The sequence below is a fragment of the Microcebus murinus genome, chromosome 7 (genome assembly GCF_040939455.1).
Source record: "Microcebus murinus isolate Inina chromosome 7, M.murinus_Inina_mat1.0, whole genome shotgun sequence".
Taxonomy (NCBI): Eukaryota; Metazoa; Chordata; class Mammalia; order Primates; family Cheirogaleidae; genus Microcebus; species Microcebus murinus.
In genome coordinates this window covers 48,013,011-48,085,099 of record NC_134110.1, presented here as the reverse complement: position 1 = coordinate 48,085,099, position 72,089 = coordinate 48,013,011, and the positions used below count along the sequence as shown (strand labels likewise).

General features: G+C 37.2%; 1 protein-coding gene and 1 non-coding gene across 2 annotated transcripts; one reads left to right on the top strand and one right to left on the bottom strand.

Moving 5' to 3' along the window:
- The first annotated feature begins 12,522 nt into the window (after positions 1–12,522).
- On the top strand, positions 12,523–49,557 carry SLC30A8 (solute carrier family 30 member 8). Its single transcript, XM_012751109.2, has 8 exons — positions 12,523–12,855; positions 20,421–20,620; positions 31,420–31,566; positions 34,274–34,427; positions 38,723–38,873; positions 40,537–40,642; positions 47,321–47,455; positions 48,799–49,557. Exons 1-8 carry the CDS (start codon positions 12,785–12,787, stop codon positions 48,942–48,944), a joined length of 1,110 nt encoding a protein of 369 aa, XP_012606563.2. The 5' UTR covers positions 12,523–12,784; the 3' UTR covers positions 48,945–49,557.
- A 16,837-nt stretch (positions 49,558–66,394) lies between these two features.
- On the bottom strand, positions 66,395–66,496 carry LOC142872028 (U6 spliceosomal RNA). The gene has a single exon (XR_012920275.1). It is a non-coding gene; the product is annotated as a U6 spliceosomal RNA (small nuclear RNA).
- Positions 66,497–72,089: the final 5,593 nt, after the last annotated feature.

Genomic DNA, 72,089 nt, shown 5'->3' with positions numbered 1-72,089 from the left:
AAGGTCTACTCCCCGACCAGATGCATTCATGTTTTAAAAATGTGATCTAGCTGATTTTATGCAATGCATAAACAGACATCAGAATGAGACTAATGGATGACATTTACATAAACAGGTTATCAATATTAAAATAACATGAAGGAACCTTTAAATGTAATATTAATTAGAAACCTGAACTAATTTCGTTATTAGCCATGAGTACCCTGGGAACATGAAAATACTTCTTGAAATACTGAAATGAAAGTTTATTAGGGTATCTTTTGTGTGCAGAGTCATAAAAAATTTCAAAATATAAATCAATTTATTTAATTTTAAAAATTACACTTTATTTAAAACAATTATATATTTTACTTTGTCATTCTAACAACTTTTTAAAGGTATAATTCATCTACCATTAAAGTTCACTTGTTTTGAGAGTACAATTCAATGATTTTTAGTAAATTTATAGAGTTGTGCAGTATAACTACATTCTAATTTTAGAACACAATATGTCATTCTTCACATAACAAGCCAGTTGCTTATTTTAATTTCTCAATTCATTTGTAAACTACATAAAGGACACTAAAGATTTTGGGAACTATTGATGAGGAAATTGAACACAGAGCTTGCATTGGATACTAGCTGGCATAGCTGATATGTTAACTTGCTGTGGGGAAACCTCTCATCTTTCAGCTTTTGTCTGCACAACCTTATTATAGCCTTAAGAAGCAAGTGCCTGGTTAATTTCAACTTGATAGACTCTTGACAGTGATGTTCAAGGCAGAGGCCAAGCTAGGGAAGGGCATGGATGGGGATGAGAACCAAGTGATTCCCATGAGAACATTCTCCCAAAATAGTGTCTTTTCCGGCATTGAGACTCATAGAGAGTATTGTGAAAGGATAGACCATTTTTTATGTACTCATTCCTCTGACAGTAAAAACTGGTCTAAGGAGACGCAATCTTTGGTCATAGAAAGAGGGGAGCAGAGAATTGTGCCAAACTTTTACAGCAAGAATATTGTACTAGTCAGAAGAGGCTAGTGTATGTTACAGAAACAAACAAGTCACAGATCTCAAATGCTCCTGGCAACAAAGATTTGTTTACTCTTATGTTAAAGTCCAATGCAGGTTAGTTGGAAGGCTCTGCTGATTCACTGTTGTCATTCATGCACCTGGGCTGATGCAGGCTCAATTTTTACACGTGCTTTCACAGTTGCCACAGCAGGGAAAGATCAGTGTTATAGGATCTTACCTTGGCATTAAAATACCTCAACCAGAAAGTAATTTGTGTGACTTTCACTCTTGACCCATGGGATAGAATAAGCAACATGATCACATCTAATTTCCAATTTCAAAAAGGCAAAAAGTCCTCCCTGGGTCCAGAAGAAAAAAAAATTGAAAATCAGTGAATAGCAGTAAATATTGCCACATATGTAGCATTTAATGAAATAAGGAGAAAAGCAAACACACGCAAAAAGATTGGGATACCAAAATTCTAGCATCAGAATTTTTTAGTGAGAGAGTTCTTTATTTGGAAAAATATCTTGAGAGACATGTTGGTGTGAGGGTTGAGCACTAACAAACTGGGCAGCAGAAGATTATTAATGAATTACTCTGAGTGTGGTAAGTTTAAGAAATTGCTATGATTCCAAGTGGAAGAAGAGAAAAGAACAAAAAAATAAAATGAAGGGATAGAAGTAGCCAAGATGAAAAGACTGCGGCAAGATGGGTGAAGGATCAGTGAACATCTCAAACCTATTAGTAAAATGACTGAAGTATCATTTCAGAACAGTGATGCCTCAGGATCCTTTGCACTCGCTGCAATGGTTCACATGCTGCCATTTAACACCCTCCTTTGACCCCATCTTTTGTAAACTCTGCTACATTTATCAAGGCCTTCTCTGCACAGATTTTTTTCTGTGACGAGATGAAAGAGAGTTTATTTTCTGGTTGAATATATTGCTACACCAATAAAGTTACCAAAATACAGGGGAAGACCATGGAATTTAAAGTTAAAGGCAACTATTAATATTTCAAGAATCCAGGCAACCCCCAAATAATTAAGTCAGACTATGTCCAGGATTTTTAGTAAGAATAAGGAATTTTGGTGTTTAAGAAAGTTCTTTGTTTCAGTTGAGATTTTTGAATCTATCTAGTATCCAAACCTGGAAATGTAGTTTTGTCTTATGGGTTTTGGTTCTCATCTTTTTAATTTTTCCATTCTTTTATACTTCTTTCATTCTTTATCCATTTCACATGAAGAGACACCAGCCCAGATTTGCATGACTCTACTGTAGTCAGTGGAGGAACCAGTTTATGCCACTAGTTTTCATTCTAACTTCTGGAGCCTTAGACAACACATACATTTTAGGAACTTCTTTTCAACTCAAGGAAACAATCCATAAGTGTTATTGTGAATGGAGATGTGCATGGGAAACTCGTGCTCTCAGGAAGGCGTGGCATTGTGGAGAGTGAGGGACCTCTATCAGCAACAACTCTTGAGGCTTGGAAATCCATGTGGCTATGACGCTTAAGAATGAAAAGCCTCCTGCCCCAGATTTTGCCAGGTGCTTGTTCCTTTTACTAATTTCAGCTGCAATTATAAGGATGATAAAATGGAAAAGTAAATATTTGTGCAATGACTGAGAAAAGTCAATTAGTTTTGCACCAATGAGAAATAACGTAGAACTCCTCATGTCTTATAACAAATTGGCTCTCTCCACATATATTTGAGAATACATATTTACTGTACAAATGTACTTAGAAATTTAAGTAGCACTAGAATAAAATATATTCTGCAAGTTTTAGTACAAGAAATAAGGCAATAAAATTTCTATATTTTAAGAAGAAAAAATAATTAAAATAGGATCTGGGTGTGTAATAATCAATAGTCAATGTCAGAGTTTTTATTTTTTTTCTTCCAGAAGGTATCAGTTTCAATGATTCTCCTCTATCTATCTGTCTTTTCTTCCCCAAGGAAGCATAGATGTAACTAAAAGCTGCCAGTTACAATGCAATATCAAACTTAATATCCCTGACAACTCCAAATATTATTTTTTTAAAGGCAGAAAAGAGCAATCTAGTATAGCTTTTTTCTCCATGTTAGTTGAGTTGACAACTAGATTTGAAAATGCTTGGTGATTTTTTTTTTTTAATATTTGATCAGTCAGAATTTCCTTTATGATAACAGGCTGGTTTTATATATCAAGTCTCCATATGAATATCCTTTATTTATTAAGCATTCCTGTGAGTTTTATATGTGAAATGCACTTTATCTAAATTATTGCATTTAATGTTTATAACAATCCCAGGGAAATTAGGATTAGAGAAAAATCAATTATCTCCATTTTACAGATAAGAAAACAAGTTCAGAAGATTATGATAACTCAGTTGATGAATGATACCCAATTCTACCTGACTTCAAAGGTTTTACTCTGAATCACTGTGTACTACTTTCTCAGCAGTAGATTCCATCCATCTATCATCCATCTGTCCATCCATTCATTTTCTAAAAAAGTGTTATTCATTTGTGATGTGCCAGACACTCTAAACCAAGAACGGAGGATATGATAGTATGAAGACAGCCAAAGTCCCTGCCTACCAAAAGCTTACATTCTCACAGCAGTAGATCAGACGAGAAGCAAAATGATAAAACCAAAGAGGCAACAGAGATAGTGATAAAGCACTGAAAGGAATAAACAGTGTAAAGGAGAAAAACTGGAAATGGCTGAGATCTCTTTGCTTTTCATGGGGAGATCTGAGAAGGGCCCCCCCCCCCCCCCCCGTGTGCACAGCTAGAAGAAGGAGGAGTGTTACAGGCAGAGGTGGCAGTCCTAGGGTGGGTGTCTAGCAGGACAATTTATAGGTAAGTGAAGCTTGCTCTTTTGAGTGCTAATTTATAAAACAAGGTAGCCAGTTCAGTGGAAACTACCTACAATCAATTATACATCATACTGCTTTCTGGAAGAAAGGCCACTTGATGTGTCCTCGGGTTTTTGTTGATTACATTAAGGCCACTGTTATTCATTATTATGTTATTATGTTATCCACAGGTGTTCATTTCAGCAAAGCACCTCCAAACTCTGATTAAAATGTGTACCACATTTATTTTTGTGTGTTTTTAAAAATCAGAATGGTATTTTATTTTATTTCATTTTATTTTATTTCAGGATATTACGGGAGTACAAACATTTTAGTTACATGCAATGCCTTTGCCTCACCCTAGCTCTTAGGGAAAAATGAGGGGCAACTCACACTTCTAATTAGTCTTTTCACATTACTTAATGCTTTAGTTAAATTACTTTTGGGGGGAGTAAACTTTTCATTTCCTCTCTCTCATCTACTAAATAATAAGTTGCTGTTTGTAAACACCATTCTGAAGAGTAATAGTTGAAACTCTCTATAAAAGAGATCTGCAGCACTGAGGGACAAGGATAATTTTGCCCTTAGGGTGTTGGAGGAGATATTTTCTGTGTGCTATCATTATTCCTGCAATTAGACTAAGCCGGAAAAGATGCACCTTCTTGTGACATTTCCTGTAAAGATAGGAAACTGTCTGGATTCATGTGACAAAGTAAATGTTTCATTTTAAGTTGTCTAACTGTTCAGAATAATGTTAAAACTTTGTGTCTTAAATTTCAGGCTCTACAGAATGAGTGTTATTTTTTAAAGCCATGAGGAATTATAAGATAATGTGTGATGTGTGAGAGGCATATCTAATAATCTGAGGGGCTCACATAGGAGTTCCTATTTTTACTGTGCACACTAAAGATAACTGTGCTGGCAGTGCTCACTTTTTTGGCTTCCTCACTCTTTGTTCAGGCTTTGTGAATGGATTTGTATACTTTAAAGATAAAACTCTGGCAGTACCGTGACATGTTGCTAGTTTGTGTTGAGTATTGTATATCACCCAGCACTGAATGTATTCCTTTTCAAAAGCAATTTTCTCTCTATTATAAATTCTTGGAGAGCAGAAGGTATGTCTGTTTAAGTTGTTAGCACTTAGCATGAGCTTAGAGCTCAGGCGCCAGACGCAGGAATTTTGTCAGGGCTTGGGAGGAAGAGGATGTGGCGATGGTTGGGTGGAGCACTGAGCTGGCTTGTCTCCTAGGACTGCTTGCTTTCTTCTTTCACTGCTTTCCCAGTGAAAAGCCACTTCTGTGAACTTGAGCCTGTTCCATTTGCTAGTAAACATGACATGAGGTGAGAAGTGTGGTTGTAGTTTCTGACTCATGGGGGGAGTTATGGAACAGCGGCCACAAGTATCAAAACTTTCTGGTCCAGGAGGTTAGAGGACAGGCCTGGAAATCTCCCAGCAACAGCCATAGGAAAGAAAATAACTTCATTATTGATGCTACCTTAGCAGTCACCAGACAGCAGCTTCACAAAAATCTGGCAAAGTTGGTTTAAGAAGGCACACATGGGGGTGTGTGTGTGTGTGTGTGTGTGTGTATGCGCACACATGTGCACCTGTAAATGCACAAAGAATTTTGTGAAGATATTCAAAATATTCTCAAAAAATGGATTTATTCCTTGGATCTCAGCCTGGGATCTTGGGTAAGAGGAGGACTTATTGCCCATTGTGTCTCTCTTAAATTTTAAACCTACCTTGTGTTACTTATTAAATAAAAAGTGTTAAAATTTTTACTTAGCTTGTATTTACCTGATAGTACATTTTATTTATCTTATCAATAAATGACTTCTCAATCTTTAATGTGAATATTTAACACAATGAAATACTTGGAAAATGTTTTCTCTAGCCTGAAAGAAGAAGGGGATTCTTTTTACTGACAAGAGCCTTCTGAGATGGTACAGTAATGTCATCCTCTGTTTTCTGGGTAGGAAATTGGGGCAGAGAAAACCAAGCTTGTATTCATGGAAACACTGAAAATCAGTGGAAGGGAGAGAATTATAAATCACAGCTTCCAAATATTCTAACTAAATATATTCAGCATGGAAACATATTCATTTCAGCAGTAGTATCAACTAAAATGAGTTGGTTGGGCTGGATTCAGGTGTCAAGTATGCCATTCTTTTTTTTTAATTAATTAATTTAATTTTTAAATTTCAGAATATTATGGGACTATACTTAGAGCAGAGTTTAATACACCATTGGGGAAAAATTAGACAATAACGTCTACTCAGCAAGGGGTTTGAATTAGTGGCTAATGACCATGTTGGATAAGAGTAGAATGCTCCAAAGATGCTAATCTGGACAGTCAGCAGTTCAAAGGATATATTTGAACAGACAAGGAATCCATTGTATTCAAACTTTAGGACTAATCAGTGTACCTCACTTTAGTTGGGGGCCTAAAAAGTTAAGGAGAAATGACTATGTAGTATAAAGTGGATTGAAAATAACTGTTCCTCATTTGTTGACAGCAATATTATAATAATGATGATTCTAAGAAGTGATGAAATATTAATAATCACTGGAATATGATTTTAATCATAGAATTGATTTCTGCTTCTATCTCCTTCAATAGACAAAGTCCAAGGGATGTCTGATTTTACTATTCACTAGCTTTCTTACAAATTAACTTGTGACTGGGAAATGCAGATTATGCTAAATCCCATTTTAACCAAATGTTATCATAAACTCTTCATATTGTTTTGTCATATTGACTTTTGTGTGTAAATAATACTTAAAATGGAGAACATGGTCATTGTGTCTTGGATTTTTTTGGTAATAGTTTAATATGAAGGCTTATAATGTTTAAAATGAAACTTTCATTTGTGAATTATGAAGTATCATATTTCTGATGGAGACTCAGAAAATAAACTTTTTTTGTTTTAGATTCTGAATGGTAAAGAGGAATATTATCCAGGGCACGTAAGCCTTTTAAAAGATCTGCTGCTAAATATAGTATTTGCAATAATGCTTTGTGTTTGCTTGTTATAATTAAATACATATTTTTGTTCTTTTTTGGATTTAGCTGACTGCAAAGGAAGTAGAAGCTCCTGTCATCTGCTCACTGACCAATATCTATGTGATTGGGCAGAGAATTTAGGGTTGCAAAAGATAATATGATGCCTCGCTTGTCTTTGTAGTATGCAAATTCAAAGAACTAGTCCCCTGATGGCAGTGGTGAAATTTGCTACAATTGGATTAGCAGCATTTTAAAATGTAGAGTTACTGGAAGCAAATTCACTAATACCAAAAGAAGAGATGAATTAGTTGCAATGCCTTATGGTTATGCTTCCAAGCAGGAAAGACAGTTGCTGTCCCTTGATGCATTTTGGATTCGACGTAAAAAGCAACTGGCTCAGTCTTTCAGGAGAAAGCTCTGAGGCAGCTTTGTCTTGTCTCCTGGACTATCTCCTGAGAGGCAGTCTTGTCAGCCAGGAGTCAAATAAATCCTGGTTTTGAGATTCTGAGGAGAAGATGAGCTTTGCCTTTGCTCTCTTGGCATTCATCTGGGGACTCTCTGTGAAAAATCCTTCTCCCAAAGATGAATCATGGCTCCCTAAAGTCTTTCAACAAAGGAAAGTAAACAGTACTCATGAAAATTAAATGGTGGCATTCCAGATAATAACAAGAGGGCTCTATTATTATTTTTGTTTAATTCAGAAATCTAGTGTTTACATTTTAGTGATGCTCTGTGCACTTATAGACCAAGGAGTTGGAATATTAGAAATATAAATTAGAAATAATAAAAAGTATATTCTTGCCTACCTTTTTCATAATTATGCCTTAAGATAATAGAATAGGTCCTTGAAATTCTCTGTTGCTTATTTATATAAATAAAACCAAGAGAGACATATAGTTGTGAGATTGTGAAGCCAGCAGACCAGTGCTTTGGAGTTTGTAAGACATAATCAATCATATCTAGACTAGAGGGAGCTTTTAAGGGTTAATTAGTTCAAATTTGCTGAGGGCTTAGAAAAAGAAGTGTGGCATATGAAGACTAATCAATAAAATATATATTTCATAAACATTTCAACCACTGAGCCCCACTATTCCCTCCCACCTAAGCACTGCTAGTTTATTTTTGTGTTATTTCATTGCATCTGAGACTTAATAAAATATTTCTTTTATTCTTTTAGTATCAATATTTTATCAAGTGTTTCTTTTCTCAACAAATACAAATTGCATTTTCACTGGAACATGTCTACAGCTCAATCTCTTTAAAAAATAAAAATGGTAAAAAAAATGTTATATGGTCCTAATTTGTCAAGAAGGAAATAAGTCATATGGCTTTCAGTTTGTTTTCAAATAATGTATGAAATATCAGAAATGGTTTGTATCTTACACATGTTTACTTTAGATTAAAATAAAATTTTCATAATGTTCTTTAAAATACAATCCAATTAAATTTCCAGTGTTTTCCTTTTCATATTCCTGGATGGAAATTTAAAAAAACTCACACTGTAGTAATGTGAGTTATCTTGCTAAAGGAAATACTACTCAGATAATAGGTCTTCATAGTCTATTTGAGAATACATAAGTCTGGAATATTTAGTAGGTAATTACACTGGTTGAGTTTGAATTTTCTCACCTGTTGTGGAAAATTGGTGAGTCCTGAGGACTCATTCTGAACAGCATTCTACTGGTATAGAGCAGTATGAGGCAGGCATAAATCTATAATCTGAGAAAGTTGAACCCGGAGAGTTTGAGAGATCTACCCAAAGTCATACAGCTAATGGATGAATTTGTCAGATATTCTTTTTAATAACTTCTATTTCCTTGATGGATTTTTCCATTTATGGGTAATTCTTAGCTTTCTGCTATGTCTGGGATCAATTTTTCAGAACAATCAAAGCATTTTATTTATACATGGCCAAGTATATAGCAATTCCAAGCAATAGGAAACTGGTTGTATACCAGAGACTACACTAAGAATTTTTATACATATTGTATTTTTTCTTCTGAAGAACTCTATAATATGGATTCTATCAATGTCCCCATTTTACAGAGGAGAAAATGAAAAACACTGAGGTCAGGCAACTTGTTCAAGGTCATACATCTAAGGTAAAAAAAGAAACCAAAACTAATTCTATCTAACTTGAAAGACTATATATTTTTTACTTTTTTTAATTTTTGAGACAGAGTCTTGTTCAGTTGCCCGGTAGAGTGCCATGGCATCAGCTTAGCTCATGGCAACCTCAAACTCTTGGGCTCAAGTGATGCTCCTGCCTCAGCGTCCCAAGTAGCTGGGACTACAGGCATGCGCCACCATGCCCGGCTAATATATATATATATATATATATATATATATATTAGTTTCCTAGCCAGATTTTTTTCTATTTTTTAGTAGAGACAGGGTCTCATTCTTGCTCAGGTTGGTTTTGAACTCCTGAGCTTAAGCAATCTTCCCACCTTGGCCTCCCAGAGTGCTAGGATTACAGGCGTGAGCCACCATGCCCAGCCAGAAAGACCATGTATAAAACCACTTCACCACATTGCCTCTTAACACAAACAGGAAAGAGACAAACATGGTGAAAGTCCACATTTATTATTTAAAAAGAGACACATTTTTGTGTTTCTTTTAAAAACATAGTTACATGCAAACAATGGCAACATGAAGAATTACTGAAATAATAAGTTTAAACTTTGGGAACACAAATTGTGAGAACTTGGTACTTAGTGTCTAGGGACGAGCATAGTAGCTTTACATGAATACACATATCCTTTCTGCAAGTGGAATATCGAACAATGTGTAAGACATTTATATAAATTATTTTTGCATAAGAATTAGCTACTGTTTGTAAAATCCTTTTAAAAAATTGTTGCTGGCAATAGCTAGCATTAGGTATCCAAACCAGTTCTTCGATTATATTAGTGATGTTCCAGTGGCTGATAGAATATTTACTCCTAGGGGTAACTGTTATAGATTGCATTTTGCCCATTCAGTTGCTACAAGCTTATGATGGAGAGTAGGCGGAGAGGACAACCTGTAATTCAGGATAGCTTAGAAGCTGGTTGCCTAGGAAACTAGAATGAACAACAGGATGTCCACCGAAAAGAACCGTCAACAAGATATGAGATTTTCTTTTTTGATCTGAGCTGCTTTCCAAATACATATTCTGTGCTGCTTGTGAAGCCTAATTAGGGATGTTGGCTCTTAATGGGCAGTTGGCCCTTGGTGGGAAGTTTATGCCAAAGTAGACCAAAGGTTAGGCAGGAAGGATAGAAAATTTTTCACACAAAATTTTCACACAAAATGAAATTGTGCTGACACACAAATATTTGGAAGGGGAAATGATGGTGCAGTTAAAATGAATGTTTAAGAGGATAAGGTGATCAACAGATGTATATTTTATATAACAACATATAGATAATTCTTGATCAACTTATTTATATCTAAATTAATAGCAGCAAAACTTACTTTTTTAACATAAAAATATTTTATTTGCTATAATCCACCATTCCTTGCTCTTAGGCTACTAACAACAGAAACTTTGGTTTATAGTAATCATCTTCAAGAGTGGCACTTAGAAATTCATAAACCTTTGATGAAGATGGCACCTAGTTTCCCAATATTTTTCAAATATTCACATTTATTTATTTTTAAATGTATTGTCCTCATATATATTTTTAGGTATCTCTATATATGCATATATATTTAAGTTGAAATATATAAAATTGCTGATATTAAAAGCCATAGAAAGCCTATAAAATGGCCATTTTATATGGTTCAACTTATAAATAAATAGAAGGGATCATAGAATACATGGGGGGGCAATATTTTCTTATATTTTTCGCTTGGGTCTCCCATTCCCTCTTTTCCCATCTCCATCTTTCCCAGTCCTATTTCAGCCCCATGCTACTCTCAGTCTATCCTTGTCCCATAGGCAATCCACATTAATGACATGGCATGAATTCTCCACACTCATAGACTCATAAACAGGTAGACATAGATCTGCGCATCCATATCTGTACTAGTGACAAAGTTCATGATGTGGAATTTCAAACTTCCAGTTTGTTTATTTTCTGTTAATATCTCTAGTCAAATTTTCCCTTTCCCTATTTGGAAATATGACTTATCTGCCCTTCTTTGCACTTATCCTTAAGGGATTTCAGCCTGATATAGAATAGTTTCTTCATTTTTTGACATTCATTTGCTTGAATTCTACTTCTGCTCAAGCTGTGAAGTAGGGCACTGTGTTGCACAGGCGGACTAGTAATTTCTTTCTGGTTTCCTACTTTTGTCTCCACAGAATAGCCTGTTATTTTGCAAAGTTGAGAGTAAGAATATATGTGAAAAAAAATACTTTGATCTTTATCCTGCTAACACTAAACCCAGAATTTCATGCCTTCTCCTGCATGGAAAAGTGGCCTCCCTGGAGTCAATACTTTGGCTCCCAACTGTCAGAGCAAAGTTAAAGATCAGTTAGGCAGTGGGGTCCTACGAGAAGACCTTGGAATTTATGTTATAGATGAGAGTGCTTGAAATCTTAGGATTGATGCAGAGTACAGCCCCACCACAGACGTGGCAGGAGACCTGACATTCCCAGTCTCAGCCAAAGGAGACCTCTCCTCTCACTGCAATTGCCACTGAGCCCCATTATCCTTCTAGGAGACAATATTAATTTAATTAGGGCCATGGTGGGAGATCTCGGCTCAGCATGCTGGGCAACTTCCCATGATACAGGGCCACTGGGTTAATCCGGGATTTTCTCACTAGGAAGTGACTGTGCATAAGAAGATGGCAAGGACTCCTTCATGGTCTGGGGTTTACCTCTTCTTTTCCACTCTGCACCCCTGACCCCTGCAAGTATCTGTGCAGGTGTTGGACACCTTTCAGCTCTCATACAAATGCCTGCTGTGAGAGCAGGCTCTGGCCATTGGGCTATAGAGTCCCTTCTCTTATTTGGGAAGGAACATGCTTTACAATGAAGTAAAAGGTCAATTCCTAAGAGTTGGGGAGTTGAAGGTCTGTCTTGGGAGCAAGTCAGAGGCTCTGTTCCTGAGAGCTGTGATTGGTATGCCTGGTAGGGTTTCTTTGGGGGAGGCTTTTAACCTCAGTAGAGGGTACCCTGGTCAGGGAGAACACAGTTCAGTTGGGTCTTGCATGATTGAGAGCTGCTATTTACTTATAAGCGAAGTCTGCCCCTCTCTTGCCTGTCAAAAGGGTTTCAAAGCTGCCGCATCAGGAACGGTTTCAGATCACAGGCTTCAGTAACTAATGACCCTTGTCTTTCCCTCCAATATTCAAATTCTAAAATGGTCCTAGGAGAGGAGTAGTAAATTCTAACAGCTGCTTACAGGTCATCTTAGAACCAAATCCTAAGAGAAATATGTGAGGTTGATAGAGAGACCTCCCCAAATAAAAAAAGAAGAGGGTGAAATAAAAAGAAGAGATTAATGTATTAGAGTACAGAAGGGTAACTATTTGCAGCTCACCCAGGTGTGTTCTGAAGGTCACATCCTTACATCAGCAATTAGTAGAAAGCCCTTGAGCTCCTCTACCTCTTAGAAAGCACAGTTGAATCAAAAAGCATGGGACACACACACACATGCGCGCGCACACACACACACACACACACACACACACACACACACACACACACACACACACTCATTCTTCATATGACCCCACCTGCAAATCTCCCTGGGAAAGAAGTTTTTGTGGGTGGAAGAATGAGATCAGTTAATATACCAAGGAGGCTGTGATTTTGGCAGACCTACCAAGAACACTGGTGTCAAAAGTTTGTTATTTTAATATCTGGAGCCCTTTTATTTTTATTTTTGGAAAGCGTGTAAATAATTGCAGTGCCGCTTTGATTGCAAAACTGGACAGTGAGTTCAACAACAACAGCAGCAGCAGCAGCAGCAGCAGCAGCAGCTTGTATCCTGGCCATCATGGAGTTTCTTGAAAGAACTTACCTGGTGAATGATAAAGGCACCAGGATGTACGCCTTCACACTAGACAGGTAATAGACATCTGGGTCTACTTCACAATTTTCTATCTTGATAATCAATACATTTCTAAATCCTATTGCTTCCGAATGGCAAACTTTTGCTTTGCAATTTGGGCACATTTTGGAACATTTTATAAGCTGTTGACTGACTCAGATAAATTGTAGACTGAAGAATTGCAATAGTCTATATAGTTGATTTGATTCCTTAAATATCCTAAGCACATAAAGGAAACATTTTATTAATGTGTGTTTTTCACCTGTAGTTTTTCTTGCAGAAAATAGACATATACAATCGAATGTGTTTACTTTCCTTTTCTTAATTATTTTCACTTTTAAAACAGATAACAAATTATATTAAATTATATTTAGAAAAAAGACTTTCAACTATGTGACAAAATTGTGGTTGTATTGATCTTAAAATGAATTATTTTCTTACTCATATAATACAGTTATCAATATATTAATACATGCCTATAATAAATATGGCTGATTTTAATTTTTACATACTTTATAGCTCTTTTTAATACCTCCCACAGTGCCACACACAATACAGTCATTCATTTTTCACTTGTTTAACAATTACTAATTAAACACACCTGTGCTAAATGCTGAACATACATAATGGAAAAGAAAAAATTTCTGGTCCCAGATCTCTGTCTTCTTTAAACTTAGTCTAATGTGAAATGCATCTAAGAACTAGGCAATTACAAAATAGCATGTTAGTGTCATGCTGGGTGCATTTAATGAGAATATATTCAGATAACCTACAGCTTACTCAGACTTTGGGGTCAGAGAAAGATTTTTCAGAAGTGATGGGCTAAGAAATGAAAAATAAAAAGGAATTAGAGTACGGTTAGGGAAACCCTACATAGAAAGTAGGTTTAGGGAAAGTTTTCCAGACTGATAAAACTACACAGTAAAGACAAAGACATACAAGAACGAGAGCTTTGTATGCTTGGGGAATTAAATCTGAGTGGGGAGCAAAAAGAAACATATCCAGTATATATAAATAAATAAATAAAAATCTGAAATAAATTCATGTTAGGAACAGAATTTAAGAGAATACTTATCCATTAATAATATGTGTAACATTTTTGTTTGTTTCATGGAACCAAATTAATATTGTAAAGAGTAGCTATGTTACATTTGATAGCATCTCTTAGCAACAGCAAAGAGACTTTTTAAAAGGATATTTATAGCTTTGCTTAAAATGAAGAATTTAGCACATCTATTATCTCACATCAGAAGAATTATTTTTCTTAGAAAATCATATTAGATATGATTTATTGAGATCATCAACATTAAAAACAAAGCCTAGTTTTGGGTGGTTGTCGGATTAGACAGAATTTTTTGACAACAAAATGCTAACCTTATGGACACTATTAATAGAGAATCTCTACATTATTGAAATAACATCTCTACAGTATTCCTTTTCTCATTAAAATGGACTATTAACACTGTTGCACAAATAAGCCAATCATGTGTAGTTATAGGGTCTTATTCACCTCATAAGTGGGTATGGTTTTCAGAACAAAATGTTTATAAAAACTGTCAAGTTCATTTTTATTTTCTTGTCAAATAAAAAAGATTAAATCTGGAAGAGTTTCTTTATTCTGATCCCTCATTTTAGCGGGCAAGAAAACTGAATGCCAGATAGAGCAAATGCCTTTCTCAAGGTCAGATGGCTAATTATGGCAGAGCTGGGCTCTGGACCCATGTCCCTTATTTGTGAATTTAGTGTTTCTCTTCCTCCTCCACCTCTCCTGCACACACAAGCTCACCATGTGGCCTCCTGAATCCTTAATCTACTTCCTCCTGAAGTCACACATGCCTAGATTCCCTCTTACTTGCTTCTTCCACCTCTCCTTTCTCATTTATTTTGTTCTGTCTCTATTACATAGATAACTTTGTTCCCTGATATTCCTCCTCTTTTCTCCTTTGTTGTCTTTTTTTCTACTTTTCATGAGTTTTTGTGAAATTTAATTTAATTTAAATTGCTATGAGCTGTTAAGAAACTAAATCTGAAGGAAACAAAGGGAGTGCTTCATTTACCTATTGCTGTGAACCACCCCAAAATTTAGTGGCTTAAAAAGAATCATTTTATTACTCACAATTCTGTGGGCCAGGATTTGGGGAGGACTCCATGCGGGGTCAGCTGGGTTTGCTCAGGAGACTGCATTCTGCTGGTACCTGACATAGGCTAGAAGGTCCAAGTGGGCTTTATTCACAGGCCTGGGGCCTTTGTGTTGGCCTTTGGGTGGTGGTCTTCACTCTCCTTTCATGGCTTCTCTCTCTGTGTGGTGTCCCACTCCATCAGGTTAGCATGGAGTTCTTTATGTGGCAGTTCGGAATAGCAAGGGAGCAACAGTGGAAGCTGTCAGTTTTTAGAGGGCGGAAGCCCAGAACTGGCACAGTGTAATTTTTACCACAATTAATAGGTTAAAGCAAGTCCCAAGGCACAGATTCCAGGGGTGGGGCATGCTACCTCTTGATGGCATGTGCCCGGTGGGTGACAGAAATCATCATAAGTTCTTTTTTTTTTTGAGACAGAGTAGTCTTGCTTTGTTGCTCAGGCTAGAGTGAGTGCCGTGGCGTCAGCCTAGCTCACAGCAACCTCAAACTCCTGGGCTCAAGCAATCCTCCTGCCTCAGCCTCCTGAGTAGCTGGGACTACAGGCATGTGCCTCCATGCCCGGTTAATTTTTTCTATATATGTTAGTTGGCCAATTAATTTCTTTCTATTTATAGTAGAGACGGGGTCTCGCCCTTGTTCAGGCTGGTTTCGAACTCCTGACCTCGAGCAATCCGCCCGCCTCAGGCTCCCAGAGTGCTAGTATTACAGGTGTGAGCCATTGCACCTGGCCATCATAAGTTCTTCATAGAAATTTTACCACAGAAATCAGTGATATTGGGCCCTGTATGTGTCGTGAACCCTGTTGTATATCCTCTCCTTTCCCTCCCTTTTCTGTTCCAATGATGGGGTTTTCTATGCTTTGGGATCATGACAGCAGAAAGATAGTTGTGTAAAGTCAACCTACACAGTCAATATATTTTTCTTCATGCTGGGTGGGAAGTATTGAGTTTCTCATTTCCCCAAGTCATATGTTAAAGAAGTACAGAAGAAAGAAGGGCAGGGACAGATGGTAGGATAAACTGCTGGAATATTTTCAAAAACCATTTAACTGGTGGAAATTCCAAAAGCCTCCAGAAGTTGTCTTAAGGGCATACAGAAAATTGAAAACTATTTATTCAAGAAAATCTATTAAGTCTCAGTAAGAAGTGACAGTCTGTAGCAATTGAGCCAGGACCTGCTCCGTTAACCTCCCCTCTTCCCCAAGTTCAGTACAATGGAAACTCTGCTCTGTGTGAATATAGCCAAAAGACAGGGCTTCCTCTCCTCCCAGCTTCTATTTGAGGGCTAGAGTTCACTCCCAAAGTGGAAAATTGATGGAATCTCCTATTGCCCAGCTCCATGCTGCAGAACCTCTTTTTAATGTAGACATGGCCAAGAGGACCATGGCTGCTTTCCTCCACCCAGCCCCCAATCATAGGGAAAAATCTCTAGCCTATGAATGGCAAGGTACTGAATATCCCTGCCTTGGCTCACACAAAGGATATATGTGCTATTTCAATAGACGCAAGCAAAGACAACTAGGGACTCCCATCCTCATTAAGCCCTCAACTTATGGTGCAAGAACTTCGCTTCAGAAATAGATCACTGACCCTTCTGTCAGCTCTGGTGCAGTGGTGTGAGGGTACTAGCCATGGGAAAGGCAGGCCATAATAATAGAAAGCTACTGGCAGAAGCTAGCAGGAGAAAGAATCAGTGAACTTGAAAATAGATCAATAGATATTATGCAACATAAACAACACAAAGAAAAAAGAATGAAGTAAAATTAACAGAGCCTCAGAGAAATGTGGTGCATGGTTAAATACATTAATATATGCACACTAAGAGTACCAGGAGGACAGAAAGAGAGGAGCAGAAAAGTATTCAAAGACATAATGGCTGAAAACTTTCAAAATTTGTTGAACGTTAATCTACATATCTATGATGTTCAAAATAAACTCTAAGAAGGATCAGGCAAACTCTAATCATATCTAAACCTTGAAACATCTTAGTAAAGATATTGAAAGCAAAACTTGAAGAGCAAATCTTGAAAGAAGCAAGAGAAAAAAAAGATTCATCATGTATGGGAGCATCTCAGTAAGATTAACAGCCTTTTCTTCCCACCTCATTTAAAGTAGCTTCATCTTCCCTCTCCCAGTCATTGCCCATCACACTATATAGTCTTTGTTACTATTGACTCATTTTCTGTTTGTCTCCCTCTGTTAAGATGTAAGATCTTTAGATTAAGAGCTTTTTCTCATAGAAATGGTAACATTAGCACTTTCCATAGTGCGAACATGTTGTAGACATGCAATAAATATTTGTTTGATGAGTGAATGCATGAAATGTTGAAAACACAACAAAAACAAAGTGATTTTATGCAATCAATATGTGAAATTGGAGGGCAAAAAAAAACCAAACTATTATCAGCTCCATTTTAGAGATACAGAAGGAAAGGGGTTTAACTGCTACAATAAAATATTTAATAAAAATGAAATAAAAAATGCTTTCCTAAGATTACAAAAATAAAGCCCTATTTTCTAAATCCTTTTTTTTCAAATTGATAACATATCTTATTTTTTCCTTTTCTTAAATTTCAGAATATTATGGAGGTACAAACGCTTTGGTTACATGCATATTCATAGGGTATCAGGCAGGTGTGGGGAGAAGAGGGGATGGGTAAATTCACGCCTAACTAGTGGGGTGTATGCTATCTGGGGGTTGGGTACACTTGTAGCTCTGACTTGAACAATGCAAAGATAGTATATCTAAATCCTATTTTAAGAGATGGATTCAAAGTTCTAGGCTATTGGCATCAAATTTTCTAATATTTCCTTATTTTTTCTCTCTGTTTTTCTTCCTATTTTCTCTTATATACTGCAGTAAATTTCTTTGGGCTATTACTCCTCCTTTTCAAAGATTTGACCAGATTTGAATGCATGGAAATCTATTGGTATTTTTTCATTAATAGTAGATTCACATTTCATTTTTTTATGCATCATAGTATTTTTTAAAATAACCTTCTTTTTAAAATAATACTTCCTAGAATTCACATCATTTTTCAGATCAAGAGCCTGATCTGAAACTTTGCTCTAATGAGATGACAAGGAATGGCATTGAACTTCTTTTGGAGTCATAAACCCTTCTGGGAGCCCAGGAAGACTGTGTTCTTGCCTTCCCCATAATACACACACACATATGCACACATATGAGCACTTCATATGTAATTTCAACGGACCCTCTGAAGCTCACTTTTGGACTTCTGGCTTAGCACTTCAAGGAGCTGTCTCAGCTCAAAGTAAATCCATGTTGCTTAATCTTAGAATCTAGTATAGGGAAGCAGTAGACTAAAGTAAAAATTGCCCAGGTTGTTCACTTTTTCCCTTTGTGTAATTACCCAGAGGCTGTTCCCTGGGTAGGATTCCTACCTTGGTACGGCTTTTAAGCTGATCCAGGATAAGTTCTCTCTCCTGGTCACTTTCTACCTGTTTTTTTCTGGCCACAAGATGCATGAAAAACATAATATAAAGCAAAGCTTCCTATGACCACAGCAAACCAGGAATTGCCAGAACAATTGGCGGCCTGCCTTGCTCATGCTGTCTTTTCAGTACAAGAAAAGAGGAAACCTGCACTATGCTTTTGTGTTGGCTCCTCTGAGTTGATGACCCTTGGTAACTCACACTACCAAATTCTACTGTTGTTTATTATCACAGTATATGTTACATGACAAAGGCAAAAAATTCTACACATTTAAAGATATAAATAATTTAAGTATCACTTTGTTGGTTCTTATTCCAACAAAGATTATTTGGAACTGCTCAAAATCTGAGTGCTGCTAACATCATTGACAAAAAATATTCCAAAGCCAATTGGACAATATATACTACATCAAAATCTTTAGAAATTTAGGTGCTCTGTGACCAAGTCATTTCCTTTTTAAGATTCCATTTTAAGAATATAATATATCAAGCAAAGATTAACTATAAGGACATGAATCGTAGCAGTGCTTATATGAGCAGATAATTGGAAAAGAATGAATTGTCCAATAATAGAAAACCAGTTAATTATGCTATGCCATATTTTCTATATTAAAAATAATGCTCTTCATTGTTAAAAATAAAGCTATGGAAAATTTAATAAATTGGGAAAATGTTAACAATATATATAGTTAAGAATCAGGTTCAGAAGCTATATCTTCATCCTCTTGTGACACTGTCATCTTAATCATACCCATTCTAGCCCTTCCTCACTGAGTTGTAGCCATGTTATTTGAGTAGAATTTACCCTATTCTCAGCTTTAGGTGTCAGCATGGTTGGGTTTAGCCAATCTTTTGGGTGCAGCAAGACCTAAGCCAATTAGCTCATCCATATTCCTCTATCTATAGTAGTTGGTTTTCATTTGGGCAAATCAGCCTGCACCTCAACATTCTTGTTTAGTAGTTGTGAGAGGGGAGACTCCTCCTGTATGTGAAAAAGCAAATACACAGCCTGATTACCTTTAGCAATCCTTCCTACAATGAGGAAGATCAGCTTGAGATTGAAGCATAGTTGAGAACTACAGAGAAATGGATCTAGAGCCCTGATTAAAGAGTGCCTGGATGCCTCTAGAGACATTTTCAGTTGAATAACCAATTAATTCTTACTTGTTAAATATTCTAGCAAGAGGTTTGTTTTCTGTACTTGCAACCCAAAGCATTCTGACTAATATGGACCCTAATCATGTGAAAAAAACAGAAAACAAAAGCATGCATGTGAATATTGCAAAACTACACAACAAAATATCAATAATACTTGTCTCTTAGAAGTAAAATTACTGGTGATTTTTCCCTCTGCTTTGTCCTTTTCTGTAATTCTAGATTTTCTATAATGAACATTGTATATATTATTTTATTCTAGAAAAAACCCAATATAATGATGGAGTCATAATAATAATTATCATCTAAACCAAAACCATCAGACTTTTAATTCTGGATGGTGATAAACTAAATGAAATAATTCTTCAGGTTAAAGCTTATTTATTTATTTTCTTTTCAAAGCCAGAAATGCAAAGTTTTTAATTCCAAGAATCTCATTTATGTCTTCAAATGAGTTCTGTTAAAACATTTTAAAAGCTGATTTGGACACAGCAGCAGAGTGTCCAAAGTCTTTTCAAAGTGAAAAAACTGGGAAGGAATTGCATTAAAGTGGGACTGCTTCTTTTCTCTTATTTCTTTGATACCTCTTCATCATTGGTGGTCAGTCAATAGACTGATTAAGAACTTGACTGAATAAAAGTAAAACTTTCAGTAGTTGTGAATGCAGAAGAAAAGTTCTTGCATGTTGCTTACACTTGATAATTCTCGTAGAAGTTGTGGTTTATATTCCTAGCCAGTTAGTCTTAATAGCGGTTCCGAGAATGGGCAGAGCAGTCAGCGAGGTGCTTGTTGGCAACCATGTTCACCTCTTCCCTCTGTCAAACTCATCTGTAGTGTGGAACTCCAGCAGAAACCCGTGAATAAAGATCAGCGTCCTGGAGAGAGGCCAGAGGAGCTGGAGTCAGGCGGCATCCACCACTGCCACAGTGACTGCAGGATCACGGACAACAGGGAAAATGAGCAAGCCCGTGCCAAATGGAAACTCTGTGCTGCGTCAGCAATATGCTTCATTTTCATGATTGCAGAGGTCGTGGGTGAGTCTTTCTCAAGAATTCTCTGATTAAACAAGCAAACAAAACTTTGCATCACTATGGGAGGGTTACTTAAGTTATTTTAAAATAAGGTTTAATATTTTCTGTTAGTATAAAGCAACAATATGCTCACTGTAGATAAGTTGGCAAATAGAAGGAAATAAAATAAAATGCATCACTCTCCAACATTCAAGCCATAGTCTCCAAAAACATTATGGAGTATTTTGCATAATATATTTTCCATTCATTGCTCACAGATTTTTTTTTTCATAATTGAGAGCATACTGAATGCTTTTGACCATACCATCAAATACTCTTCAAAAACATTTTTATGACCGAACAATATTTTCTAATACGCTCCACTGTAATATGTTAATACATAACCATCTCTCTCTTGTTAGAAATTTAGGGAATTTTTTCCTGTTTATGAACATTGCTGTGATGAAAAATATTAAATAAAATTCTGCCTGACTTTCTTCTTAATCCTTTCAAAGAGATTATTAAAAGTGGAAATAATTGGTTGAAGGACATGAATATTTTCATTACTTCTTGATTTACTGCCAACCTGCTATCCAGAAAGTTAAACAATTCATACACCTTCCATCTCTACATGAGAATATTTCTCTTTCCAAATCCTTACCAGAACTTATTTTAATCTTTAAAAAAACCTTTGTTAATGTATAGATGACTGTTTTATTTTAATATTCATTTCTTTAATTGTTACTCTTAGCATTTTTTACATGCTTATTAGTGATCTGTATTTTCCTCTGTTAATGTTTCCTCCTTGCCTCTTAATGTCTGTCGCTCATTTATTTCACAGAGAACTTAGTAATTCTCCTTAATGACCTGTGGGAGCTCTTTATATAGTTAGGGTGTTAACTTTTGTTTTATTAGTTGTAGCTACTTTTACAGTTTGTTATTTAACCATTTAATTTTGGTTTTGACCTAGAAAAGTTTTAAGTTTTATATAGGTAACTATCAAACTTTTCATTTTGACATGATTTATTTTGCTACTCTTTTACTATTTTAGTGCTTAGTAATATTTCCCCATCTATTTAGAAGATAGTTTTTTTGTTTAAATTTTTGCATTTAATTTTTAAATCAATGTGAAACTAGATATATTGTGTGCTTTCAGAATTGAAAATTCTTTTTCTAAATAGCCAACAAAGTTTTCAGCATCATTTATGGAATAATTATTTCTCCCATTGATTTTTGATGTTTCTTTTACCATCTATCAAAATTATAAATAGTAGGATCTACTTCTAAGGTGTTTCATTGATCTTTGTTCTTATTCTCTGTCAGCAACATAATTAATGTAGATTTATATGTTATAACATCTGTTGTTTCCTCCTCATGATTTTTTATTTGACAGAAAAAATGTCAAGGCTATTTCATTCCTGTTTATTATCATAATTAAAAATGAGAATAATTTTTTTCAGTTCTTCCTCAATCCCAATTATGACTTTATTGGTATATAAATTAGTTTGGGAATATAATGTCTTTAAAGTACTTAGTCTTTCCTCCAGGAATATGGTATGTTTCTCCATTAATCCAAATATTCTACATCTCTCATCAAAGTTTTAATACAGGGACAACCTATTTTTTGCACGAGTTATTTCTGGTCACTTTATGGGTTTGGTTTACTCTTTCCAGGAGTAAGTGAGCTCTTCCTTTCCTCAGGTCCTGTTTTCTAGATGGTTATTTTTTGTATTCTGGAAAATTTTGATATTTGCATATTCATTTTGTACTTAATAATGTGTATGATTCATTGTCAATGTGTTTGATTTATTGTCAACTCTAAATGTATTTCAGTGCATTTCCCTTATTCCTTCCCTTATTCCTGCATCCTCCACACTCCAGGAGATAACCCTCTCTTGTGCAAAAAGTATATTTCTTCTTGTTTTTAATAGTCATAGCTCTTCTGTATGTTTCATATTTTTATCCTATTAAATAATATCCCATGTTAAATCAAATCTCTGCTTGGTTGTTTAACTGTTAAGCAAAATGCTTCTTGAAGGGTTACATATTTTCATGTTAATGAAGTGTTCTCTTTGCCTTAGTTTTTAAATCATTAACAAATAATCAAAGATGAGTGTTGACTTTTTATCAAATAACTTTTCTTTTAAGTTTACTGTTTTTAAAGCATTTTGACTCATTGTTGAGGTGTAGTACATTAAGAAATTTCCTAATATGATATGATCTTTGCATTTTTGGCATTATGATGATAATAGCGAATATTTATTTAATGCTTACTATGTGTTAGAAACTATGATGAGTGCTTTCCATGTATTACCTTAATTAACCCTGGTGAAATTCCTAAGAGGTAGGTTCTATTATTAATCTCACTTTATAGACAAGTAACTTCAAGAAGAAAGAGTAAAGTAACTCTCCTTTGGAAATGTTCTTGTAAATGGGCAAGCAGGCACCCAGTCTGAATTCTAGGGCTTTTGTTTTTAGGCTTTAACTATGGTGCCTCAAAAATTTTTTTGAGTTCTTGTAGTAGACCACTTTTTTCATGCATTGCTGAATCTGAGTCACTAATAATTTTGTTAGGAATTTTATGTCCTCATTAATAATTGGAACTTAGCAGTTGTAATCTAAAAAACTCCTTTTGGAAATCCACTAACATGTATACCAGAGGGGTATTGTTTTTTATTATTGGAAGTCAGAAGATTGCAGACAATATTCAATTGCTCCTATAAGAGACTGATAAATTGGAAAATTTAATGACAGAATTTATTTGAAATGTGATTTGAAAAGATGATATTATTGGCCCTCCAAATAAAGTACTGGTACCACCATGTGCAAATACAGCTTAGGGAGATGTGTAAACAGACTTATTTTCTCCATGACTTTTTTCCTTTGCTTTTGCCTGAATCCATATGGATGCTGAGAACAGATGACATCTTCTCTCTACCACTGATGGCTAATCAGTAGTCTGAAACAAGATGGTCTCCCACTCACAAAACTCACTTTTCTCCTCATATCTTTGTTTATATACTGCCATTTTGCTTTTTATAAAAAAATTTAATGTACAAATAAAAATTATATATTAATATATTTACCATGTACAACATGGTGTTTTGAAATATGCATATGTGGTGGAAAGGCTAAATCAAGCTAATTAACATATACATCACCTCATATACTTATAATTTTTTGTGGTGTGAGCACTTAAAATCTACTTTTAGCGATTTTCAAGGCTATAATCCATCCTTATTAACTATAGTCACCATGTTGTACAATAGATCTTTTAAACTTATTCCTTCTACTTAACTGAAATTTTGTGTCCTTTGGCTAACATCTCCCCAACTTCTTCCTCTCCCCACCTCCACCTCAGCCCCTGGTAACCACCATTCTATTCTGTTTCTATAAATTCTTTTAGATTCCACATATAGGTGAGATCATGTGGTATTTATCTTTCTGTCTCTGGCTTATTTCACTTAACATGATGTCCTCTGGGTTCTCCATGTTGTCACAAATGACAGGATTTTCTTTCTTTTTAAGACTGAATAGTATTCTATTGTGTATATGTACACATTTTTTTTATCCCTCCATCTCCTAATGGACACGTAGGTAGATTCTATATCTTGGCTATTGTGAATAATGCTGCAATGTACATGGAAGTTCTAAAACCTCTTTGACATATTGATTTCATTTCCTTTGGATATATACCCAGTGGTGGGATTTCTGGACCATAGGGTAGTTCTATTTTTAATTTTTTAAGGAACCTCCATAATGCTTTTCATAATGGCTGTACTGATTTACATTCCCACAAAGTGTATGAGGGTCCCTTTTCTCCAAATCCTCACCAACACTTATCTTTCCTCTTTTGGATGATAGCCACTCTAATAGGTATGAGTTGATATATCATTGTGATTTTAATTTTCTTTTTCCTATTGACTAGTAATATTGAACATATTTTCATATACCTGTTGGTCATTTGTATGCCTTATTTCAAGGAATGTCTATTCAATTTCCTTGCCCATTTTTAAATCAGGTTGTTTGTTTACTTACTATTGAGTTGTTTGAGCTCCTTATATATTTTGGATATCAGCTCCTTGTCAGATGTGTGGTTTGCAAATATTTCTCTCATTCTGTAGGTTGTTTCCTTATCCTGTCAATTTCTTTCTTTGCTGTGCAGAATCTTTTTAGTTTAATGTAATTCCATTTGTCTACTTTTGCTTTTGTTGTCTGGGCTTTTGGGGTCATATCCCCCTAAAATTGTTATCCAGATTAGTGTCATGAAGCTTTTCCCTATGTTTCCTTCTGGTAGTTTTATAGTTTCACTTCTTGTGTTTAAGTCTCTAGTCCATTTTGAGTTGATTTTTGTATGTGGTGTGAGAGAAGGGTCTAATTTATTTATTTATTTATTTTTGCATCTGGATGTCCAGTTTTTCTGGCACCATTTATGAAATAGACTGATATTTCCCCAACAAACATGTTCTTTCTTGGCAACTTTGTTGAAAAACCAATTGACTATAAATGCATGGATTTGTTTCTGGACTCTTTATTCTCTTCCTTTGGTCTATGTGCCTGTTTTTTATGCCAGTGAAATGCAGTTTTGATTACTGTAGCTTTGTATTAATAACATATTTTGAAGTCAGGTAAGATGATGCTTCCAGCTTTATTATTTTCACAAAAGATTGTTTTGGCTATTTGGGGTCTTTTGTGGTGCGATACAAATTTTAAGATTTTTTTTTTCTATTTCTGTGAAAAATGCATTGGAATTGTTATAGGGTTTGCAATGAATTTGTAGATTGCTCTGGGTGATATGAGCATTTTAATGATATTAATTCTCCCAATCCATGAACATTTATTTGTTTCTTCTTCAATTTCTTTCATTAATATTTTATAGTTTTCAGTGGTCAGGTCACACACCATATTGAACAGAAGTGGTGAGAGTGGAGCATCTTTTTCTTGTTCCTGATCTTAGAGGAAAAGCTTTCAACTTTTCACTGCTGAGTAGGATGTTAGTTGTGGGCTTGTCCTATATGACCTTTATTGTGTTGAGGTACATTCCTTCTATACCTGATTTGTCAAGTGTTTGTCATTTTGCTTTTAAAATGCCTTATATTTTTAGTGGGAAACTGGGCAGCTATTCACTTGGAGTCAGCAAATCAACTTCCTTCTTTTCCTTCTCTTTCCTATGAATTAGAGTCTAGGAGTCCTAATTTGATTTTAGAGTCAGAAGAAAGTGATATTGTCAGTAAAGGAATTAAATAGATACTGACTGACAAACATTTGGAATTTAAGCTATATTGATATTGAGCAGATCTTCCTAAAACATTGCTCTGATCATGTTTCCTCTATCTCCAAAATTCTTTAGTAGTTCCTTTTTGCCTGGTTTGATGGTTCACAACCTTTTTCCCATCATGGAAAACATGAGAAATTTTAGTGACCACTGGGCTAAACTGATATGGGTACTTATAACTGGAAAAGACTGTTCAGAGGCTCTTACTGTGCTAGGCCCCATTTGGCCTCTCTAGGTGAAAAATGATCAATATATTGGAAAGCCCTTCCATCCTGGACAAGAAGAAAAATTCTCACATTGTCTTTCAAGACATTCCATGATATGGTTGCTAAACTGACTATTAATATTTTTTCTCTTACTACTCCCCTACAGGTCTGCTCTGTTTCAGCCAAATTTTATTCATTCTTTGCAAAATAATCATTTCACCTTAGAGTCCCTGTAGCTTTTGCTTATGCCTTTTTTTTTTTTTTTTTTTTTTTTTTTTTTTTTTAAATTATTTTTTTTATTTTGGTATATTATGCTTATGCCTTTTTATTTAAATCAAAAAGCCCTATCCTCATTCTCCACACTCATCAAAATTCTGACCTTCATTCAAGACCACAATCCACTGCTCACATGCTCCCCAAAGCCATTCTTGACTATGCCAGGGAAAGCAGTTATTATTCGTAGATCATTCTTAGAGATCTGGGAGGTCCTTCTGCAGGATATGGGGTTTGAGTAAGGCCTTGAATGATGGGTAGGAATTGAGAGGTGGCCGAAAGGGAGATGAGAAGGGAATTTCAGATGGAGGGGCCCAAATGAATATTATTTACTGCTGTCATCTGGGAGATGGTAAATATCAGGCCTTATATTGAAAGATTCCAAGTGGTAGGTCTGAAGCAGAACAGAAAATCTACATTCTTAGAAATGTGGGTGCCACTTTTTGTAGTAGACTGCTATTTCCTGTTCAGCAAGTTTTCTCAAACTCTTTTCTCTGATTGTAATTCTGGTCCTCCTGGCCTGAGAACCTCATGCTCATAGGCAAGGCTGGGTGTGATACCAAACTGGACTGATCAGAGTCTGTGGGTCTTTTTACAGAGAAGTTGGAAGAAAGCTCACTGTCTTTCCTGTACAAATACTAAGTTGAAATCATATGGGCCTAGAATTTCCAGAGGTCCACCTTTCTTGCTGAAGGGATGAAGTCTTTCTTCAACAAAACAATAAATAGCAATAGGTGGAGACAAAGCAGAACCCCTAGAACATTTTTTGAACCTTAGGATTAGACTGCACCTGATGCAATCTCACCCAGATTTTTTTCTCAATTATGTGAGCCAATATATTATCATTCTATTGTTGATGTTTAAGCTAGTTTGGGTTAAGCATTTATGACTTACAGCCGAAAGAGCCTATCTAAGGCAGGGGTGTAGGGTGAAAAATGGTTAATGAAGAATATAGCTAGAATAGTCACTGGGGGTGTCAAAAAGGGATGGGTCCCAGCTGGGGAATCTGGGTTCATTCTGTAGACCTTAGGGAGTAATTGACATTTTGCAGAGCTGGTTGTAGAGCTGTATTTAGGAGAGAGGTTACTGCAGGGTACAGAATTGATTGTAGGAAGAACTAGGGAAGGGTATAAGCATGTGTCTAGCCTTAATGGGCCTTAGAGCCTATTGAGTTAGAACTTTTTCTGATTGCTTATGAAAATTTCTCATCGTAGAAAGGCCATAAAGAGGAGTAATGTTGCAGATGTACACTACGTGAATGGATCAATATTCAGACACTGAGAACTTAGAAACATAAGCTCAAGTATGGAAGAAATTAATTGAGAGTGGCCAGGGAGAAGCATCTGAAACTGGACTAGTCAGAGTTAAGCAAGAAAGGAGAAAACACTAGATTGCTAGATAAGAATACAGAGCTGGGAGCAGGCTGGGAATATAGTAAGTATCTCAGGGTGGAAAAATTCTCTTTTACTAAGAGAAAGATATAGCTAAGTGGTGTGTTAACTTCATATTTTATTGATCAGGGTACTTACTTTGTCCTATAGCCAGAATGTCTCAGTGGCTCTGGCCACTGATATTTTTGAGTTTCTTGGTATTAAAAATTTAAGAAATGTCAAAACATGACTGTGAAAATGTGGTATATTTTAAATACAGTAAGACCTCACTTAATGTCATTGACAGGTTCTTGGAAACTTTGACTTTAAGCAAAATAATATGTAACAAAACCAATTTTACCATAGGCTAATTGATAGAAATAAATTAAGGTCTATGGCATATTTCTGGGCAAAAACCATCATCAAACTTCTAAATAAAGACCAAACACTTCTAATATTAAACATTGAAATAAATGTGAGCTATACATACATTTTGTAAAGATGAATAAAAACATGATAATTATTTACCCAATTTTTGGCAAATCGACGAGTGACAGTGGTCATAGTGGTGGTGGCTTAAATCAAGGAATAAATGTTTGCAAAGCAAAAATTGTAAGGAGCAGCTTCTCCCACTGTGCAGTTCAAAAATAATCACAAATGTGGCAGACTGAACACTTTTGTCTCACATTGTTTATTGTTGTGCATTTGTGTGATTATCACACACTTTCTGAATTTTTATTTGATAATCATTTGTCATCATTCATTCATTTCCTTACCTGCTTATTCCATGTCAGGGTCACGGGGGGTCAGAGCCTGTCCTGGCAGCTCAGGTTGTAAGGCGGGAACAGCCTTGACAGGCCACCATCCCATTGCAGGGTACACTCACACACAACCACACTCACTCAGACTGGGACCATGTAGACACGCCAGATCACCCAATGGGCACATCTTTGGTATGTAGGAGGAAAGTGGAGAGAGAAAACAGTGAGGAAACCCACCCAGACATGAGGAGGATGTGCCACCCCCACAGACAGTGGGCCCACGGGAATCCATTTTTTGTCTCATCAACATTAGGACAAAATGGTGCTGACTCTATGAAACGACGTTGAGGACCTGCTGAACTTGTTAAATAATAACTTGATGAGTTTTTGACACAACACACTATATAGTATAATAATGCTATTCATAAGACAATTAAGGAATTTAAAAAATGTGAAGTCATAGCATATACTGGTATAGCCCAGCGATGGGACACAAGGCTTATGTCATCAAAGGAACATTTACTTCTTTCAGTCCTGTCAGTAAGTCTCTGTTCCCTATGGACACCCTCATGGGTGTTTCAATCTGAGGTGGTGTGTGCATGTGAGACCCAGGCCCAGTAGCTCACCTGCTCTTCTGCTGTCACCTCCACCCCACTGGCCCTAAGTAGAGTCTGTTCTGGGACCAAAGCCTTTCTGTGCCTCCCCTGTCTTGTTATCAGTGCTCCACTCTCCACATCTTGCCAAGTATTCCAGAAATACAACTGGCATTGCCTCAGTCCATGCCTTTATCATAATTTCCTTTGGCTGTGCCGGTTGCCTCTCAACCTCTCCTCCATCCAGGTTATCTTCCATACTGCTGGCAAAGATCTCCCTCTTACATTCAGATCTGAACATGTCACGACCTTGACACAAAATCATAAGCAGATCCCTTTCAGTCCACAGGGTAACCTCTGAATTCCTTGGCTTGACATAAAATACCCCACACAAGGGTCCCCAACCCAATTCCCGGTCCACTTCCCATTCTTCCTCCAATACCCCTCACCTCCTGCTTTTCCAGAAAGGTGACATGTTCCTTCATTTCTCTATGTTTTTGTTCCTGTTCCTATCTCTTCCTGAAAAAGCCTTCTCTTCTTGCTAATTCTTACCCTTCTTTGTGAAAAGTTCCTTGATGCTGCCAGTGAGAGTGGCTCTCTGTTTCCCCATTAGCCTGTTTCCAGGATGGTATCAGACAGGGAGATCACTGAAGAGGGGTTGTGATTTGTTTATCTTTGTATATATCCTATTTCTATATCATGCACAGTAAGGGATCGCTAAATGCTGGCTGGATAATTAATTGTCAATAATACCCCATGCTTTCAGAAGCAAATGTAAGTTTAGTCACAGACAACCTCCTGCAAACAATTTGCTCTGTAAGATTCAGCAATGATTGCTCACAGTTTTCTGGATGGTTCTCGTAAGTAGCTCTGATGGTTGCAAATGATTCTCAGTTCCCAGGTCTCCATATTAACATGCTTCTTCCAAAGCAAGCCCTTTTTCTTTCTCAGGTGCCTCCTGACACAGCTGAGCCTGTTGCAGAAACCCTACAAGACTTCATTTCCTTGACTTCAACTATAATTTCAGCCCAGCACATAGAATCATCATCACTCATTGCTGTGATTGCAGCATACTGCTTATCTGCATGGAGTCATTCTCTGGGCAAGAAATAATGCATTATTAACACAGTTTTATCATCAGGACCAAGTTTGGCAGATAGGGCAACATTAGAGGATAATTGGAAAGACAGCTGATTTGTTAGCAAAATGTTGCTTTTTGGCTAATGAATCATTCCAATTTTTGCACTGACTGTTCAGTAACAAGCTCGAAGATTACTTTGCTTCAGCCCATTAAACCTTGACAAACCAGTTATTAACTATAGCTAGAGCCAATGGTCTGTGGGGATTATTGCAATTATGAGCCATCTATGTAATTTTTTAAAATCATCAGGCGAGACAAGGTGAGTCTGATGATGGCGGGCTGATGGCTGACAGTCTGTGCTGCTTTGTAGTAACACAAGGCAATAAACAGCTGCTGGGAGAACCCATCAGTCAGCAAAAGCTCTTTGCTGGAAAAATGTAGTAAGAGCAATAAAGGTTATTGCTCTCAAACAGCAAACCCTGTTTGGGAAGGAAAGGGCAAGGTTTTTCTTTAACTTCTATTTTGGAGGCTAGAGGTCTTTTCTCAACGGAGAATTAGTGGGATATGGAGGGAACATGTCAAATAAAGAGAAAAGCCAGGCAGGACTCTTGTGGCTTGGGTCCAACTCCTATGCTTTATTGGATTTATTGGGCACGCAAGATGCCCATTGGAAGGTTCCTGCCCTTTCTCCTTTCTGCTCCTCGCTGTTTATTACAGGACTCTCCAATTCAGGTGGATCATATAAATTAACAGAGTATAAGGAAGGGGTAAGGCTATGGTAAAATTATAAGTCAAATAAATACACATCTGTGGGCCAGACTGCAACATCTGGTTTATAAACAAGAGTCAAGGACCTCAGTCTGGATTATGAGATTCTTTGAATCTGGCGTATAGCTCTCCAGCCTGATCTTCTCGTGTTCCCTTTTTGAATCCTTATGCCCCAGTCTAACTGGGGTGTTCTCCAGATGTGCCCCATAGTTTTCCAATCTTTGTCCCTTTGTTACCCCAGGAATAGCTTCTCCCTTGAAATTAATTTCCACGTGTTCAAATCCTATCCACTCTCTGAGTCTCAGTTTCTTTACTTGTCAAACTGGGAAGAAGAAGAGGACTAAATCAATGTTAAGATTTCTTTCTCTTTGAAAGTTTTGCAAGTCTGTGGCATCTTCATGAACTATGGTTAGTATGCACTAACTATGGTTAGTATGCACATGAATCCAGTTGCCTTCTGGGGGCTTAACCTCGTGTGCTATTCTGTGTCCCCTAGGTGGGCACATTGCCGGGAGTCTCGCTGTTGTCACCGATGCCACCCACCTCTTAATTGACCTGACCAGCTTCCTGCTCAGCCTCTTCTCCCTGTGGTTGTCATCGAAGCCACCTTCCAAGCGGCTGACGTTTGGGTGGCACCGAGCAGGTACAGTTCATTGATTGAACAATTGAGGCAGAGTTAGTGCTGCAGAGGTAAACCAAGAGTGAGAATGGAAGATGCAAAGCAAAGCCTTGTGCAAAATTCCCTTAGAGACACATATCTGTTTCACAGGGTGAAATAAACGTGTATGTGGCAATTTGTGTTCTCAATATTAATTCAGCTGACACCCAGATTAATGGTGCTACCTCTAATCACATAGGGACAATAGAAACATGTGTATCACATTAGCAACCACCCCAGCCCCAGGGTCTCTGTATGTGGTAGCAGCCATGATACAGTTCATTAAATCACCCTGCATCCCTGGAAGGGCATACAGGAAGGGGTAAAGCATTTGCCATATTGCAGGATAAAGCACAGAGGGCCCAAGAGAGTTACAGAGATTGGAGAACTTCTCATAGTGGAGTTGGGAATAAAATACGGACTTTCCTGCTTACACACTGCATTTCACCATTCAGTGAGTGGCTCCACTGAACACTTTGCTCAATCAGTCAACAATAACAGAAAAAAAAAAAAAAAGGAGGAGAGGAGAAGGAAGAGGAGGAAATGAAATATTACTTCTTTCTTTGAGCTGGTTCTTGCACTGAGTGACTCCTTGCTCTTGTCTAGGAAGTGGCCTAGTTCATGATAAGGGTTTAGTGCCTGGGAAATGTTTACTTTGGCTCATTGTTCATGACCCCCCCAACCTCCTGCCCCACAAACACCACTTCTCTGTGTTATTCCTGGTATCAGCTGGAGGAGACTCTGTCTGAGTGTTTTGTGCAAATCATCTGAACAAATAGTCACAATTCCACATTTTCACACTGGTTGAGAAATTGGTTTAAAGCAGTCTGAGGGCAGAGCAAGGGTGGCCAACAAGGCCAGCCTTCCGTGAAGACGAAGATGCAGACGCAGACAGGACCACAGCTAGTAGACTGATAACTGTGGACTGTGGTTTTTCAAGTTTCCAATGGTATCATCATAGGTGTTTTGAATTGCTTTCTCTTTGACATTCACAAAGAGATGAGGCAATGAACAACAATAAAGAGAGTTTGGGACAATGTGATTTGAGAATGCTTTTGCCAGTTCCCAAACTGAGCTATACTTGGAAAACATGTACCTTTGGCTGAGAACCCATAATTTGTCTGTATAAAGTTTTACATGTACTTGACACTTTGTGACACTATTGGTCAAAGCTGTTTTGCAAATGTAGGATGGTAACTCAGAATTTGGATTATAGCTTGTATTCAGTCATCCTGGCCATGGGAGTCCACAACCTATTTACTAGAACTCTCTGCTATGAGGGAGATATTCTATAACACAGAGTATAATGTAGCTATCGAGCACATTAAATGGGCCTAGTGCTAGTGAAGAACCACGTTTTTAATTTTACTTAATTTCAAATTAAATAGCCACACATGATCCGATGGCTACCATATTAAGCAAAACCTCTATAGACATACAGGTGAGTCCAACACACCTGCAGAGTAGTCTGGCCAACCTGATGACCCTTGTTAGCCTCACAGTTTTCTTAGCAATGATGGTAGCATTTATTGACATTTCTCATGTGTTTCCTTTTCTAACTAGTTACTTCTGGATTTCTGACTTTTCATTTTATCCTGTGTTTAGATCTGACTCCTGACTCTTGCACTTGGCATCTGGGCTTTATCCACCAAGCTCTTGTCTCACTCTACCTCTTTAATCATGGGTTAGACTTGGACACAATCTACTTTCAGATCCTCACCTGGATTCTCATGGGTGGGAAGCACACAACTTTATGGTGACAAACTCAATCTCTGTTTCCGACTAACCAGAAATTCTTGGGCTTGGTCCTCATAAACTTCTGCAAAGGGGAGGGGGGGGGACTTAAATAGACTGATTAGACCAATAAAATAATAACTCCTTGAGTGTTTGCTATAGGTTGCATTAATTTCCTAGGGCTGCCTTAAAAATATACAGAATGTTTCTAACCCTTTTGGGTTTTTAGAAGCTATCTACAAGGTTGGGTTAAAGATCAGGGTGAGGTATTCGGGACCTCCTAAATGAGCAAACATACTTTCCTCCTATGGCAGATTGAGCACTATCTTGACTTCAAATATTAATATTAATGTAAATGCTTCCATTCTGATGCTTCTTTTTCTTACTGTTGCTCTTAAAATACAGTTAAAGTGCTGATAAGCCTCTCAGCTCAATTCTTTGTTTATAATATGTTGGGTTGGCAAATAAAACTCATTTTCATCAAGTACTCTCTGAAGTTTTCCTTTTTACTGTTTTATTCCACCGAAGGTGCCGGTACTTGCAAGTCATAAATGTTTTATGGGGAAATTAAGAGTTTCTAAACACATTTTACTCTTTGTATCTCATTATTTCATCTCTTAATAAGTTTCAATCATTTTAACACCTGTTTAAATGAAAATCCCCGAGGAAAACAGTGAGGGCAGGCAGCCACTAATATGTTCTAAAAATTTGCTGGAAATTACTTAGCAGTGTGGAACATAATGAACTCAGACGCTGGTGTCTTATGAATTTCACATTAACATAAAGTGCGTTATCTTAGTTTTAAAAGCCATTCACACCTTTACTTTGTGAATCAGAGTGAACTCATTTCGGGCCTCATTTTTTTTGAGGGGGGAGGGCAAAGACTCTTATGGCTCTTGGTGGGGGTAGGTGATAGGATTATTGGTGTGTGGGTGTTTCTGTGTGTTTGAATCCCTAGAGATCTTTGGCGCCCTGCTGTCCATCCTGTGCATCTGGGTGGTGACTGGCGTGCTGGTGTACCTGGCGTGTCAGCGCCTGCTGCATCCCGACTACCAGATCCAGGCAACCGTGATGATCATCGTCTCGGCCTGTGCGGTGGCAGCCAACGTTGTGTAAGTCACCGCTGCACGGCGCCCCTGAGGCTTATCTTGAAATCTGTCTGGACAAAGGCCTTTTTTTCTTCTTTTGACTCAAAGTGTTTGAATAGCTCTAGGACTGAAAATGAGGCTGGATGCTCCGGGTTAAGCTAAAGGGTGTTTTAATATTGGCTTCTCCTAATTACCATTTTGAAAGGTTCCAGTGTGCTAGAGACTGGGCTAGGATATTTTCATACACATTATCAAGTTTAATGTTCACCACACCCCTAATTACAGATTGGGAAACCGAAGATCAGCAAGCTTTAAATACATTGCCAATTAGACAGTGCAGAGCCAGAATTTGAATCCAGATCCACAGACCCAGAATTCAGCTTTGAGCCACCCATTCTACTCTCGTGCATATGTTGATAGTTCCATATGGGATGTAACTAACTCCTATAACTTTTGTTAGGTGAGCAGATTATGGATTCCCAGAGAGCTAGGTTGAAAGGGACCTTAATGTTTACCTATTTCAGTCCCACTTCTACTTTTAAATTCTCGTTTGCAACATCTCCATAAATGCTTATTAGATTCATCTATTAATATCTTAATAGAACTAACAGGGAATTTATTTTCTACTTTTTTTTCCCTCAGAAACATTCTATTTTATCTTTGCATCATCATGACTACATGAAAATTCTTCCTTAAGATCTGTTAGCTAAAATCTCCCTTTCATTTCTACCTGTTATCCATTCTCTTAAGCAGGCAGTTTTAAATCCTTCTTACAGGAGATGGTCACATGTTCCTTGCCAAATCGGTCTGCCCTTTCTTGCTCAAGTAATTTGGCAATGGGGTTTTGAAGCTAAGGCTTTGATCCTTTTGGGTCAATTTTCTCCTTCCCATTTGATAGTCTGATTCCAGGCAAGTCTACTTAAAACTCCAACTATCTAGCTAACTAGCTATCATCTATTATCTAACTACCTACTATGGGTGGTAGACAGAATAATGATTCTCCCCCCCACCCAAGATTTCCACATCCTAATCCCTGGAACTTCTGAGTATGTTGACTTACATGGCAGAAGGAACTTTGCAAATGTGATGAAGGCTGTGAAGATGTGGGGATTATCCTGTAGTATCTGGTGGGGAACTAGGTAGCCACAAGGGTTCTTAGAAAAGGGAGGCAGGAGATCAGATAGGAGAGAAGATGTTGCCCTGCTGGCATTGCAGATGGAGAAAGGGGCCTGGAGCCAAGGGATCTAAGTGACCACTAAAAGCTGGAAAAGACAAGAAAATGAATTCCCTCCTGGAGCCTCCAGAAAAATGCAGTTCTACAGACCCACTTACCTCCAGAAATATAAAATAATAAATTTGCTGTTTTAAGCCACTAAGACTTCATAGTAATTTGTTACAGCTGCAATAGGCAACTCATACAGCATTTACTTACCATCTACCTATCTAGCTTGTAATGCAAGTTGATACATACTGCGAGGTAGGTATTTACATGAAAGTGAAGAAGACAGTGATAGAATGATAATGTTTTTATTTATTTATTTTTATTTACTTATTTGTTTATTTTTTAATGATAATGTTTTAAACAGTGGATTTTTAGCAAGGGCTCAATAAAATCTCTGGAATTTGAGGGAAACCTGAGCATATAGACTTTGAATAAAGTCCCCAGGTCATTCTAATAGCCTTGCCTCTTGCTGGCTCAGTTCCCCACCTCTTAGAACATTGCCCAAAATCTCTGAACCAAATAATAAGAAAAATAGTGTTTGGTCAGCTGTCACCAGCTAGATCCCTATCTCCAACCAGTTAACTTGAAAATGTGTTTCACATTGGCACTGGAAGAAAAAGTGTGAGATCAATGAAATCTATCAACTCTAGGAGACAAATTGGCCAGAACATGTGTCCTGCTGACTGGGGGTCAATAGTGCCATTTTTGCATAAGTAGAACAATACGTCCTCAAGGTAGCAGGAAGAATAAAAGTATTAATTTCCTGAGACTCATATGTCACCAAGCTTGTGTCAATGCTACACAAAGATGGAGGCTATACCTTGCCAACTACCACATCAATCTGGGACCTCAATGATTGGGTTTGATTTTTTAAATAGATACTATCCAGATTTTCTTTTTACTGCAACTACTTTTGAACATTGACCTTAACATTGCAGGTACTTTTTATACTTAGAAAGGCAAGTGAATCGAAAAACTCTGCAAATAGTTATTTATGGATAAAAATGCTGAGTGACTATAGTGTTTTCTCTAAGAACTGGGATTATAGGTTTCAAGTGCTGCTAGATGCTGTATTGTCTGAATATAGAGTTATCAGAATTGCAATTTGAGAATAAATCTATTCACTGGGGACCCCAAATCAGAACAGAAAGTTCCAATAGAAGTCATGAAGTGATTCTAGGATGAAGTCATAGACAGGGCCTTAAAGCTATTGTGAGCTAAGTTTTCTCTGCCTGAAAACTTCCCTCCCCTCTTAGGCTATTTAACTGTAGCATAAGTTTTTGAATTCAGCTCAGTTGCTCTGTCTCTCTTACTAAATCAGACTCCTCTGTTGTACTATCCATAGTATTAGTTCTTGGTGGACTTGTAATTAGAATTATCCATTTATATGTGTGTGTGTGTGTGTGTGTGTGTGTAATCTCTGCCTTCTCCATCATATTTAAAGCTACATTGGGGAATGACCATGCCTGTTTTCACTCATCTTTATGGCCCAAGCATTTAACTGTATGGCATATGAGGCCCCAAGTAAGTTTTCTTTCTCTCTTTCTTTTTAGTGAAATGAGTAAAAGAATGAATGTGATGGACACACATGGCAGATTTAGAAGAGGGTCTATTAACTGTCAGCCATATCATGTTGTTTAAAGAATCTTAAGTGGTACCTCCTACTTGAGGGTGAATTTCTACCCAAACATTGACAATCTGAAAATTATACATTCTTTAATGATAAATTTTGGTGGGTAGCAGTAATTCCACTTTGCAGCGATAGCCTGAGATTTAAAAGATAGTTTACCTGCAAATAGATTGGGATACATGGTATTGAACAGTATGTTTGGTTTTCCTTTATCCTTTGTTCCAACATGTTCAGAAAGGGTTTCCAGGCAAAACACTCCTTGTTGACTGTCAGTGAAAAGGTTCACGTTTTACCTTTAGTCTAATATCTCTTAAAGGTGTAGATAAATGAAATCAGGTACATAATTTATAGTACCCACAACTTGTCACTTTGACTTGGATGAGAGATGCTAAGCTTTGCAATAGGTATGTATGTATATGTACAAATACAAGAACATTTATAATACATTAATATAGTTCTACCTCTGGATAAATAGCTGCATATATATAAGCATAGTATTCTCATTACTAGACATTAAGAAATTGTTCAGATTTCACATTTTAATGGAAATGAACAAAATTAAGTAGAAACAAAGATAAAAACCGTGATGAAATTCACTACTTCATATTTTATCTCCTCTGCTGCATTTTATATTCAAACCCACTGCATTTAATTAAGCTCCCACCAAAGCTCAACTTTAAGCCTAGCTCAGAGGCTGACATTTTGTGGACTCTCAAGGAATTTATCTTCATTGTCAAATTCTTTTTTTTTTTATTTCAGAATATTATGGGGGTTCAAACATTTTGGTTACAATTAATGCCCTTGCCTTGCCCAAGCCATGGCTAGAGGCATGCCCTTCCCCCATACAGTGCACTCAATCTTTATTAGTTGTGAGTTTACCCACCTCCATCCCCCACCTGACTGACACCCAGTGAATATTATTACCATGTGAGCACCTTATTGTTGATCAGTTAGTACCAATTTGATGGTGAGTACATGTGGTGCTTGGTTTTCCATTCTTTTGATACTTCACTTAGTAGAATGGGTTCCAGCTCTAGCCAGGATAACACAATAGGTGCTAGATCACCATTGTTTTTTGTGGCTTAGTAGCACTCCATGGTATACATATACCACATTTTATTAATCCACTCATGTATTGATGGGCACTTGGGTTGTTTCCACATCTTTGCAATTGTGAAGACTTTAATCTAAGAAGTGATGCTCTCCAGTTTTAATGTTAAACAGAGTGGGATTAGATGAATGAATGAGAAAACAGGTGATTCTTCATAGTTCGTCCTTGTGTGAAAATTTTGAAATCCTATGAAACACGTGTTCAAAAATTAGTTTAATGTAGTACATTTTAAAGAATAAATATTTCAATTACCTGCCATTTTGGATAATGCATGCTATAGCCAACTCTTCTATTATGCTGCATATGTTTTTAAGGGTTAACCTCATGTGTGCCAAGAACATTGTTCTCTATTCCAGACTAGCTATGGTTTTACACCAGAGATGCTTTGGCCACAATCACAAGGAAGTGCAACATAATGCCAGTGTCAGGGCAGCTTTTGTACATGCTCTTGGAGATCTATTTCAAAGTATCAGTGTGCTAATCAGTGCACTTATTATCTACTTTAAGGTGAGTATTTTTGAGTTTAATCACTGTCATAGTAATTCTAAGGATTAGGTAGTACAGAATTTGACCCTTCAGTATTAACTTAGAAGAGGGTAGACAGCCTATGCTTGTCTCTACAAACTACTTCACAAGATTAAAATAAACAAATAAGAAAATACCCAAGGCCTGAAATCTTAGGCTCCCCCAAATTCCTAAAAGCTGTGTTTTTAATTGTTGGGCTGTCAGTCTTTCAGGAAAGCAATTTCTTTTGTCATTATTAAGATGAACAGCAAAGAAACCAAGAACATCTTAGGGTTCTTGGGTTGTAAGCAATGAAAAAGATCTCTGGCTCACTCAAAAAATATATATATTTACTAGCCAAAATTTGTTCATTGTATTCTTGGGCAGAAATCAGTGTAGAAATAAGGGCAACTATTTAAATCTAGATTTCAGAAACTAGCCAACTGCTGTTCTAGGCACTATGCTGAAATAAATGTATCTCAGCCAGTTCTTTTTCCTCTTCTAGTCACTGATGAATATTAATATTCCTAGGAAGGGAAGTCCAGTTGATCCAGCTTGTATCTTTTACTGCAACTTGGGTAGGAGGAGTTTAGAGCACCTGATTTGTTGTTCTGCCAATAGTATTCACAATGGTGGAAAAGTTAACTTCTCCCACAAAATCTAGGATGCTAATGAAGAGTGGGAATTAATTGGATAGGCCTCTGACCCTAAATAAATAAATATTCATTATGGGTCTCCACCTGGTAATACCAAGAACTAGAAAAGGTAGGTTTGGGAGGGACAATGTAAGAGAAGAGAATTTAGCTCTGTTTGTATCATGATTGTCTAATTTGTAAGAACTCTTTACTATGTTTCCTAAAAAGTGAAAGCTTGTAAGTAAAAATTACAAGGACATATCTGAGCTCAGTGGAGCAAAATGATCACTGAAAGCTTCGAGTCAAGGCAAAAAAGTTCAAAATTATAAGGGTTACTGGAGTTTAAGAGACCCCTTAGAAAGCTTAGGTTGATGCTAAGTTTCTTAGAGCTAGTATGGCACAGACTTTTCTGTGGCATAGAACTTCATCAAGGGCAGAAAAGCAGGTGTTTCACCCCAAGGCCAAGGGCTCTAGTGGGAGAAAGAACAAGGATGCTATCTTGGCTCCCCACTTTAAGACTGTATCGAAGATGCATGCCTCGAGTATGTGTCACGCTTGGAAGGCAAAGAAATAAACTAACCCCAGTCAGTGAAGACCAAGATCCAGCTATATGTTGGCCATATACAACCTCTGATAAATGATATCCTTTCTTTCCCTCATCTTAATTAAGGCCAAAGTCATTGGACATTGTAGGCACATTTGCAAATATTTTGATCACCTACTCTGTACTTTTATTAATTTGAGAGAAGTTAAATCAGGCTTCCTGCGAGCACACTTGAAAAGACTTTTTAATTCTTAAATTATGGGTAGATCATGTCCTGTGGTCTCCCCTCTTTAGTCACTGGTAGTTTTAAGTAAAAAGAATGATTGAGTCTACAGGAAGAAAGTCTTGCCTCTGGGCTAAATGTCCTGTCAGGAGAGTGAATGGGCGACAGAAAGGAAAGGAAACAGGGAGGTTTACTTATTTTATTAATCAGACTTTCTGAATGGGAGGTATGAATTCAGTTAATCAAAGTCCCTGTATTTTCTAGCCAGACTACAAAATAGCCGACCCAATCTGCACGTTTATCTTCTCCATCCTGGTTTTGGCCAGCACCGTCACTATCTTAAAGGACTTCTCCATCTTACTCATGGAAGGTAGGAGTGATTTTGTTATTATTCACAGGGTCAGTGTTTTCTCTTCCCTATGATCACAAAAGGCAATGGCTGCAAGGCATGCTCAGAGTTGATTTGTGTTACAGGGAAAATTTAAATGGCTAAGGAATTTTTGTGAAAACAAATATTTGACTTTAATTCACATGGGAACAAATAAAAAAACTGGCTTCTATTTTTGTTCCAGCAACTATTAACATGTCACAGGGTAAAAACAATAACTTTTACAAACACTATGAGGAGGTACTGCAAAAATATAAATTATTTCCTAAATATACCTAGAAAAGACCTAAGAAAGACTGTATAAATCTACCCCGCAGGCAGCACCATGGCTAAACATTTTAGTCAAATGGTATTTCATAGTGCAAGAACACCAGGGTGAGCCTTTGTTTATTTGTCCAGCAAATGTTTACTGAGCCCCAGCTGTGCTCCATAGTGTGCTCAAAGCAGAGTTACAGAGGGGAGCAAAGCAGAGCAAACCATTGTCCTCATGGGGCTAAAACCCTAGTAAGGGGAGAGGGAGATTATTCAAATAATTACGCAGAAATGAAATAGTGATTTAAGTGCTGCAAAGAAGAAGTGTGGGCCTTTTCCTGAGGATTTTCACATGGCTGGGGAATAGGAGCCAGTGGTCACAGAGATTTTGCTGAGGTCCACTCTGACCCCAGATAGGGTTTTAGTCATCTTAACTTCATTTCCATAGCCAGAGTCTAGCCTTGACTACTCTTCTTGGCTTGTGGAACCCCTACTTGTCTCCTTGGGTCTTCCAATTACACAGGATCAGATGACATAAATAACCTTTACTACCAAGAAATTCTTTCTTATGCCTAAAGAAATTGTTTCTTATTGACTGCCTCTCCTTCCCCTATTCTGCATTTTGGTGATTTTATTTTTATTTGGCATAAAGATTTTGAAGAACCGCTGGTTTCTGCCTTTTCTGGGCCACATCTTTGCTGGTAGAGTTAGCTCACAGTAACACCTTATGTAGTTGAAAAAGCAAGGTCTTTGTATCAAACACACTCAGTTCCAATTGTAGTCGTGCAAGTTTCTAGCTATGGGACCTCATGTAAGACCCTTAACTTCTCTGAACTTCAGGTTTTTTTTAACTCAGAAATGGGAATAAAACATCCATCCTATAGTGTTGTTGGGAGGATTAGGTGAGCTAAATGGTATAATGTCTAGAACTGTGGTCCCCAACCCCTGGGCCATGGATTAGTACCATCCATTGCCTGTTAGGAACTGGAATGCACAGCAGGAGGTGAGCAGCAGGCCAGCGATGCTTCATCTGTATTTACAGCTGCTCCCCATCGCTTGTATCACTGCCTGAGTTCTGCCTCCCTCCCCATCCTCATTCATGGAAAGATTGTCTTCCATGAAACTCAGGCCACACAGCAGGAGGTGAATGAGCCAAGCAAAGCTCCAACTTTATTTACAGCTGAGCCCCATTGCTCACAGAGCTGTGCCTCCCCCCCACCCCTGCCCTTTTGTCCATAGAAAAATTGTCTTCCATGAAACTGGTCCCTGGTTCCAAAAAGTCTGGGGACTGCTGGTCTAGAACATAGTAGGTACTCAGGAAATGCAAATTCTCAGCTGGCTTTTTGGTTGACTAGAATATAGGAAATATGAAGCTAGGTTGTGGAGGTATATATTTATCCTCATACCAAGAAATTCCCAATTCTTAGTCACAGATTGTGCCTATAGCCCTGGTCAGCCATTGATGCTGATGGCCTCAGAAGGACCAGAAAAGAGAGTCTTGATCAGAACAAATCCTTCCTCAATAGCAAGAAAACTACTTAATTGTGCTTTAAATGGGAGAACTACTGACTCCCAGTGATGTCATCTTAAAATATTAAAGTATATTAGAGATACTGGGTATGTGATTATATTTGCAAGGTGATTAATCGTTGCTGCACTGACCATTTGCAATTGACTAAAGTGACAACATTTCCATTCCACATTCCAAGAAAATAGGTATTATCAAAGACTTACCTAAAACCGTTGTTAGACTAAGCCAGCAGTCCTCAAACTTTAGTGGCACCAGAATCACTTGGAGGTTTGTTAAAATGCAGATTGCTGGGCCCACCCCCACAGTTCTTGGATTGGTAGGTCTTGGCTGGTGGACAAGAGAGGTGAGAATTTGAATTTCTAACAAGACGCTGATGGTCCCAAAATCAGAATCACACTTTGAGATTCACTGGTCTAATATTTTCATACAATTTAAGGGATTCCTACATGGTGGTGCTGAGAGTGACATATGGAAAATTCAGTCAGAACTAGAGGTTTGTATCCTATCAAACATCCAGATGATGGAAAATATCCAGATATTAGCTGAACATTTCTTTTTTGTCCACCACATTTTGACATAAGGCAGACGTAGTCTGAGAGTGCAGTTGCCTTCACTGACAGCTCACACTTCATTAGCATTCACTGTTGAGCATACATTTAAGGGTTTGTTCTTGGTGGGCAATAAAATGTTTGAAAGATGATAGTGTTGACAACAGTGAAATGGATAATGGAGCCAAGTATCATGGAATAACATATGAACTTTCTGGCTCCAAATGTGAGAATATTTGGTTTTTCAAGTCACAGATGCATTCATTTTCCTTCCTAAGGGCCAAGGGCTGACCTGCAGCTGTTGTGGCCATTATGGAAGCTATTGACTTAAAGTGGGTACAAGACAAGTTGGTGCACATTTTGAGATGATTTATATTCCGCTTTTTCTGTCTTAGTATAGCTCTGTCTTGGGGATTATCTTTTTTATTTTACTGAAGGAGAAGTGCAGATATTGGGCTACCTCAGTTAATTATTGAAACTGGCAGATAACTCCTTTCTGGAAGACACTTAATTTTTAAATTAGGTTTTCAGGCCAGGCATAGTAGCTCACACCTGTAATCCTAGCACTCTGGGAGCCCAAGGCAGGCGGATTGTTTGAGGTGAGGAGTTCAAGACCAGCCTGAGGAAGAGTGAGGCTCCCTTCTGTACAAAAAAATAAAAAAATTAACTGGGCATGGTGCTGTTCATCTATAGTCCCAGCTTCTCAGGAGGCTGAGGCAGGAGGATCACTTGAGCCCAGGAGTTTGAGGCTGTAGTGAGCTATGATAACACCACTGTACTCTAGCCTGGGTGACAGAGTAAGACTCTGTCAAAAAAAAAAATTACATTTTCAAATTAAATTAGTATAAAATAATACATGTACTTAGTAAAATTTTAAAATATAAAGAAAAGTATAAAATAATAAGAAAAAGTCTCCCCATATTTCCACTCTGATTTCTCAGTTCCATTCTTCAGGGGTAATACCTATTAATAAGTTGACATATCTTTCTAAATTAATATTTATGCATTTACATATATATACATGAATATATATATATTCATGAATGTGATATATAGGTGTGTATTTTTTACTAAAAATGGGATTACATGTTGATTCACATTTTGTTCTGCACCTTGCTTTTTTCTCTTGGAGATCTTTTACATCGATACACCCCATTCTTTTTCATAGCTACAATTACTCCACTGTATAGAAGTACTGTCTTACAATGCACATTACAAATAATGGTATAATAACCACTCTTGTACATATATATTTTTAGCACTTGTATGTCTGTGGAATAATTCCTGGAAATAGTATTGTTGTTTTAAAACTTATGTGTATTTTAAAATTTTATAGATATTGCCATTTCTAGCAAAGATAGAAAGATAGCAATTTCTTTCCCACCAACAGCATATGAGAACAACCATTTCCTCATATCCCCCCCACCATTGGGTTTTATAGAGCTGTTGATACTTTTCTAATCTGATAGGTGAAACATTATATCCTATTGATTTCAAATGCAATTTTTTGTGTGTGGTATTGAGTGGTTTAAAAAATATATTTATTAGTCTGGAAAGTTATTTTCTTAAACACCAATTTGGATATTTTTCTGAATGCATTAATATTTTTGCAGACTACCCCCAGTAAAAGAGGTTTCTAGGATGTGATGGAGCACTGAGGCCAGTGGAGGCATGCCCCTTGCTTGTCAACATTACCTCCTACAGTAAAATAGGTCATGGTGGATTTGTGTTCTCCATCATAATAAAGAGACGAAGGAAGCAAGAGAGAAAAAGGATAGTGGGATCATGATTTCACCTCAAAGGTCCTATATGAATGACAGCAGGTCTTCAAAGGGTCAACTGAAAGTCCCTCTTGCAAGATGACACACATTAGAGATAATAGTCACCTTTTTTATTGAAATATCTAGACTCTAGTATTTCCATAACACTTTGCACTCAGAGCATGGACATTAGAATCTGACATCCCTCGTTTTGCCACTTATTTATGTGTTCTTAGCAATGTTTCTTAACCTCTCTGACTCCACTTTTTTCTCTCCTAGTTAAACAGAAATTACAACATTGATAACTAGCTCCTAAAGTTCTTAGGATTATTAAATAAGATAATTGCTATAAATAAAGTGATTAGCACAAACTTTATACATGGTAAATCTTCAATAAAGTTTTCTTATTATTACAATATAACAATTTTACCCATGACTTCATGCACATTCTAAAATTAATCTGAGGCATGAACTCCTTTAATCTGTTTTACCACTCATAGAGTGAAAGAACATGTTGAACAGCTCTTTGTTACTTCCCTAAAACATTATGAAGTGGAAATAAACTCAGCTCAAATTGTAGAGAATTTCTGAGTTAGCCCCAAGGAGGAAATTGCCCAGGAGCAAGGTTTTTAAATCCTGAAATTAGAGGGTTAAGTATTCCCTATTTCTTTAAATAGGTGGTTCATGGCTCTAGATGCTCATTATAATCATCTGGGAAGCTTTAAAAAATACTTACACCTAGTGATTCTAATTTAATTGTCTGAGGTTAAGGCTGGTTTTGATACTTTCTAATGTGTAGCCAGGCTTGAGAACCACTGCAAGACAGAGCTGCAGAGGCTTATAAATGTTAGTGTGATGGTTCTCAATCTTGGCTGCATGCTAGACTCAACAAACGAGCACTGATGCTAGGTCTTGTTCACAGCGATTCTGAATCAATTGGTCTTGGGTGTCAACTTGTTCATCAGGATTCCTAAAATCTCTTCTGGTGGTACTAATGTGCATCTCAGGTTGAGAATTTCTCTGCAAACCTATAGATTTTAGAGCCTCATCCATAGACATTTTCTTTAAAAGGAGGTTTGGAATGGAACTGTGGCATATTTATTTTAAATAAACACCCCAGATGTTTGCATTGCATATATGTAATTGAAGTAGAGGCTTAAAAAGGGTTGTATTTAGAAGTCCCTTCTACAGCATCCTCTGTGAACCTCTGTCATTAGTTGACGGGTATTTTCCTATCTCAACAAATGGCTTTACCATTGTTGTGCTGGTTGAATTGATTTAAAAAAATGTATTTTTAAATATTGAGCTGATATCTGTTTTAGTATGCCAACCAACTATTGGCTCTATTTCTCTCTCTGAAGCTAGCCAGAGAAAGTGTTCTTACATGTTCATATTCTCTCATCTTCCATATGAGAAATCTCGCAACATTTGAAAAGAGTGTTCTTAATTCCCTTAGCCTTTTCTTCACCAAGATGGAGATAACCAGCTCCTTCAGCCCAATAGAATAGCCTGACTCCTCATCTTCCTGTGTGCCCTACACTGTGCCTTTAGAAACAAGAGTGACAGTCAAACTATTACATTCTGTAACCCAGACATTAAATGCTGGCTAGTGTAGCTAAAATAATGGAAAACTTACAAACTATATAATAAGCTGGTTTGACAATGTTAGGATCCACTACTAACACAACTCACTAATTGACCTGTTCGATAACTAACATTTGTGTAGCATTACAGTTTACAATGACCAGATATTTCCTGATTTGCTCCTCAAAGAACTCTGTGATGTACATGTTGTTCTTTTCACCCTTATTTTACTACAAATGTGCTGAGCCTCAAAGAAATTCTGCCATTTGGGTAAATTCACAATAGAGTTGAGATCAGAATGCTAACCTATGATTATTTCATACCAAATCCCATGTTATTTCATTTTGCTTTCCAAAGTGTATGTAAAGAATACATACATAATTGTGAAAAGCACAATTAGTTTAATTTTTTTCTTTCTTGTTTTGAGACAGAGTTTCACTCTGTCACCCAGGCTAGAGTGCTGTGTTGTCAGCCTAGCTCATAGCAACCTCAAACTCCTGGGCTGAAGCAATCCTCTTGCTTCGGCCTCCCGAGTAGCTGGGACTATAGGCGCATACCACCATGCCCCGATAATTTTTCTATTTTTGGTAGAGAAGGGGACGGGGGTCTCACTTCTTGCTTAGGCTGGTCTCAAACTCCTGACCTCAAGCGATCCTCCCACCTTGGCCTCCCAGAGTGCTAGGATTATAGGTGTGAGCCACCGCACCTGGCTGACAAAAATTAGTTTAATAATATGCCCTAAAAAGTAAGGATAATAACTGTTGTTGGTTATTGCATAGTAAATCCTGCAAATATTCTGTCTGTGAACTTTTGATGGAGGGTGAACCCTTCAAAATAGTCAGATGAATCTGGTCTGTACAAATCTGAAGTAAGAAACCAGAAAAGGGAAGGGCACACTGATATTTTGGAGAGGACTTTGAAGCCGTTTCTTGATGAGCTGTGGTTACTGGAATAACAAGAGCCTCCCACTCTTACCTTTCGTCAGGTGTGCCAAAGGGCCTGAACTATGATGGCGTGAAAGAGCTCATCCTTGCAGTGGACGGAGTGGTGTCTGTGCACAGCCTGCACATCTGGTCTCTAACGATGAACCAAGTAATTCTCTCGGCTCATGTTGCTACAGGTCAGTGAGTTCTATGAACACCCTGGACAAAATTCAGTCCTTGCCCTGTAAAAGCAGTAAATTTCTTTCTTTTTAGTACAGCTGTCTTTATTGTCGGTTGCTCATCAAAACAACTGTAAAGTGTTTTGTACCACTAGGGCCTTTGAAACCAATCTGCTTATCAATGTTGTCATAGCAACCACGATACCGATGACATCCTTGGGGCTGCCTGTGGAAGGTAGAGAATAGACAGAACAAAGGGCTACAATTCAATCTCAACTTCAAGGCCTTGGATTCTAAAAATTTAACTTTGGCTGGGTGCCCTGTCAGTCAAATGATAGGAACCAATTCAACAAGTAATCTTGAGTATTTCCTGTGCATAAGATGCTTTGCCTGATGCTAAGACAGAAAGATGAAAGAGACCCAGGCCCCACCCTTAAAGTTCTAACCAGCTAAGAGATGTGCTAATAGAAACTATGGTGGGTCCTTCACTGTATGGTTAGAAATTCTGTAACCATGTGAGATAATTTTTATGTTATTGGGTTTTTGCTAAAAACTACTTCTTCCAACTAGAAGGTGATTTTGTCCACAATATGTCCTAGAGCTGGGAGAATAGGCAGTGGGAGGTCTTTCACTGCCTCAGGAGAGAGCTCAAGTCAAGGACAATAGGTTTGGTTGCTAAAAAATGACTCAAGAAGTTACCTTGAGGCAGGGGACAGGAACACCGGTGACAGTCATTTGAGAACTGTGCTTTCTCAGACACCCTCAGCATCTCTAAGGGGCTCAGGTCTGGCTTCAGGGAATTTACAGCATTCATTACACCAATATTTCATTTCAAATAACAGAGTCTAGTAAACAATCAAGTTACTATGGATGGGACTTTACAGCCTCCTGATACTATTTGGGACAGAAAAAGATGGCAGGGAGGGTCACTGCTCTAAGACAGATCTGTGGGGAGCTCTAAATGCTTCCTGGTTCCTGTCACTAGCCTTGATATAAATTCTGATTGTATACAAGACCTGCAACCCAAAGACCCCAGGGGGCCTAGCAAGCAGGGTGGTATAAGAAATTGTAGTTTTGTCTTGGATTTTTCCAGGGCTCTTCTCCCCTTCCATAGTTAGTTCCTGGGAGTGCCAGACTGCAGAGATGACTATGGACAGATAGTGACGGGGTACTTTGCTACAACAGAATTTCCCCTGCCTTGCCCATGTGAAGATAGCTGATTGTCAGAGCCAACATGGCTTCCTCTGAGTGCTAGACCTGTGCCCCACCAGGTCAAAGACAAAGGATTTGAAAGTAGAGTAGTAGCAGTCGCCCATGTGTATGCAATCCATGCTAACACCACTGTGGTTCTTTATCAACAGCAGCCAGCCAGGACGGCAATGTTGTTCGAAGAGAGATTGCTAGAGCCCTCAGCAAAAGCTTTACCGTGCACTCACTCACCATTCAGATGGAATCTCAAGCTGACCAGGACCCCGACTGCCTTTTCTGTGAAGAACCCCGTGACTAGCTCCGTCACACTGTCAGCTTCCCAAGTGTGTGACGTCACTTTCAAACTTGCTGTTATGCAGTTTCTAGATCGTAAGAAAAGAAGTACCAAAGGAAGAAATTTAAGAAATTCATGTCACAGTGCAATGCACATCTTATCCTTTATTTAGCTTCACCCATCATGAACAAAGATACATTGAGATCCATCAATCGATTGGATTATATACTCATCAGTAGTGTGTTTAATTATAGGAATGTGTTTATAGATTATTCCTGACTGGGGCTGAAATAATAGCTGTTTATAATTACAGGCAATAAGGAGTTCATCTCTCTTTCCATAATGCATCCTGAGAATGAGTGGGTAAAGTTGAACTGAGGAAAATCGTGCCAGGAATTAGTGGCAGGGAGAAATAGTCACAAAATTCTCCCCAAATGTGAGAACCAAAATTAGGAAGAGCCAAGACAGGGATCAAAGAGAATCTGGAGCCTGACACCCCATAAGAACTTGATTCTCCCACCGAGCTATAATAGGATTTTTTTCTATTCTGCATTTGGACAATATACATGTGTGAATATACAGAGAGGTTAACCTTTATTTCTCTGTCACATTTTGGCAATAAATCCCTCTTATTTTTAAATTCTAAACTGTGTATTGTAAAACTTCATATAATCACTGTTCAAAAGAAACTATTTCTACCTGGCAAAGTGCAAATGGGATCTGAGCTGCTCAGGTTCCTAATGTCTGCTCCTATATCTGGCTCTCAAGATGGAAGTGACTAGGACCAACCAAAGAATGTGGTTGTGACACAGACATCTCCAAGAGGAGCCTGCAGAAACATCCAAGTTCACCCCAGCAAGTTGGTGCCACAGATAATTTAGATATTTACTTTCAAGGAGGAATAAAGCAGATGCAATGAATTCATTCACTCCACAAGCAGGATCTGAGCCCCGCTTTGTGCTACAGGCATTATGCTCAAAATTGGAGCTCTAAAGAGGAATAGGATACAGTGGGTGCTTCTAAGTCCTGTTTGTAACTGAACACCACCTGTGGAGAGTAAACTAGAATAAGACATGCAAGCTGACACGTTGGAAATCCTGGGTCTATGGGTCTAGTTTGGAACCTGGACTTCTGCATTCTTTTAAAGTTATGCAGGGATAATTGATTCTAAAGAACATCAACCAAAGGCAGTCACTGAGTAGGGGAGTCAGACATACCCAGACAACTACAACAGTATCTTGCATTGCAATGACGTGGGGGGATATAAAGAGAAAGCAATGAGTATTGCTGAGTGGGCATGGCCAGCGAGGCTTCATGTCATTGAGGTGACAGCCACTTCGGCTGGGCTTTGAATTATGTATGGAAATTCTCCAGGCAGTTGAAGAAGAGAAGGGCATTCTAGACAAAAGGAAGACTGTGTGCAAGGCATGCTGTATGTTTGTCTGTTAGTTTTTCGTTTCAGAAAGCAAACTACATGTGGCAAAGAACGCTCTCAACTCTGTAATTTTTAAAACTCTATAAATTTTGCAACTTTATGATTATTAATATTGTAGAGAATAGGAGTTATGTCTTAGATGATTTTTTATGTTATTGTTAGCCTCTAGCAGTGTGCTGGAAACCTAGCAGGCATTAATAATTGGTGAGGCACTGACTCTGGGGCTAGATGTGGGCCTTGTCATTATTTTTCATTTACATTTGTATTTTTCTGAAATTTGAGGGCCAGGAAAACATTGACTTTGACTGAGGAGGTCACATCTGTGCCATCTCTGCAAATCAATCAGCGCCGCTGAAACAGCTACTTAGCATTCTGCTGACGGCTTTCCCTGCTCAGTAAAGACAAATATACTTGTCCCCCACCTCAGTGAGCATGTTTAGGCAACCGGGATCTGGGCTGCTCAGGTTCCTAATGTCTGCTGCTACATCTGGCTCTCAAGATGGAAGCGAGGATTCACGCCAAATCATTGCTCCCGTCTTAAGGGCCACTGAATGGTTTTGTTTTTCCATATTTTGTGCAGGGCAGGGCCCTGAATACCAGATGACCTGGCAAATCACACGTTCTAGTGTAATTGTTTGGTTCTGCTTCCTTTCTAAAATCATGTTGAGATTTGATTTTATGTCAGAAATACACTCAATGTCAGGTAATCTTAAGGGAGAGAGATTTGTGTGTCAACCAAAGGAATTGCCCATGGCCCTGGGCTGTTTCTGGTTTCTGCTATTTCCTTGAAATTCTTACTTTTTTAGTTTGCTAGACTGAAAACTCTGAATGTGGAGTATTACTCAGCCATTAAAAATGGTGAATCTTTTATAACCTTTTGTAACAACCTGGATGGAACTGGGGACCATCCTCCTAAGTGAAGTATAGTAAGAGTAGAAAAACAAACACAACAAGTACTCACTATCAACACTCATGTGCATACATGGTAGTAAAATTCAGTGGAAATCAAACAGGTGGTGGGGAGGGGACGGGTAAATTCACACCTAATGGGTACAACACACACTGTATGAGTGATGAACGCACTTATAACTTTGACTCAAACAAAAGTGATTCATGTAACCAAAACATTTATACCCCCATCATATTCTGAAATAAAAAAATAGAAAATTCTGAACAGTAGATGCTTTTGTGGTAAAGTGGCAAGATAATCTGCAATGGGGATTTTTAGGATTTTAAGATGAAAAAGCAGGTGCCACCAAGGGGCTTTATGCACTGTGCATCAGTTTTAAAGTTCTGACCCTCCCCTGCCCTTTCCCTGGTGTGGTCAGAACTCCAGGCCATTGAAGTTAGTGAAATAGGGTAGTAGAATTCTTTACTTCGTGGCCTTGTATTCACTCCAGCTCTCAAAACCTTAATGATCTTTCATGTCTTTCAAAGCAACACACTTTATTCTTCTGGGTACTGAAATCAGGTCAACTTTACTGCCACCCTCCTTCTTTAATATGCTTCTCTGTTGCCCAGCACCCAGCGAAGATTTATCTAGGGCTCTGTGGTGATGGTAGGGCCCATAAAGGAAATATATGTGTTCCATATGTTTGGTTACAGATGGGAAATGAGAACGTTGAAGGACATGAAGGAAAGAATGTTTACACATTAAGCATCAGTTCTGAAGTCAGATTGCCTGAGTTTGAATCTTAGCTCTTTCCCTTTATTAGTTCTGTGACCTCGAGCTAGTTACCTCAACGCTCTGATCTTCTGTTTCCTGAACAGTAGCACCTCCCTACCCAAGTGTATAGGAATTTAACAAATTAAGACATTTAGAGGGGTTGGAGTGGGGCATAGCATGCAGGTAGCGCATGGTGCATATTAACCAGTATTTATTATTATATACAAAAGTGAGTGCACATGTACGTGGGCACAATCACAGAGTTTTAAATCATCATAACTTTTAAGAAATGTTGATCCATCAACACAACTCCCACAAGAGAGTGGCAAAATTATTGGTGAGAATTAAATAGGCCTTTCTCTAACATGGAGCTCTGGATCCTTGCTGAGATAAAGGCATTTACTGAGAAAGCATACCTAGTGAGAGTCATGGATTAATTAAAATAGTCAAATCCCTTTCTGACAGTCTCTGTAAACGTCTACTTTTATCTTGAAAGTAAAAGCTGAATTAGTCACTCAAAGTACATTTATTTTAACACTAAGTACAACTGTCCAGTTCAAACAAGGCAAAGTCATAGGTCTCCTAAGTCTTACTCTCTTCCTGTGAAATGTCACTTCTTGGCCTCTCTCTCTTGTTTGCTCTAACCCAGGTGCATTTTCTTCCTCTGGTTTCTAAATTGCCAATGGCAAATTTATGGCTATTAGTATCTGTTAAATGATTTGGAACCAACAAAGGCCTTTGACACTCTAGTGTCAAAAAGAAAACCAAGTTCCCAGGCATATCCATTTTATAGATTCCTTGAGATGCTACTCTCCAGTTCCCTCTCAGCAGTGAAATGTGATTCAGAGAACCCACAAAGAGACAAGCCTCATTTTCCACAATTAACTCTAAAGCGCCTTCAGGAAATGATTTTCTCAGCCCATCTCTCTGTATTCCCTGTTTTGGATCACAGGGCAATCTGTTTAAATGACTAATTACAGAAATCATTAAAGGCACCAAGCAAATGTTGTCTCTGAATGCCCACATCCTGAGTTTTACGAGTCCTTCTTGGCTTGACAGTGACAAGCCCACTCAACAGTCCAGCGCAGGCGGATGTTAAAAAAAAAAAAAAAAGGTGACCATCTGCGGTTTAGTTTCTTAACTTTCCGATTTCACACTTAACGTTTGTCATTCTGTTACTGGGCACCTGTTTAAATTCTATTTTAAAATGGTAATGTATGTTGTTTAAAACAAAGTCAGGAAAAAAAAAGCGAGTTGGGTTAAGTCATCATCTTTTTATCACCAAAATTGTGGTAGAAAATGCTCTTCATGACAGCGATGAGGACAGTAATGAGAATACACTCTTCCATTCTCTATATTTTACTGGACGAAAGAACCCATTTAGGGAGCAGATTCATCTAAGAGAAATATAAGACGATGTGTTAGAATTGGGTCACTTTTGAAATCATCCTAGTCATAGGCATGAAACCCCAGTGGGGGAGGAAGATGGTGGTCAGAGACAGTGGTAGCTCTTGACAATTTGCAAAAAACAAACTTGTGTTTCTTCCACCATAAAGCCCAGGAAGTGATCAGAGATGTGAAATTGAATTGCACCCCTTTCAGGAGTGTTAGTCGGGCCTTGGAGACAATGCATCAGTATAATTGCCCTATATTTCCTTTCTTCAAAAGGGTACCCATTTGCTGAAACATAATTGTCCTATTTACAGCCATTAAAACCATGTGGTGGTTGTACACAGCCAATGGTACCGTCAAATGCTATTTCCCTAGATCTATAGAGTTTAGGAGTGTTTGGGGGTATTGCAGAAGAAGAAAGAGTACCTCTTGTACTTAAGACATTATAAATCATGGCGAGTTAACCCATACAATGGAATTAGGATCAGATGTGAATTTGGGGTCTTATTTGAAGTTAAAATACATTCTTCAAACAGGAATCAGTAGAAATTTAATAAACCAATGCCCCGTTTCTTTTCCAACCCCTCTCCCATTTTTTTTTTTTTTTTCAGAAATAAAGAGGGGATTTTGTTTGGCATATACATGGGAATGATGAACAAGAATTTCTGTTACTTTCCTATTCTCCACTCCAAAATTGCCTCTGACATGACAAAAGTCCATGATCAAAAAAGTATGAATACCCTGCGTTGACATTTCTTTAGAGGAATACTTTCTATGAATAATTAATGGCCCAGAAAGATGAAATCTCTTTTTTTCTGGTTTCCACCTTCTCATGGAGTTCAGCACCTTATATCAATTTAGATGGGGGAAGGACAGTTTAGATTTCCCCAGCTCAGTAAACCCTGAGTTCATAAACAAGAAGCAGATTTCTTTTTCATTCAATTTCCAATCTTTTATAAACATAAAACTGTGAAGAGGATTTTTCAGGATCTTATATTAGATAATCTTTGATGTTGACTAAACAGAAACTTCTAAGGGAGGCATTGTGTGTGATCAAACATCGCTGATGAGGACATTCAATTATTTTTCTTCTTCTTTCTGTATTTCTCTCTCTTTCTTCTTCTTCATCTTGGTGGCTTTTAAACACCCTAGAATTTACCACTTACCACTCAACTATGAAAGTCTTTTTACCTGAGTATATATTTTCACAATAATATAGACACTTCAATATATAGATTTTAAAGAAAACCCCTAATTCTGTCCCTGAGACTTTTCATTCATTCGTTTACTTAATTCATTTATTTAATTCATTTTACTAATATTTATTGATCAACTACATGTCAAGCACAATGTCAGGGAGTATAATATTGCTTTAGATAAGTTTATATTAGCCCAGAAGACTATTATTCATATCAGGGGTTTGAAAATTACTGAACTGCTAAACCCTAGGGGTCCTGAAAAAAAGGCTGCTACTCATATGGTAGGCATTGACTCTAAGAAATAAACACACTTGCACTGCTTCTCCCTTGAAAAAATACATTTCATAAAGGTATTTCTCAAGTGTAATGAAATTATGGAATTAGCCACATTTCCTGATGAAATTTTCCTGTTTGTTCCAGGACTTGGTGAGGTATTTCATTTCACTTCCCCCCTCCCATTCCTGAGATGTCAGTGTCTGCCTTGTACAATAGCAAGTATTGGGCAATGATGTGAGTGTTAGTGTTTGGCTTGAAATGTTAGTTCTGGAATAGATCTTAGAAGTAGACTGGGGAAAGGGTAGAGGAGAGGATGCCTGTGAGGTGGGATGGGATTGGGATTTGGTATTAGGCAAGTTGAGCTGTTAAACAAACAAATAAAAATGTCAGACAGGCAGTTGTTTATATGAGTCTGGGCTGCAGTTACAAAGGGTAGTAGTCTTGTTGGTTTCACACAATCATGCAGTATCCATGGTGATGAAGACTCTTACATCTTATAATTGCTGCATCTGGAACATTTAGCCTCTGAGGTAACAGGGAAGAGAGAAATTCTGGCTTTTAGCCACATCTTATACTTGTCACTTACAGGATCTTTTAAGGGAATACTTCCCACTTCTGCTCAGAGTCCATTGGCCAAAACTAATCACATAGACCCAACCCAGCTGAAGGGAAGGCAGGAAATATAGAGAAGCACATGGATTATTGGTGGGTACTAACTTCTACTAACTCAGAGGGAAAGGAGAAAACTGCTGGAGAGGTGTATATGAGAAAGCAAGAAAGGATGGAATCTAGAACACAAGTAGTGGGCCTGGCTCCAGCTGGAGGCATTTACACACGACACAGAGAGTCCACAGTAACAGAATTCTGCTGGTAGACATGTAGATATGGTGGAGGCAATCTGGTATCCTATTCTGATTGCTTCGTTTTTCCAAGTGAAGTGGCAAGCAAGGTCATCCATCAACTGACAGTGACAATTAAGGAGAAAGTGTTGGGATTTAAAACAAGAGGAGCAAGAGTGAAATCGTCAACCAGGAGAGTTGAGTGAAAAGACAATAATGAAAGCATTGCCTGGTTGCACCACTTGTTAAGCTGCTGTCTCTTAGCTCCCAACTCACTCATTTATCTTTGGCTTCATGATTCTGGAACAAGGATCGTGTTAACTACATTTCTCCTTTGCTGGCTGTTCCTTGTTAGGAGGCCCTAGAGGGAGATCAGAAGTCTAGAGGGAGGAAGAGGAGAGCTTCTTCTTGTTTTGTGTCCTGCTTGGTCCTCTTTCAAACACTGTCAACCCAGTAATGCTTCTTCACCCTGGCAGCAGCAGTTCATTCTCATTCCTGCAGTATTTTCAGTTTGCGGTTTACCTAACGCTTGTAGAACCATTCTCATCATAACACTTCAGAGAAAAGTACCACCTTGTTGTACTCTTTCCTTGATGGTCTAGATCCCAGCTCCATGGTGGTCCTCTGCAGGCTAAGATACCAGCATCAATTGATCAATGCCTCCTCCTCTGAGGGCAGAGTTTTAACTCTGTTGGGGGTTAGCTCCAAGCTTTTGAGTTCTATTAATCCCCCAAGCCCTATGAGAGTTAGCTGCAATTTGCAATTCTACCTCTGCTATTTTTATATTCTCTTTTTGCCTTTCATTTCTTCATTACCTGGATAAAAATATATATGTAATATAAAGTAATTGATGTGGTTTCCTTAAACTCTATCTGATACAGTGGTTGAGCACTAGCAAGCTAGTCAACAACCTAAGTATTAGTGATAATAACTCTTATGTAATAATGGAGGACATGGACAACAAACAAATAAATAAAGACCTACATAGGACATTTTTAGATAGTGATAAGTGGTCAGAGGGAAATGAAACCAAAAGGTGTGGTAATAATTGGGCATGGGATGCAGAAAGGTGGCTGTAGATGCAGGGTGGTCACATGGGTCCTTTATGATGAGGTGACATTTGGGCTGGGCCAGAATGTTAAGAAGGAGCCAGCCGTGCAAAGTGGTGGAGGCAGAGGGAGAACAATGTGTGCAGAGGCCCAAGCTGGGGAGAACTTGGCAACCTTGAGGGAAAGAAAGGAAGCCAGCGTGCCTGAGCATGGAAACAAGGCTAGAGGAGGCTGGGAAGCTGGGCTGGAATGGGACAAAGCCCTCTAGGCCATGGGAATGAGCTGGGATTTTATTGCACATGCAAAGCTCTCCACTTTGTGGAAGGGGAACCACAGCAGAAGCTGGGCAGGCTGCCATTCTTTAGGCTTGTATTATTCTGGCAAAATACATTTTCAGACAAAACATCAAAGATTTACCAGGTACTCTAAAACCTCTTATAAAGAAATGCTTAGTTTATTTATTTATTCATTATTTAACATTTAGTATTTGCAGACACACACATACACACACAGAGCAAAGCACTACGGAGGGAAACAGAAGCTACAGTCAGGGTAGGAGAGCCACCAGGCAGAGAGGTGGGATGCTAGGTGGCCAGTCAGTCCTGTCTCCATGCTCCTGAGATGCATCCCTTTTGTGGAGCCTTTCTGCTATCTGCCATCACCAACATTTAAACGAGATTATAATAAAATAGACCCATACCTAATTTTTTTGTTTTTTGTTTTTATTCTAAGGCATGGCTTCCTTCTCAGGGTCTGCAGGAGCTATCCCTTTCCTTTGTGCATCCACCAAGGAAAAGCCATGGTGCCCAGACGACCTCCACAATTGACCCCAAGGCCTGTATCCTCTCTATACTAACCTTGGAACAAACTTGGCCTCCTTCCAGAGAAGTAATTTCAATGTTTATTGATCAAGTGGTTAGGCAACATGTTTATTTACAAAACTTACTATCTTTTTAAAAATTAAATACTGAAAATATACATAAAACACAGGTTTAAAGACTAGATTTCTCACCATGGCCTCATCTGGTCTGATTTTATTCTCCAGTCCCGTCTACTACCACTTTTCCCAAATATCCTGTATGTGCATCACATTGGGCTTCTCATCTTTTCACAAGGAGGCCACATTTGTTCATGACTCTCTGCCTCTGCTCATTTTTCCTACCCAAAATAAACACCCTCTCTTCTCTCCCCTGCTCTTCTCTTTCTTAAAACTCCTATTGTTCTTTCAAGACCCTGCCAAAGATCAACACTATCGAAGCTCTTCTGACTTCCACTCTCTGAAGAGTTTATTCCTCTCTCTTCTTTGCCCATTTAACACTTTGTAGGTACTTATCACATTCTGCAGAAATATTGATTTACAATTTTGACTTCCCTAGCTAGATTTTGAGTTCCACAGAAGCAATGCTCCTTATCTTATTTAGCATATTCTCCTCCTCCAAAACCCATCATGGTGCCTCATATCTAATTAATCACTGGATGGTTTGTTGAATGAATAATTATGCAATATATTCACTTCTAATATGTAGGAGTGGGTTCAGTGATTCATGATTGAGCCCTTAAGGAAGTGGAGTACCAGGAACAGCTGGGAAGAGGTGGTGAGGAGTATATTAGGATAGGTGTTAACATGGCTAATCCTGTCACTATGACTTACCAGCAGCTGACTCTAGGAGCTCTGTTGCCCCATATGTAAAGAGGGAATAAGAATCCGGATCCTTCCAACTTCCCACAGTTGTTGATCCTTCTTCCTCCCACAGAGATCACATGGGATATCACAAGAAAAAGCATTTTGTGAACCATAAGCCATCGTATAATCACAGTCATCATCATTATTGTTATTAACTGCAATGATGGCTGGATGGCAAAAGATTGTAGAAATTTTACAATAGATTTACCTCTTTCCATGGGAGTATAGATGCCCCTCTTACTCTCTCCAACCTCCAACATTTTCTAAAACTCACACATTAATGCATGCTATTTGCTTGTCTGTATTATGTAGAATTGCTTATTGAGATCTTCCTGTAATACTACTTGGCTGTGAAGTTTGGAAACAAATACCCAAAGGACTGAGGTTGCAAATACAAATCTATGGAAGCTGAGAAATGATTCTTTGGTTGTAACTGTTATAGTCAGTTCAGCAAACATTGACGGAACAGCTTTTATGTGACTGGCACTGTATTTGGGGAAGTCAAGGTAATTTCATAGAAAATGAAGCAGAGAGTCTGATCTAAAGTTTCCCCCATCATTGTTGGTAAAACAGGTCAAATTTGTAATACAGGGTTTTAATAGGAATTTATTAATTTATTAAATTATTAGTAGGTGCTTAATGCACCATGGGAATGTGGACGCAGACTTCGCTGAATGCCATATACCTGGGCTGAATCAAGCAATGAAGTAAAGGCAATTACAGGATGCATTTTATGACTTAGAACAGAATCTATCACTAATTAAACCTGTTGGAGAAGACAGCTTCTGTATTAGTGCGATGCCCAGAATTCAGGACACCCTTGGTCATCAGACATTTCTTTGGAAGGGTAGGAGGTCAAGGACTGAGCAATTCTAGAAGGTACAGTTGCCCTGAAAAAGCTTACTTTTTTTAACAAGAAAGGGAATCTGGCATCTATTCCAGGAGAAGTATTATTGGGTGGCAAGGTCTTAAGTCCCCAAGTGTCTTCAGGTCTCTTAAAGTGAGGGTTTGGTAAAGGTGTTTATTCAAATTGAGGTTTTGCTTTACTTTAAGGGAAAAATCTGTTTTCCAATGGATCAATCTAGCTGACAGAAGTGAGATGAGGCAGAAGAAAACAGCAGCCTGATTGATGTGGGCTCCTATACATCACATGCCGCTTTAGGAGGAATTAGCATCTTAGATGGGAGGGCTTGGAGAATTTTAATGTTAAGTTGATTAGAAGCCAAATAACTTGGTTTAGTCAGAGGCTCCACAGGTTTCCTGGGCGCCCTGATTGCACTGGTCCAGATGGTCCTTTTTGGCTGTGCTGTTCTCAGACACACATGCAGCCAGCTCCAGGCTTTCTGCTCAACTCAGAGTGGGAGAGGTTGCCACCACCTCGTGCTGTGTTCCCATAAATGTTGCACTGTCTTGGTGCTTAGGGAACTTAAATAATCAAACTGGCAATAATGGCCTGAGCTTGGCACATCCCTTCAAAAGTCTTGGACAGGGAAGAGGTGATACTGATCTGGCTTCTGGAGGGGATGAATTCGTTTCTAATCTCTCCTCATTACAAACGATAATCATAATTGCAGTATAGTGTAGATATAATATCCATAATAATGATAATGGTGCCTGGCAAGGTGTCAGGCACTGGGCTGAAGAACTAAATACATTTTCTTATTTAACCCTGAGCAAAACTTAATGATGTGTGTATGATAACCTCCATGTCACAGATGGGAAATAGCTTGGAGAGGTTAAGTCACTTGTCCCAAACCAACAAGTAATAGAACTAAGATTCAAACCCAGGTTTGTGTCATTCCAAAACATATGCTCTAAAACTTTATTCTATAGTCCTCCTCCAGCCCATTTCTCATTATGGCTCCATGAATAATATGAAAAATGACTTGGAGAGCAAGAGGAACTTTCAATTTCCTTGTTTGGCACCAAAGGAGCAAAATTTTTCAATAGTAGAAAAAGGTGAGGCCATGAATTGGGGGCTGAAGTGAGCATACTAAAAATAAAGAAGGTAAAGTCATGCAATGTTTTTTTAATTCTGTCTCCCAAACCTGCCACCCCAGAGAATAGTGAATTTTGCCTCATTTGAGAAAGGCAATTATACTACTAATAATGGTGATAATAATGGCCAGATAATTTTCTTGGGTGTTGAATAATGCTCGAAATATTATTAAGGTCTGTTAGCTATAGCATTATAAATGCAACCCCAATATGCTATATCCTGAAAACGTTAAATGTCCTGAGAAACTTGTTGACCTTAAATATACCTCAATTTATTCTACTTAAAGAATGGGAAACTAGAATTTTGTGCACGTTATTAGCTATCTGTTGCTGAAATGGAAACTGAAATGGCTTTATTGGAGAATGTCAACTTTCACATTCTCTTTTAGATTATTAGGTAAAACAAGTAAAAGGGGAAATTAAAACCTTCATACTCCATTTTCAGTCACTCTCAGAGACAGATATAATCCATTGATTTTAGTATATGAATAAGACTTTCAGCATTAGCTAGAATTGAGCAGAAGATGCATGGAAAGAAAGAAAAACACAGAGAGAAAGCCTTAGTAGAACACAGATAACAAAAAACAGATCTGAGGCTTTTACTTCCAACCAAAATCGGGTAAAAGAGACTTACCCCCCCCCCCCCGTCAAACAAATAAAAGATAGATGATATGTGCGAAGCAATGGCTCTTGAGACATTGAACATCAGGCAACAAAGGACAATTGTCCCTGAGAGACAGGGATTGAAAGGGTGAGCCCAATAATTTCCCTAGTTTATTGCATTGAAAAAGTTTCCAGGCTGTTGGGCAGGCAGGAGAGACACAGGCAGACTCTGGAAGTCTATCTGACTGGCAGATAGAGCTGAAAGAAATAGAGCTGGGAGTCTGAGGAAGCCAAGGCAGCTAGAGTGTACAGGACGTGGTACTAGAGATGTGGACTGCACAGAGAGAGAGCCCAACATCCACCTGAAGCCTCCAGCACGTCCTCAGCTGAGTGTTAATCAGTGCATGTGAGTGAGTATACTAGTCAAGGCTAGGATGGACCACCTGAAAGAATAAAAAGGAATAGTTCCTAACTCAAATAAGACTGTGATTACTGCCTGTTCCCAACAACCAGAATGGAAAACCTCGTAATTTAAGAAGCTTTGGTTACAGTATTGAAAAAGAGCTTCACTTAATGGCAGGAAAAGTTAATCCTAGAATAAATGGTGCCTTGCCAAATGAAGCCTAAAAGCAAGACCCAAAATGATGAAACTCTTGTAAAGTAACATAACCAGTTCCTAAGACAAAGCTCAAGAATATTTATCAAAATATAAAAATATCCAGTGCACAATAGGTAAAACCCACAATGTCTAGGAACAAGAAAAGCTAACAAGAATGAAAAGAAGCATGAAGATAAAAACTACAACAAGCAGAAAAGCCAATCAATTGAAATGAACACAAACTATAAAACAGGTAATAGAATTAGTAAAGGATATCAAGACAGTTATTATGAGTATATTCCATATGTTTGGGGAACTAGATTGAGAATGCTAAGTAGAAACAAAGAATATATAAAAAAAAAGACTCAAATTAAACTTTTAGGGGTAGAAACTATGTCTGAGATGAAAAATACACTGAATGAGAATATCAGCTGAACAGACATTGCAGATAAAAAAGATTAGTGAAAAAAAAAAAAAGATTAGTGATTTGGAAGATATAGTAATAGGAACTACCCAAAATGAAACAGAGAGAAAAAGGACTGGGGGAAAATAAAAGAATGGAACATTATTACAATGTAGAGCAACTTTAGGTAGTCAAATTTTTGTATAGCTGAGGTCTCTGAGGGAGAGAACTGAGGTTAGAAGGCACAAAAAATATTTGAGAAAATATCAGTGAAAAAATTTTCCAAACTATGAACCCATAGGTCTAAGACACTCAAGAAAACACCAATCACAAAATATGAAAAAAAAAAAAAAAAGAAAGAAAACTACACCAGGGCTTATCATAATCAAACTGTTTAAACCAGTGATAAAGAGAAAACTCTTAAAAGTAGCAAGAGAAAAAAGAAATATTACCCACAGGGGAACAAAGACAAGGATAATGCTATATTTGTCATTTGAAATAACACAAGCTAAAAGACGTGAGAAAAACATCTTTAAAGTAATGAAAGAAAAAGTTTCTGTCAGCTTATACTTCTTTATCGGTAATAAATATTTCAAGAAAAGACAAAATAAAACTTTTCCAATATAATAAAGCTGAAATAATATATGACAAGTAGACCTTCACTATAAGATTTACATTTTTAAAGTCTTTCATTCAAAAGAAAAATGTATGAGATGAAAATTTTCATCTATACAAGGCAATTAAGAACATGGAGATGGTAATTACAAAAATAAAAAGAAGGTATTTCTTCTTATTAAAATCCCACTAAAAGAAAGTTGACTCATAAAATATAATATTTATAGGTGGGGCTCATAGAATATGTAGAAATAAAACAAAGGACAACAACAGCAGAAAAGCCAGAAGAGAGGAATGGGAGTAAATTATTGCAGTATGTTTATACTATATGTGATGTGGAATAGTATCACTTAACAAGACACTGTGATAAGTTAAAGATGTGTAATATAAACTCTAACAACCAATAAAATAAAACAACAAAGAGTCAGTTACTAATTCAACAAGAGATAGAATGAAATCATAGAAAAAAAATTCAATCAACCCAAATGATGGCCAAAAAAAGAGAAAAGGGCACAAAGAACATATAGGACAAATAAAAATAATATAATGGATATAAATGCAATCATATCAAAATCACATTAAATATAAGTGGCCTAAAAACCAAATTGAGAGGGCAAAAATTGTTACACTGGATTAAAAAAAAAAGAGAGATGAGACACAACTAAAGGCTACTTACAAGAAATCTACTTTATATATAAGCACACAAATAGACAATTTTTTAAACTTGGTATGGAAGTACAAATTAACATAATTATGTAAGAGAAAGAGTTTTAAAAATCAGAAAGAGATAAAACTATAACTATTTACAGATAATAATTATATATAAACCTATGAAACCCAAGATATTCAACTAAAAGCTATTGAAAACAATACAAGTTTTCAGAAAAACATACTGCTACAAATTTATTATACAGAATTCAATATTTTTCACATATCATAACAAGTATGAGCTAATAAATATGATAGAAAAAATATTATAAAATTATAAGCAATAGCAACAAAGAAGATAAAATATCTAGAAATAAACTCAACAAGAAATGTGCAAAATATATATGAGGAAAAAGGTAAAACATTGTAGAAGGACATCAAAAAAGAAGTGAAAAATATGATAGATGCTATGACTTGTAGAGAAATATTTTTCATCATGAAGAATGTCAAGATTATCCAAGTTAATTTATAAATATAATGTTAACTTGATAAAAGTATCAATTTTTAAAAAACTAGATAGGCTGTTTCTAAGTTCATATAGAAATAAAAGTAAATAGGCTGGGCACAGTGGCTAACGCCTGTAATCCTTATACTCTGGGAGGCCGAAGCAGGCAGATTGTTTGAGTTTAGGAGTTCAAGACCAGCCTGAGCAAGAGCAAGACCCCATCTCTACCAAAAATAGAAAAAATTAGCCAGGCATGGTGGCACATGCCTGTAGTCCCAGCTACTCGGGAGCCTGAGGCAGAAGGAGTCTGAGCCCAGGAGTTTGAGGTTGCTGTGAGCTAGGCTGATGCCACGGTATTCTAGCTGGGGCAACAGAGTGAGACTCTGTCTCAAAAAAAAAAAAAAAAAAAAAAGTAAATAAATATATCAAGGAATAAGTAAAAAAAATTAAAAAGTTATTTTGAGGAATCAATCCACTAGATTATCAAAACGAAAAAAGAATGCATTATGAAGTTTAAATGAGTAATGCAGCATAGTACTGAGAATTTAATAGAAAGACAATTCCAGTGGAACAGGATAAAAAAACTCTGGAAATATTAATGTGGGACTTCATTATATAAATATTGACCCCATATTAATGTAGGAGTATAGTATATAAAATCGTGACATCTCAAGTAAATAGATACCGTAAATATTGATGGGATGAAAACCAAACATCTGGGAAAAAACCACATTGTAAATCTTCACATCTTACACAGGATATACTTCAAATGGATCAATTATTTAACTGTGATAAACAAAACATAAATGTTCTAGAAAAAAATATAATATGGGAAAAGTACTTTATTACCTTGGAGTAAGACAGATCTATTTATGGCTAATAATCTAGAAACCATAAAAAAGGTATCTAAATTTTAGTGAATAATATTTTTTAAATCCTACGTGGGAAAAAATAAATAATACATGAGGCCAAATTACATTTTTCCCTAATATAAAAAGTGCTTGTATAACTATATCTATAATTGTATTGAAAAATTAATATTCTCAAAAAATAAGCAAGGCTTAGTAACAGATATTGAAAACAATGGGATTGAAAGTAGCTCTCAAACACATGAAAACATGCTCATGGTCACTGAAATGGAATGACTTTTCACATATTAAATAGACATATTTCCAAAAGGTTGATGACAGTTGTCAAGCCTATAGTCAAACAATCAATTTTATGCATTGCTTCCAGTGATATAAATGGATTCAAGCTCTACAGAGGATTTTTTTTTTTAAATTTCAGACTATTATAGGGGTACAAATGTTTTGGTTACATACATTGTTTGTGTATCATTTGAGTCGAAGTTACAAGTGTGTCCATCCCCCAGATCGTGTGCATCGTGCCTGTTAGGTGTGAATTTACCCATCTACTCCCCCACTTCCCACCTGCTTGATTTCCAATGAATGTTATTTCCATATGGTTGCATAAGTGTTGATACATTATTTCTAATTTAATAAGTGAGTACATGTGCTTGTTTTTCCATTCTTGTAATACTTCACTTAGAAGAATGGTCTCCAGTTCCATCTAGGTTAGTACAAGAGGTATTAGTTCACCATTTTTTATGGCTGAGTAGTATTCCATGGTATACATGTACCACATTTTATTAATTCACTCATATATTGATGGGCACATGGGTTGTTTCCATATCTTTACAATTATGAATTGTGCTGCTATAAACATTCAAGAGCAGATGTCTTTTTTACAAAATATCTTTTTTTCTTTGGGTAAATAGCCAGTAGTGGGATTTCTGGATCAAATGGTATTTCTATTTTTAGTTCTTTGAGGTATCTCTGTACTACTTTCCATAGAGGTTATACTAGTTTTCAGTTGCAACAGCACTTTATGAATGTTCCTATCTACAAGGGACTTTTAATAATATATATCAAAATAGTTACTTATGTACTATGTGAATGATAATTGTACTTCTGAAATGACATAAATATGGGGTTACTCATAGCAGCATTATTTGTAAACAGAAAACAATTAAAAATTTCCCAATTCTGTCAATATGGGACTATATAAATAAACTATCCACACACTGGAAAAATATGCAGTTTTAAAAAAGGGATGAGGAGCAAACCAATTCCAGCAACATATGAGAAGGATTATAAACCATGATCAAGTTGGATTTATCCCAGGAACACAAGATTAGTTTAACATCTAAAAGTCAATCTACATAATGTACCATATTAATAGAATAAAGAACAGAAATCACATGATCATCTCTATAAATGTAGAGAAAATATTTGACAAAAATCAGATACCTCTTTATGATAAAATTATTCATCAAACTAGGCATAGAAGGTACATTCCTCAACCTGATAAAGGACATCTATTAAAAACCCACAGCTAACATTGTAGTTAATGGTGGAAGACTGAAGTCTTCCTTCTTAGGATCAGAAACAAGAGAAGAATGTTTGCTTTTACCACTCACTTTTCTTCAATACTTTACTATTGCATTTATAACATTTACAATTGCATTTTGGCCAGGGCAATTCTTAATCTTATTCTTATTTTTTTAATATATGGAACACTTCACAAATTTGTGTCATTCTCGTGCATGGGCCATGCTAATCTCTGTATCATTCCAATTTTAGTATGTGTGCTGCTGAAGAGAGCACTAACCAGGGCAATTAGACAAAAAATAAAAATAAAAATAAAGGCATCTCTATTAGAAAGGGAGAATGAAAACTATCTTTAAGTCGTATGATCTAACATATATATAAATCCTAATAAATCAATTAAAAACCATTAGAACTAATAAATGAGGTCATTAAATTTATGATATGTAAGATCAGTATACAGAAGTCAATTATAATTCTATACACTAGCAATTAGCAATTCAAAAATGAAATTAAGAAACCATTCTGTTGTGATAGCATCACAAAGAATAAAATACTTAGGACTAAACAAGACGAGGGTAAGAATTACACACTGAAAACTATAAAAACACTTCACAGAAATTAAAGACCTAAATAAATGGAAAGACAACCTACACACAAAGCAGAAGACTTAATTTTGTCAAGATGGCATATTCTGTGAATTGATTTGTAGATTCAATGAAATCCCTAGCAAAATTCCACCTGGCTTTTTGCAGAAATTGACAAGCCAATCCCAAATGCATATGGCAGTGCAAGTGGCCCAGAATAACCAAAACAGTCTTGAAAAAGATTAAAGTAGGAGGACTCTCACTTTATAATTTCAAAACTTACAAGAGAATGGTAATTAAGAAAGTGTAGAAGTAGAATTAAGGATAGACATATAACTTGATGATACAGAACTGAGAATCTTAAAATAAAACTTTACATTTATGGTTAATTGATTTTCATCAAAGGTGCCAACCAATTTAAGGGGGAGAAATGAGTCTTTTTAAAAAATGATGTAGGGATAACTGTAAATTCATGTGCAAAAGAGTGAAGTTGGACTCCTTTCTCATACCATACACACAAATTCACCGAAAATAGATCAAAGATCTAAATTCACTCAAAGTGGATGAAAGACCTATAGTTAAAACTATAAACTCTAGTTTGTAGTTTTATAAAAACTAGAAGAAAACATAGGAGTAAATCTTCAAGAAGTCGGGTTAGGGAATAATTTCTTAGACATAATGCCAAAAACAAAAAATAATAAAAAAATAGACAAATTTGACTTCAGCAAAATTTAAAACTTTGTGTTATAAATGATACTATCAAAAGAAAAAACAAACCCACAAAATGGGAGAAAATATTTACAAATTATGTATCTTATAAGGGGCTTTTATTTAGAATATATAAAGAATTATTACAACTCAATAATAAAAAGAAAAATAGCACAATTTAAAAATGGACAAAGGATCTGAATAGACATTATTCCAGAGATATACAAATAGCTAATGAGTACATTAAAATATGCTTAACATCATTAATTATTAGGAAAATGAAAATCAAAACCAGGAGATACCACTCTAAATACACTAGGATGTCTGTAATAAAAAAGACAGATGATAACAAGTGTTGGTGAGGATGTGGAGATATTAGAAACCTCATACATTGCTTATGGGAGTGTAAAATGGTACAGCCACTTTGGACAACAATTTGGAAATTTCTCAAAATATTAAACATAGAATTTCCTATATGACCCAGCAATTCCACTCCTATGTATATACTCAAGAGAAATGAGAGATACTTCCATATAAAAACTTGAACACTAATGTTCATAGCAACATTATGCATAATAGACAAAATTGATAACAACCCAAATGTCTATCAGCTGATGAATGAATACATAAGATGTGCTGTATTCATACATGGAATATTATTCACAAATAAAAAGAATGAAGTGCTGATACATGCTACAACATGGATGAACCTTGAAAACATTATACTAAGTGAAAGAAGGTAGTCACAAAAGACTACATACTGTATAATTCCATTTAAATTAAATGTCAAGAATAGGCAAATCTATAGAAATAGAAAGTATATTAATATTTCTTAGGACTAAGGGAGGGGACTTTATGGGAGTGAATGGGGACTAATTACCAATGGGTATTAGGTTTTTTGGGGGTGGTGATGAAAATATCCTAAAATTAGATTATGGTGATGGTATATAATTCTATGAATATACTAAAAACAATGAACTGTACCATTTAAATGAGTGAATTGTGTGATACATGAATTATATCTCAATAAAGCTATTTACAAACAAAAAGTTCCTCAGTTTGCTCAGTAACCACATAAAGCTAATGGTTAAAAAAGTGAAGAAGCTCCCTAAATACTTATATCTTATATGAGAGTCAACAACTACAGAGTAGTTTGTATAGTATACAAACTTTTGTTTAAGAATGAGGAAAATAAGGATATATATTTGTATTTGTTTGCATATGCCTGGGGGCTGTCTGGAATGATATAAACGAAATGAATAATAGAGGTTACCTATTTTGGGGAGGTATGGTGGGAATGGAGTGATTTAGAGAGGGCGGAAGAATTGAAACTCTCTGTCCCCATGTATACAAATATATGCACATATTTATGTACATATGTCTCCATATATATGTACATATACACATATGTATGTGTGCACATATATATACACAATTTTTAGTAAGATGAGTGGAGAGTTGTTTTTGTATTTGTATTGTGAATATAATACTTATTTAAATACTAAATTTTGGAAAACCAATCACTTTCACTAGCTTAAAATGCTTAGTTAAAATGCATTAACTTCAGAATTCTACATCTATGGTCCTCAAATTTTCCATACACAAAAATACACAAAACACAATTAGACAGTTAGTTTTTTCTACTATAGTCCCCTTGTTTCTCACACTCAGGGATTAGATGGGACAGAGTTTTATATAGTGGATGTTTAAGAGGAAGCAAAAGCTCAGTATCTAGCCTTCATTAAAGGTTGGCTGCAGTTGCTAAATAATTCAAAGCCATGCTAGGATCCAAGGTCTGGGTTTGACCTTGTGCATCTCACTTTCACATTATTAGGCTGTGATATCAGGAGCAGAATACAGACAGTGTGGCTGAGTAGGTGAGGGGAGAAAACTTTCATTAAGTAAAGAAGATTTTATTAATCCAATGCTTGCCATACGGCATGAAATGTGGGGAAGGTATATGACAGCTAAATGGAAGTTGCTGAAATATGGACTGTCTCCCATTCTTGCAGAGGCTTTTACGTGCAAAATGTCTAATAGGTGCAGAAAGTACTTCTGGTAGTGATGTTCACATTTGTCAAAAGGCCAGCTGTATGCAGCCAAAGCAAACAGATGCTCAGTGATTTCTTTTTGAAATCCTAGTCGATTCTCTTGTTCACTAACTCCAGCTGAACAAATATGCATGGAACATGCTCACCAATCCACTGCCCTCTGATACAAAAAGCTGCTCGTTAGAGGCAGTGTCAGGTGAAAGTTCACCTGGATTCTGGAGCCAGACTGCCTGGGTGTGAGTCACAGACCAGCTTTTAGCTTGGTTGTCTCAATATCAATTTCTGAAATTTTCTAAAGCTGAATTCTGTACAATAGGGATGATCAGATTGGCCCCCTGGTAGGGTTGTAGAGTTAAAAAAAATGTAAAGTGCTTAGAAGAATCTCCGACTTGTTATTACTATGTAATGCCCCAGCTAAAAATCCTTCATGCGACCTTTCAGTGTCTTTCAAATAAAGTCTGAAATATCAAATATTGTCGACAATGTCTTCCCTCATATTTCGTCTCTCCAGCCCCATCTGCCACCTCTCTTCATTCCCTCTGTTCATACTCCAGCCACAGCCCCATTCATCAGAAGTCCCAACTTTCTCCTTCAGGAACATCGCATATTCTATTCCTCTGCCTGGAAGGTTCTTGCCTTCTTCCTTACAGAACAAGGGCAAAACTCCCTTTCAAGTCTTGATTTAAATGACACAATTACACCTGGCTTAGGTCCTCCATATAGCACTCCCATAGCATCCTGATTGTCTTCTTTGTATTGCTAATCACATTTATAGTTAAACTTATATTTCTGTGTATTTTATTCATTTCAAAATATCAAGAGGGCACAAATGTTTTTGTTACATGGATACTCTGTATAATGCTTAAGTCAGGGATTTTGGTGTGGCTGTCACCAGAATAGTGTTCATTGTACCCAATAGATAAGTTTTTATCCCACATCCCCCCTCCCACCCTTCCTGCTTCTTGGTTTCCAATATGTCCTTTACATCTCTTTGTTCCTATGTGTACCCATAGTTTAGCTCTCACCTATTAGTGAGAACATATGGCAGGTGTCCTCAAACTACAGCCCGTGGGCCACATGCGGGTGTTTTTGCCCATTTGTTTTTTTACTTCAAAATAAGATATGTGAAGTGTGCCTAGGAATTTGTTCATAGTTTTTTTTTAAACTATAGTCTGGCCCTGCAATGGTCTGAGGGACAATGAACTAGCCCTCTGTTTAAAAAGTTTGAGGACCCCTGACATATGGTACTTAGTTTTCCATTCCTGAGGTACTTCACTTAGAATAATGGTCTCCAGTTCCATCCAAGTTGCTGCAAACAATATTATTTCATTCCTTTTTATGGCTGAGTATTACTCCATGGTATATATTAATATATAACACATATTCTTTATCCACTCATGTATTGATGAGCGCTTAGGTTGGTTCCACACCTTTGCAATTGTGAACTGTGCTGCAATAAATATTTGAGTGCAGTTGTCTTCTTCATAAAATGACTTCTTTTCCTTTTGGTAGATACCCAGCAGTGGGATTGCTGTATTAAATGGTAGTTCTATATTTATTTCTTTGAGGAATTTCCATATAGTTTTCAATGGAAGCTGTATTAATTTGTAGTCCCACCAAAAGTGTATAAGTATTTCTTTTTCTCTGCATCCACACCAGCATCTATTATTTTTGATTTTTTTAATAATGGACATTCTGATAAGGGAGAAGTGGTATGTCTCATTGTAGTTTTAATGTACATTTTCCTCATGATTAGTGTTGTTGAGCAATTTTTTATATGTCTGTAGGCCATTTCTCTATCTCCTTTTGAAAAACTTTTGTTCATGTCTTTTGCCCACTTTTTGATGAGGATGTTTGCTTTTTCCTTGCTGATTTGTTTGAGTTCTTTGAAGATTCTGGATATTAGTCCTTTGTTGGATGTGCAATTTTTGAATATTTTCTCTCATTCCATAGGTTGTTTATTTGCTATGTTGATCATTTCTTTGCTAAGTCCCATTTATTTATTTTTATTGCTGCTGTATTTGCCTTTGGAGTCTTTTTTTTTTTTTTTTTTTTTTTTTTTTTGAGACAGAGTCTCACTTTGTTGCCCGGGCTAGAGTGAGTGCCGTGGCGTCAGCCTAGCTCACAGCAACCTCAAACTCCTAGGCTCGAGTGATCCTTCTGCCTCAGCCTCCCGGGTAGCTGGGACTACAGGCATGCGCCACTATGCCCGGCTAATTTTTTATATATATATATCAGTTGGCCAATTAATTTCTTTCTATTTATAGTAGAGACGGGGTCTCGCTCAGGCTGGTTTTGAACTCCTGACCTTGAGCAATCCGCCCGCCTCGGCCTCCCAAGAGCTAGGATTACAGGCGTGAGCCACAGCCCTTTGGAGTCTTAGTCATAATAAATTCCTTGCCTCGGCCAATGTCTAGAAGAGTTTTTCCTATGTTTTCTTCTGGAATTTTCATGGCTTCATCATGCTTTACATTTAAGTCGTTTATCCATATTTAATTAATTTTTGTATATGGCAAGAAATAAGGG

Excerpts from the sequence above, each read along its gene's own strand:
- SLC30A8 (XM_012751109.2), top strand. The coding sequence starts at position 12,785 with ATGGAGTTTCTTGAAAGAACTTACCTGGTGAATGATAAAGGCACCAGG. Across the intron at positions 12,856-20,420 it reads TACGCCTTCACACTAGACAG|TGTGGAACTCCAGCAGAAAC; the intron begins GTAATAGACATC and ends ACTCATCTGTAG. Across the intron at positions 34,428-38,722 it reads GCGGTGGCAGCCAACGTTGT|ACTAGCTATGGTTTTACACC; the intron begins GTAAGTCACCGC and ends TCTCTATTCCAG.